Source organism: Salvelinus fontinalis, chromosome 9 (genome assembly GCF_029448725.1).
Source record: "Salvelinus fontinalis isolate EN_2023a chromosome 9, ASM2944872v1, whole genome shotgun sequence".
NCBI lineage: Eukaryota > Metazoa > Chordata > Actinopteri > Salmoniformes > Salmonidae > Salvelinus > Salvelinus fontinalis.
In genome coordinates this window covers 4,513,200-4,574,147 of record NC_074673.1, presented here as the reverse complement: position 1 = coordinate 4,574,147, position 60,948 = coordinate 4,513,200, and the positions used below count along the sequence as shown (strand labels likewise).

General features: G+C 41.1%; 4 protein-coding genes across 20 annotated transcripts; 2 read left to right on the top strand and 2 right to left on the bottom strand.

The window, feature by feature from the left end:
* Positions 1–2,668: 2,668 nt before the first annotated feature.
* On the bottom strand, positions 2,669–14,976 carry galk2 (galactokinase 2). Its single transcript, XM_055933134.1, has 10 exons — positions 14,668–14,976; positions 14,400–14,488; positions 14,097–14,220; positions 13,796–13,886; positions 12,737–12,883; positions 11,355–11,453; positions 9,752–9,904; positions 8,964–9,174; positions 3,936–4,143; positions 2,669–3,525 (listed from the first exon to the last, which is right to left on the bottom strand). Exons 1-10 carry the CDS (start codon positions 14,715–14,717, stop codon positions 3,318–3,320), a joined length of 1,380 nt encoding a protein of 459 aa, XP_055789109.1. The 5' UTR covers positions 14,718–14,976; the 3' UTR covers positions 2,669–3,317.
* An 86-nt stretch (positions 14,977–15,062) lies between these two features.
* On the top strand, positions 15,063–23,179 carry LOC129861928 (COP9 signalosome complex subunit 2-like). Of its 5 annotated transcripts, none has more exons than XM_055933131.1 (13): positions 15,063–15,221; positions 15,606–15,719; positions 16,025–16,102; positions 17,791–17,916; positions 18,606–18,695; positions 18,871–19,002; positions 19,734–19,908; positions 20,817–20,995; positions 21,346–21,398; positions 21,550–21,647; positions 22,027–22,109; positions 22,220–22,278; positions 22,365–23,179. In XM_055933131.1, the coding sequence occupies exons 1-13, from the start codon at positions 15,168–15,170 to the stop codon at positions 22,507–22,509; spliced, it is 1,386 nt and encodes a 461-aa protein (XP_055789106.1). In that variant the 5' UTR covers positions 15,063–15,167; the 3' UTR covers positions 22,510–23,179. The 5 variants fall into 5 exon arrangements, with proteins under 5 accessions (XP_055789106.1, XP_055789104.1, XP_055789105.1 ...); XM_055933129.1 differs by having other exon boundaries at positions 15,063–15,236; XM_055933130.1 differs by having other exon boundaries at positions 15,064–15,236; positions 18,871–18,990.
* Positions 23,180–24,608: 1,429 nt separating this feature from the next.
* LOC129861926 (uncharacterized) lies at positions 24,609–36,230 on the top strand. Of its 11 annotated transcripts, none has more exons than XM_055933124.1 (11): positions 24,609–24,945; positions 25,266–25,287; positions 25,696–26,348; positions 26,792–26,909; positions 27,189–27,257; positions 27,600–27,656; positions 29,528–29,629; positions 29,712–29,944; positions 30,464–30,636; positions 30,886–30,979; positions 31,332–36,230. In XM_055933124.1, exons 3-11 carry the CDS (start codon positions 25,701–25,703, stop codon positions 31,752–31,754), a joined length of 1,917 nt encoding a protein of 638 aa, XP_055789099.1. In that variant the 5' UTR covers positions 24,609–24,945; positions 25,266–25,287; positions 25,696–25,700; the 3' UTR covers positions 31,755–36,230. The 11 variants fall into 11 exon arrangements, with proteins under 11 accessions (XP_055789099.1, XP_055789101.1, XP_055789096.1 ...); XM_055933126.1 differs by having other exon boundaries at positions 25,266–25,331; positions 25,713–26,348; XM_055933121.1 differs by having other exon boundaries at positions 25,263–25,287.
* Positions 36,231–37,459: 1,229 nt separating this feature from the next.
* LOC129861923 (small VCP/p97-interacting protein-like) lies at positions 37,460–44,271 on the bottom strand. 3 transcript variants are annotated; one of them, XM_055933112.1, is made up of 4 exons: positions 43,588–44,264; positions 43,154–43,204; positions 39,650–39,831; positions 37,460–39,293 (listed from the first exon to the last, which is right to left on the bottom strand). In XM_055933112.1, exons 1-4 carry the CDS (start codon positions 43,648–43,650, stop codon positions 39,284–39,286), a joined length of 306 nt encoding a protein of 101 aa, XP_055789087.1. In that variant the 5' UTR covers positions 43,651–44,264; the 3' UTR covers positions 37,460–39,283. The 3 variants fall into 3 exon arrangements, with proteins under 3 accessions (XP_055789087.1, XP_055789089.1, XP_055789088.1); XM_055933114.1 differs by having other exon boundaries at positions 39,712–39,831; positions 43,588–44,261; XM_055933113.1 differs by lacking the exon at positions 37,460–39,293 and adding an exon at positions 41,760–41,824 and having other exon boundaries at positions 39,743–39,831; positions 43,588–44,271.
* Between the last annotated feature and the right edge of the window lie 16,677 nt (positions 44,272–60,948).

Genomic DNA, 60,948 nt, shown 5'->3' with positions numbered 1-60,948 from the left:
TGGAGCGGTACAGATATCAATTCTAAGGTCATTTTTTACTATTGAGCCGTCGTCGGCAGTGTTTACCGTGAATGCAGTCTCCGCTAACATTGCCTTTAAATTGAAATCCCACTGTAATGCTTAATTTCCGCGATACGGATTGAATAGAGCCCTAAGCATTTGGAGTTTTGATTTTTGGTGGCGATCTCATTTTCAATAAATGTAGGAGTAGATAGATTTTTTCGGCAGCCTGGGCTGGACAGGTATGAGTTTGGTATCATAGCCACCTGGAAACAGTGATATAATACAGGTCTGTACTTCAGGCTGCTTTAGGAAAACATTAAGCACAACTCTATCATTGTTAGAACACTGTGTTACAAATCATCTTTTGCCGATGACCATGTATATGCAAAATATGTTATTTAAAAAATATATATAATCTGGTTTTGCACATACAGTAAGTCATCGTGATAATTAAATTAAAATCAGATAGAAACTACCTCAACAAAGATGAGGTTTACAATGCTGACTGAAAGAATGTTCAGAATGTTCTTGAGGTTTAGAATGCTGACTGAAAGAATGTTCAGAATGTTCTTGAGGTTTAGAATGCTGACTGAAAGAATGTTCAGAATGTTCTTGAGGTTTAGAATGCTGACTGAAAGAATGTTCAGAATGTTCTTGAGGTTTAGAATGTTGGCTGAAAGAATGTTCAGAATGTTCTTGAGGTTTAGAATGCTGACTGAAAGAATGTTCAGAATGTTCTTGAGGTTTAGAATGCTGATTGAAAGAATGTTCAGAATGTTCTTGAGGTTTAGAATGTTGGCTGAAAGAATGTTCAGAATGTTCTTGAGGTTTAGAATGCTGACTGAAAGAATGTTCAGAATGTTCTTGAGGTTTAGAATGCTGATTGAAAGAATGTTCAGAATGTTCTTGAGGTTTAGAATGCTGACTGAAAGAATGTTCAGAATGTTCTTGAGGTTTAGAATGCTGATTGAAAGAATGTTCAGAATGTTCTTGAGGTTTAGAATGTTGGCTGAAAGAATGTTCAGAATGTTCTTGAGGTTTAGAATGTTGACTGAAAGAATGTTCAGAATGTTCTTGAGGTTTAGAATGCTGACTGAAAGAATGTTCAGAATGTTCTTGAGGTTTAGAATGCTGATTGAAAGAATGTTCAGAATGTTCTTGAGGTTTAGAATGTTGGCTGAAAGAATGTTCAGAATGTTCTTGAGGTTTAGAATGTTGACTGAAAGAATGTTCAGAATGTTCTTGAGGTTTAGAATGCTGACTGAAAGAATGTTCAGAATGTTCTTGAGGTTTAGAATGCTGATTGAAAGAATGTTCAGAATGTTCTTGAGGTTTAGAATGTTGGCTGAAAGAATGTTCAGAATGTTCTTGAGGTTTAGAATGCTGACTGAAAGAATGTTCAGAATGTTCTTGAGGTTTAGAATGCTGATTGAAAGAATGTTCAGAATGTTCTTGAGGTTTAGAATGCTGATTGAAAGAATGTTCAGAATGTTCTTGAGGTTTAGAATGTTGGCTGAAAGAATGTTCAGAATGTTCTTGAGGTTTAGAATGCTGACTGAAAGAATGTTCAGAATGCATGTTTTTACCTTTAATGGAGAGAACATAATTGTGCCTTTCACAGTTCCTTCTGTTAAGGAATAAAGCATTTATCACCCGTCTGAACATAGACATAACCGTTCAATATTCACAGGAGGTTGGTGACACCTTTATTGGGGAGGATGGGCTTGTGGTAATGGCTGGAGCGGAATAGGTGGAATGGTATCAAATACATCAAACACGTGGTTTCCATTCCATTTGCTCCGTTCTGGCCATTATTATGAGCCGTCTTCCCCTCAGCAGCCTCCACTGGTCAGGGTCTTTGTCTGTTCATATTGTTGGCTTTATCCTTCATTTAAAGGTGCAACCTGCAATAGTTACAGGCAGCTGTTCAATGGTCGTTGTATACCAATTGCTTTTTAAAGAATATCATGTTGATCTGATGGTCTGTTAGACCGTAAAGCTCCATCTATGAATTTAGGTGTGGTTTAATTTCTCTAGCCCCATCCCTCAGCTTTATGGGCAAAAACAGTGGTGGGGCTGCCGTTCGGCTGAAAAGTGAATCACAGATTGAGACTTTAAAGCGGTATGAAGAGAAAGCTTTCCTGTCAACTTCCTGTAATGAAGGGGAATCCATACTGTAGGGAAGCTCAATGCTAACACTCTGGCTGTCAGCATTCTACAGCCTAATTGCCCTATTGGGTCACACACACACTCTCTCTCTCTCTCTCTCTCTCATACATTGTCAACCTGTCAGACATAGATGTTTCCAGAATGAAAACATTATGTTGTTTCCATTAGGCTTATGCTTTGAATGCTGAAATTCAATACAATCATTTATCATTTACATTTGTTAACATAGATTTTTATTTTATTTTATTTTTTATTTTTTTTAAGCAAAGAATTCATTTAAATCTTGAATGTATTGGTGATGTATCGTTATATTTTACATTTGTTTCTACCGACAAAAACTGAAAAGCTGTCATTTTATTTGTTAACGTCCGCTTCTTGAACTTGGAAATAATGTTTTTCAACGACAGTGTGTTTTTTTTTTAATACAAATATACAGCTGTTCATATTGTGTTCCTTGTCTGTTTCTGTGGAGATAATGGAACAGACAGACACAATGTAAACAAAAGCCCTTTACTCCTTCAAAACATACAACACACACAAACACAGCAATGGAAGGAATGTAGTACTGCACTGTGTGGAAAATTATTGTACTATATATAGCACTGTCCCTTACTAACTGAAATCATTACACTCCCAGAATAAAGTCCCCTTTCTTGTAAAGAAGTTGATCTTGAATCATTAGTTTTAACACTAATTATAACTTCAGTTCTTAGTTATAAATGTCATAATTTTTGCCCCTATAAAATAGTGCAGGTCTTTTTGTGCTATCATGCCAACTTCTTGTCATGTTTGGCTTGAAAATTAAGCAATGAAGTTGGCAAGAGGACAAACAGATTTGGAATCAGACTATAGAAGGAGACAACAGATCTGGAACCAGGCTATAGAAGGACACAACAGATCTGAGATCGGGCTATAGAAGTAGACAACAGATCTGGGTCCAGGCTATAGAAGGAGACAACAGATCTGGGACCAGGCTTTGATTATCATTGCCCTTGAAATTCCAGAATCCTCAACTGTATAATTTTGGCATTAGAATTAGTCATAGAGTCATGCCTAAAATTATAGTATAAAAAAAAAATACTGAAAAGGTGAAACCAGACGGAAAACATTTCACCTCAAAATTGTAAAGAGAAGCAATTTTGATGTCACTCTTCAAGGAAGATGGCCGCCCCTCCACCAGGCTTGGTGACAAACAGACTGTGTTTCTCTAGCTCGGCTCTGCGTGGGTCTGACGTGTAGTACAACTCTCTGACGCTCTTTAGGAAAGACTCCACCTTGTCAGTGGGGACCATGGAGACAGCACAGCCTCCCCAGCCTGCTCCGGTCAGCCGGGATCCCACCGCACCAGACTGCCTGTAGCCAGAGGAAACGTAATAAACATGGAAATAACATGGGACAAAGCACGGTTATAGGAACCTAATCCTTAAATCACGATCTATCAATAGACAATACAATCAAGCAAGTAAACTTCATCAACAGTTGCACCATCCATTTGTCAAACACACTGCAAACAACTAGTTATAGAGTAGCCAGTGAAATCTAGCATTTTAATGGACAGGTTTGAAAATAGATTTTATCTCAAATGAGACTAATGTCTCACGGACAGTCTACGTAAACATAAAGGCTATCCCACCGAATGACGGCGAGATTTGATTTCTGGGTGAACGAGAGTACAGTGAGAATAACCTGTAAATTGAAGGGTTTTAAAACCCTTAATACAAAAATATATTTAACTTATAGAAATAGAGTCATTCTGGACTTACAGACATATCTCTACCAGCTGGTCCAGTTCTGGACAGCTGCACTCGTAGAGGTCTCTGCAGCTAGAATGACTCTGCTTCATCAGGTCTCCGAGACGCTGCACGCCGTTCGGGGCGGAGGGAGCCTCATCACACACGCTCTTGAACCGCAGTACACGTGCCGCCTCACCGTATACATGCCTGGCCCGCTGGTACAGCTTGAACTGGGTCACTGGGAGGAGAGGACAGGTATTGCAGGTTAAAACCTGTTATTTCCCTTTAAGATTTTTATTTTTATTTTAGACGGTATGGAAATTTATGGAGGAGACAGGTCTCAAGGAGGGGCAGCAGGAAAGGCAGATGTGGAGAATGAACCTTTTTGAAAATAACATATCCGAGCCTCCACACACAGTATGGTTTGTATCAAAATGGTGGAGGAGGACCTCCTCCCTGCTAGCCTACCAGTTATAATGTACTAGTTACACAGTAGTGATCTGCTAGCCTACCAGTTATAATGTACTAGTTATACAGTGATCTGCTAGCCTACCAGTTATAATGTACTAGTTATACAGTGATCTGCTAGCCTACCAGTTATAATGTACTAGTTATACAGTGATCTGCTAGCCTACCAGTTATAATGTACTAGTTATACAGTAGTGATCTGCTAGTCTACCAGTTATAATGTACTAGTTATACAGTGATCTGCTAGCCTACCAGTTATAATGTACTAGTTATACAGTAGTGATCTGCTAGTCTACCAGTTATAATGTACTAGTTATACAGTGATCTGCTAGTCTACCAGTTATAATGTACTAGTTATACAGTGATCTGCTAGTCTACCAGTTATAATGTACTAGTTATACAGTGATCTGCTAGTCTACCAGTTATAATGTACTAGTTATACAGTGATCTGCTAGTCTACCAGTTATAATGTACTAGTTACACAGTGGTGATCTGCTAGTCTACCAGTTATAATGTACTAGTTATACAGTGATCTGCTAGTCTACCAGTTATAATGTACTAGTTATACAGTGATCTGCTAGTCTACCAGTTATAATGTACTAGTTACACAGTGGTGATCTGCTAGTCTACCAGTTATAATGTACTAGTTATACAGTGATCTGCTAGTCTACCAGTTATAATGTACTAGTTATACAGTGATCTGCTAGTCTACCAGTTATAATGTACTAGTTATACAGTGATCTGCTAGCCTACCAGTTATAATGTACTAGTTATACAGTGGTGATCTGCTAGTCTACCAGTTATAATGTACTAGTTATACAGTGATCTGCTAGCCTACCAGTTATAATGTACTAGTTATACAGTGATCTGCTAGTCTACCAGTTATAATGTACTAGTTATACAGTGATCTGCTAGTCTACCAGTTATAATGTACTAGTTATACAGTGATCTGCTAGCCTACCAGTTATAATGTACTAGTTATACAGTAGTGATCTGCTAGTCTACCAGTTATAATGTACTAGTTATACAGTAGTGATCTGCTAGTCTACCAGTTATAATGTACTAGTTACACAGTTGTGATCAAGGGTTGGAACCGGTTCAAGGAAATGAACAGCAAGCCGCAACATAATGACATTTTTCAAGGAATGAAATGGAACAGGGAACGAAAGTGATCTATACTGTTCCGGAACAGAACTGTTATTTTAAATTAATGGGAACTGGTTAACCGGTTATTTTATGTTGCAGACATTTCCTTCCGGTCCCACAAAAAAACGCAACAAAGAGCCTTTGCAAAGCCCTCACTCTGTCACTCAGGAACTTATTCCAGTGTCTGCATGTCAGCTGAAAATCTTTACCTGTGTCTGTGCTTGTTTAGGCTACCTGCCCCTCCCCCCTCTGAAGAACTGGTTACTGTAGCCCCTCCCCACTCTGAATATAGGGAGAGAGACTTTTTATTTGTTAGAGAAGAATGGATTCAATTTGTCAATTGTAGTTAAGGAGACTATAGGCCTAGTTATCACATTCCACGTTGGATTTATTAACTACAAAAAGATAAGACGTGCTTTTAATTCTGCTGCCGCTCTGCACACACACAAGCTTCTTAGATAACTAGCTCAAAGGACATTCAAAGTTTATTCTTATTTTATTACCCCTTTTTTATCCCCAATTTCGTGGTATCCAATTGGTAGTTACAGTCTTGTCTCATCGCTGCAACTCCCGTAGAAGAGAGGGAGAGGCGAAGGTCAAGAGCAATGAGTCCTCCGAAACACAACCCAACCAAGCCGCACTGCTTCTTAACACAGCGCACATCCAACCCGGAAGCCAGCCGCACCAATCAAGTTCCTCCATAGGAGCCGCTCCTCTTAGGTATAATTCTGTGGATCTAATTCAGATAATGCATGTCGTAAAATGCCCAGCGCTTCAAGCCAAGCCTCCTCCTCCTCCTCCTCATCCCTCTCTCCCCACCCTCAAAATGTCAGTCTCAGCTCACTGGTCACCATAGCAACACCCACCCGTAGCACGCACTCCAGCAGTTATATTTCACTGGTCATCCCCAAAGCCAACACTTCCTTTGGCCGCCTTTCCTTCCAGTTCTCTGCTGCCAATGATTGGGAAGAATTTCAAAAATCACTGAAGCTGGAGTCTTATATCTCCCTCTCTAACTTTAAGCATCAGCTGTCAGAGCAGCTTACCGATCACTGTACCTGTACACAGCCCATCTGTAAATAGCCCACCCAACTACCTCATCCCCATATTATTACTTACCCTCTTGCACCCCAGTATTTCTACTTGCACATCATCATCATCTGCACATCTATGACTCCAGTGTTAATTCTACATTTTAATTATTTAGCCTCTAGGGCCTATTTATTGCCTTATATATTGCCAGCAACTAGCTTGTCGGCTCTGTCCGCACTGATTGGTGTAAACAACTAGCTTGTCGGCTCTGTCCGCACTGATTGGTGTAAACAACTAGCTTGTCGGCTCTGTCCGCACTGATTGGTGTAAACAACTAGCTTGTCGGCTCTGTCCGCACTGATTGGTGTAAACAACTAGCTTGTCGGCTCTGTCCGCACTGATTGGTGTAAACAACTAGCTTGTCGGCTCCGTCCGCACTGATTGGTGTAAACAACTAGCTTGTCGGCTCCGTCCGCACTGATTGGTGTAAACAACTAGCTTGTCGGCTCCGTCCGCAATGATTGGTCTAAACAACTAGCTTGTCGGCTCCGTCCGCAATGATTGGTCTAAACAACTAGCTTGTCGGCTCCGTCCGCACTGATTGGTCTAAACAACTAGCTTGTCGGCTCCGTCCGCACTGATTGGTCTAAACAACTAGCTTGTCGGCTCCGTCCGCACTGATTGGTCTAAACAACTAGCTTGTCGGCTCCGTCCGCACTGATTGGTGTAAATAACTAGCTTGTCGGCTCCGTCCGCACTGATTGGTCTAAACAACTAGCTTGTCGGCTCCGTCCGCACTGATTGGTCTAAACAACTAGCTTGTCGGCTCCGTCCGCACTGATTGGTCTAAACAACTAGCTTGTCGGCTCCGTCCGCACTGATTGGTCTAAACAACTAGCTTGTCGGCTCCGTCCGCACTGATTGGTGTAAACAACTAGCTTGTCGGCTCCGTTCGCACTGATTGGTGAAGTCATTTAATGAGCTAAATGTGTAAACAACTTTTGATTTCACAGGTTTTAAAAAAGGAACAGAAAGGAACGATATAAACCGGTACTTTATGGTTCAAACCGGTTCAGAACTTTATATTGTTGGTCAGAACAGTAGAACAGTAGAACAGTAGAGCTTCAATGCCATACAACTCTCCTTCCGTGGCCTCCAATTGCTCTTAAATACAAGTAAAACTAAATGCATGCTCTTCAACCGATCGCTGCCTGCACCTGCCCGCCTGTCCAGCATCACTACTCTGGACGGCTCTGACTTAGAATATGTGGACAACTACAAATACCTAGGTGTCTGGCTAGACTGTAAACTCTCCTTCCAGACTCACATCAAGCATCTCCAATCCAAAGTTAAATCTAGAATCGGCTTCCTATTCCGCAACAAAGCATCCTTCACTCATGCTGCCAAACATACCTTTGTAAAACTGACCATCCTACCAATCCTCGACTTTGGTGATGTCATTTACAAAATAGCCTCCAAAACCCTACTCAATAAATTGGATGCAGTCTATCACAGTGCCATCCGTTTTGTCACCAAAGCCCCATATACTACCCACCACTGCGACCTGTACGCTCTCGTTGGCTGGCCCTCGCTTCACACTCGTCGCCAAACCCACTGGCTCCAGGTCATCTACAAGACCCTGCTAGGTAAAGTCCCCCCTTATCTCAGCTCGCTGGTCACCATAGCAACGCCCACCCGTAGCACGCGCTCCAGCAGGTATATCTCTCTGGTCACCCCCAAAACCAATTCTTCCTTTGGCCGCCTCTCCTTCCAGTTCTCTGCTGCCAATGACTGGAACAAACTACAAAAATCTCTGAAACTGGAAACACTTATCTCCCTCACTAGCTTTAAGCACCAGCTGTCAGAGCAGCTCATAGATTACTGCACCTGTACATAGCCCATCTATAATTTAGCCCAAACAACTACCTCTTTACCTACTGTATTTATTTATTTTGCTCCTTTGCACCCCATTATTTCTATCTCTACTTTGCACCTTCTTCCACTGCAAACCAACCATTCCAGTGTTATTTTTTTTACTCGCTATATTGTATTTACTTCGCCACCATGGCCTTTTTATATTTTATTTATTTATTTATATATATATTTTGTTTGCCTTCACCTCCCTTATCTCACCTCACTTGCTCATATTGTATATAGACTTATTTTCACTGTATTATTGACTGTATGTTTGTTTTACTCCATGTGTAACTATGTGTTGTTGTATGTGTCGAACTGCTTTGCTTTATCTTGGCCAGGTCGCAATTGTAAATGAGAACGTGTTCTCAATTTGCCTACCCGGTTAAATAAAGGTGAAATAAATAAATAAAATAAAGAACGGAAACAAAACAAAATGGTGGTTCTGTTCAGAATGAAACGATTGTAAAATAACTGGTAGTAATACCAGTGTCTTACCGTGCTGTGTGTTGGGGCTAAGGAGGTCTGTACAGAGCTGTTCTGTGGTGATTCCCAGGGCCTTGCAGACCTCCTCTCTGCTGTAGGGCTCAGGGTGCAGCACCTCAGCCACCAGCCGCAGCATCTCCTCCAGAGAGGCCTCCAGCTCTGTCTGCACCTGGGACAGCTTCAGCAGCCGGCTCCACTCTAACCCCCGAGCCTTCGCCAACATCTGAGGAAGACCATAGAGTTATTTAAATCATACAGGAGACGGCTTCAGCAGGCGGCCTCACTCCAGGTCCCCTCGCTCTGGCCAGAATCTGAGTTGAGAACACAGTTCAATTCATTCTGGGGTGGCAGGTAGCCTAGTTGTTTACGCGTTGGGCCAGTAACCGAAAGACTGCTAGATCAAATCCACCGAGACTGACAAGGTAAAAATCTGCCGTTCTGCCCCTGAACAAGGCAGTTTAACCCACTGTTCCTAGGCCGTCATTGAAAATAAGAATTTGTTCTTAACTGACTTGCCTAGTTAAATAAAGGTTAAAAAAAATCATTAAAAAAAAACATTATCACAGTGTTTTGAGGTAAATGCACACTAAGTTTTATCACATCCCTTCTCATTTCAGCTGATTACAATTTGTTTTGATGTACTAGCAGGACAAAACCTTCGAGTGCTTGCTAAGTCATAACATGTGTTGAACGTTCTCTACCAGGCATCTCTAGTGGCATTTGTCATATTCTATTTATTTCTACGATGTCGACAACACCAATATCAATTGGGACCCGCTGTAATAATAATAATAATTAACCTTGGTGGCTATGCGACACTCGACCACCCGGATGTTGAAGTGAGACGTCGCAGCCTTGTTCATCTCAACGCAGCAGTTAGAGATGACGAACACTGCTCCTTCAGGGAGACGTACGTCAGACGCCCGCAGAGGGTGGAACTCAATCAGCTTGGCCTGGGACAACGACAAAGAGACAGATCGAGAACTAATAACAAGCACTAACAAACTAGAGAATATAGTAACTGTACAGAAGTTCATTAAACTGTTTAACTTATTAAAACACAGCAGCAGCACCTCACACTAATACACACCAATACACGCTAATAAACACCAATACACGCTAATAAACACCAATACACGCTAATAAACACCAATACACGCTAATAAACACCAATACACGCTAATAAACACCAATACACGCTAATAAACACCAATACACGCTAATAAACACCAATACACGCTAATAAACACCAATACACGCTAATAAACACCAATACGCGCTAATACACGCTAATAAACACTAATACACGCTAATACACGCTAATAAACACTAATACACGCTAATACACGCTAATAAACACCAATACACGCTAATAAACACCAATACACGCCAATAAACACCAATACACGCCAATAAACACCAATACACGCTAATAAACACCAATACACGCTAATAAACACCAATACACACTAATACACGCTAATAAACACCAATACACGCTAATAAACACCAATACACGCTAATAAACACCAATACACGCTAATAAACACCAATACACGCTAATAAACACCAATACACGCTAATACACACTAATACACGCTAATAAACACCAATACACGCTAATAAACACCAATACACACTAATACAAACTAATAAACACCAATAAACACTAATACACACTAATAAACACTAATAAACACTAATAAACACTAATACACACTAATAAACACCAATACACACTAATACACACTAATAAACACCAATACACACTAATACACACTAATACACGCTAATAAACACCAATAAACACTAATACACACTAATAAACACTAATACAAACTAATAAACACTAATAAACACCAATAAACACTAATAAACACTAATACACACTAATACACACTAATAAACACTAATACAAACTAATACACGCTAATAAACACCAATACACACTAATAAACACTAATACAAACTAATAAACACCAATACACGCTAATAAACACCAATACACGCTAATAAACACTAATACACGCTAATAAACACCAATACACGCTAATAAACACCAATACACACTAATAAACACTAATAAACACCAATACAAACTAATAACCACTAATAAACACCAATACACTAATAAACACCAATACACACTAATACACACTAACACACACTAATACACACTAATAAACACTAATAAACACTAATACACACAAATAAACACTCCCTGGTATACAGAATGTGTGTGTGTGTATACAGAATGTGTGTGTGTATGTATGTGTGTGTGTATGTGTATGTGTGTTTGATTACAGTTCCTTCCTCTGCCAGTGTGTGTGTGTGTGTGTGTGTGTGTGTGTGTGTGTGTGTGTGTGTGTGTGTGTGTATGTATGTGTGTGTATGTTTGCCTACAGTTCCTTCCTCTGCCAGGAATGAGATGGACTGGTCCATGCCCCCACCCTCAGTGCCAATGTAGCGCTCACACTTGGCTGAAATCTCCGCCAGCGCCACCTGGTGGACAGAAAAGGGAACAGTCTATGTCTACTGTTTAGCTTACCAGACTTTACAGCAATATTCATTAACACACTTCTGGCTCAGCAACATGGTGCATCAAAGTGTTGACAGAAATACAACTCCTAAAAATAATTGAAATACATTTGACATTGATCTTGTCTCAGCAATTCATGATCTGAATCTTGTCTCGGCAATTGTCTGGCTAGACTGCAAACTCTCCTTCCAGACTCATATCAAACATCTCCAATCCAAAATCAAATCTAGAGTCGGCTTTCTATTCCGCAACAAAGCCTCCTTCACTCACGCCGCCAAACTTACCCTAGTAAAACTGACTATCCTACCGATCCTCGACTTCGGCGATGTCATCTACAAAATAGCTTCCAATACTCTACTCAGCAAACTGGATGCAGTTTATCACAGTGCCATCCGTTTTGTTACTAAAGCACCTTATACGACCCACTACTGCGACCTGTATGCCCTAGTCGGCTGGCCCTCGCTACATGTTCGTCGTCAGACCCACTGGCTCCAGGTCATCTACAAGGCTATGCTAGGTAAAGTGCCGCCTTATCTCAGTTCACTGGTCACGATGGCTACACCCACCCGTAGCACGCGCTCCAGCAGGTGTATCTCACTGATCATCCCTAAAGCCAAAACCTCATTTGGACGCCTTTCCTTCCAGTTCTCTGCTGCCTGCGACTGGAACGAATTGCAAAAATCTCTGAAGTTGGAGACTTTTATCTCCCTCAACAACTTTAAAAATCTGCTATCCGAGCAGCTAACCGATCGCTGCAGCTGTACATAGTCCATCTGTAAACTACCCACCCAATTTACCTACCTCACCCCCATACTGCTTTTATTTATTTACTTTTCTGCTCTTTTGCACACCAGTATCTCTTCTTGCACATGACCATCTGATGATTTATCCCTCCAGTGTTAATCTGCTAAATTGTAATTATTCGATTTATTGCCTACCTCACGCCTTTTGCACACATTGTATATAGATTATCTTTTTTTTCTACCATGTTATTGACTTGTTTATTGTTTACTCCATGTGTAACTCTGTGTTGTTGTCTGTTCACACTGCTATGCTTTATCTTGGCCAGGTCGCAGTTGCAAATGAGAACTTGTTCTCAACTAGCCTACCTGGTTAAATAAAGGTGAAATAAAATAAAAATAAAATAAAAAATTCATGATCTGAATCTTGTCTGGGCATATAATATTTTAGAGTGTTGTTTTTAACAAGAGACATTCACTGAATACATGCCTCTGTACTGTACTACCTTGTTGAGGGACTTGTGGTTAACCTCCATAGTGAGGAGCGCAGCACAGCAGACCAGGGCACTGGAGCTGGACAGGCCTGAGCTAGCCGGGATGGTCCCGTCCACAACACACTTCATCCCAGACAGAGGAACCTTCCCTAGGTGCTCCTGGTGAGGACGATGATGATGATGACGATGATATAACACCATGTTGAACAATGTCTCATGTTTATGTTTGATATGGTTAATACTGTAGCAACATGATAGATAGAGATAGATGATAGATAGATAGATAGATAGATAGATAGATAGATAGATAGATAGATAGATAGATAGATAGATAGATAGATAGATAGGACAGACAAAGTTGATATGACGAAGATGAAGAAGAACAGTAGAATAGAACAACATGAAGAAGAACAGTAGAATAGAACAACAGGAAGAAGAAGAACAGCAGAATAGAACAACAGGAAGAAGAAGAACAGCAGAATAGAACAACATGAAGAAGAAGAACAGTAGAATAGAACAACAGGAAGAAGAACAGTAGAATAGAACAGTAGAATAGAACAACAGGAAGAAGAAGAACCGTAGAATAGAACAACAGGAAGAAGAACAACAGAATAGAACAACAGCAGAATAGAACAACAGGAAGAAGAACAGCAGAATAGAACAACAGGAAGAAGAACAGCAATGTAGAACAACAGGAAGAAGAACAACCGTAGAATAGAACAACAGGAAGAAGAACAACAGAATAGAACAGCAGAATAGAACAACAGGAAGAAGAACAGCAGAATAGAACAACAGGAAGAAGAACAGCAGAATAGAACAACAGGAAGAAGAAGAACAGCAGAATAGAACAGGAAGAAGAACAGTAGAATAGAACAACAGGAAGAAGAACAGCAGAATAGAACAACAGGAAGAAGAACAGCAGAATAGAACAACAGGAAGAAGAACAGCAGAAAAGAACAGTAGAATAGAACAACAGGAAGAAGAACAGCAGAATAGAACAACAGCAGAATAGAACAACAGGAAGGACATATACAGGATATTAAAGTAATTACCAGAGTCTACATGACTCACCTGAATCCCTTTCACCCCACAGAGAAAGTAATAGTACCACTGAGGATTGTCCTTGTCTATCTCAATATCTTCTGAAGAGACTGTGAAGTCCCTGTAAAAAAAAAAAACACACACCATTTTATGATTTTGAGAGAGCCGTCTCTAATGAAATAACATTTGATAGTTAATCCAATACAGTCGTCAATTCGTCTAGATGGGCAGCAAATCAAGACAGATTCTGGAAGATCCTTACATATGATGAGTATAGGTGAATTGCATGTGCATAAAAAGCTTGGTGTGGAGATTATTTGGCAGATCTTACTTGTATTTAGGTTCTGTGTTGGCCAGGTAGATTTTCTTGGAATCATTGACAGTGACAGCAGCCAGAATACTCTGCTCAATAGCCATTGGGAGCACAGCATAACCACAGTAGTCGATGTGTTCTCCTAACAGTAATGAATTAAGAAAGACAACGTTTGAGTTTACGGTTACGATTTAGAGCTAGTCCTTGTGAAGGATCACATTGATATATTTTTTTCCTGTACATCACTTGCCTTTATACGGTATTTATGGATTTCTGCGTTATAATAGCATAGCTATATAGATATGAAATGTGTTTACATACCTATTAGATTGACTCTTCCAGGAGCTTGAGCATAAAAAAGAGGAGCTTCTCCATACTTTTTCTCGAAGGCCTCTTTCAGATTTTGCAACCTAGGAATACAATACATCGGGGAAATTGCAAATGACTGCCCAATTCAAGGAGTGATTTGAGGAGTAAAAAAAACTGTCTTACTTTACTGTAGCCTACTATAAAATGTTTAATACATACATGGATAGTTTTAGCAACTGTAATTACCCGTACTATTTCGAAAATTATCAAAATAACCCACCTTTTATTTGCACTTATCAGAATCTTTGTCTTTGGCGGGTGTGCTGCCATTTTTTCAAACCAAATACCAGTTCTTACCGGTTGGTTTTAGACTATTGTTAAATCACCAAATCTAATTGCAACTAGATCTATCTGGAGTACTGTACTGAGGAAAAATATAGAAACACACCTAATACTATCAGCTGACTGTCACACGAGAGTCCCGGATATTATTGAAAAGCTGATCTACGACCAGCTCTTCCCACCAAAACCACTACCTCAAACGCTTTCTGTTAAACAAAGTAACTGTTTCTAGGCCAGCTGTAAACACATTCATTGTAACGAAACGTAACAATACGGAAGAGTAGGAAAGGGCCAGTTCAAAGGAATCACGATTCACTCTCATGTTCACGCTGCGCAGCAAGGCATTGATTGCGGATGACGTAGTAGCTAGTATCTTTGCTGCGACTGTCTGCTGCCACTAGCAAGGTTGCTATCGATCTAGCTAGCTTCGTAGTAAAGATGTCTGATATGGAAGATGACTTCATGTGCGATGACGAAGAGGATTATGATCTGGTAAACTCCTCAGAAGTAAATATATATGGATATTGTAGCTGATTACCATATACAACTTGTTTAGCTAGCTAGCTAATCAGCGTAAACATTCCATGTTGCACTCCACTTAGTAGCTAGCTAGCTAGCAGCTGAACTAGCTGTTGATGGTTCTCCCATCATTGACAGCTAACTGTTAGCTAGTTAGCCAGCTATGTCTCTAATGATTAGTTCAGTTACTATTGCAAGTTTCAACTAATTGTTGTTAAACCTTTTGCACCGTTAAATGATCCAGCTGCTCGCTTCACAAATCACCAAAACAACACATATCATGAGCTAGCTAGCTGAATATCAATAGGTTGGTGTTGATCTTGTAAACTGCAGTGATGATGAATTGTGTGATTTCAGGAATACTCAGAGGACAGCAACTCTGAGCCCAATGTTGATTTGGAGAATCAATACTACAATTCAAAGGCCCTAAAGGAGGATGACCCCAAAGCAGCTCTCAGCAGCTTCCAGAAGGTTAGTTATCACACACACACATACATCACCGCAGGCTGGTGAGGGGAGGACGGTTCATAATAATGGCAGGAATGGAGTAGTATCAAACCATGTATTTGTAATGATACCATTCTGTCCGTTACTAGGAGCCTGTCCTCTCCAATTAAGGTGCCAGCAGCCACCTGTGGCTATCCTTTGCTTCTACACCTGCATTGCTTGCTGTTTGGGGTTTCAGGCTGGGGGTTTCTGTACAGCACTTTGAGATATCAGCTGATGTAAGAAGGGATTTATATAAATACATTTGAAATGCTTCTTTCTTACACCAGGTCTTGGAGCTGGAGGGTGAGAAAGGAGAATGGGGTTTCAAAGCCTTGAAACAGATGATTAAGATAAACTTCAAACTGGTAAGCAGCAGACATGACAGTACGGTAAATATGCCGTAGCATATATATATATATATATATATATATATATATATACTGCTCAAAAAAATAAAGGGAACACTTAAACAACACAATGTAACTCCAAGTCAATCACACTTCTGTGAAATCAAACTGTCCACTTAGGAAGCAACACTGATTGACAATAAATTTCACATGCTGTTGTGCAAATGGAATAGACAAAAGTTGGAAATTATAGGCAATTTGCAAGACACCCCCCAAAACAGGAGTGATTCTGCAGGTGGTGACCACAGACCACTTCTCAGTTCCTATGCTTCCTGGCTGATGTTTTGGTCACTTTTGAATGCTGGCGGTGCTCTCACTCTAGTGGTAGCATGAGACGGAGTCTACAACCCACACAAGTGGCTCAGGTAGTGCAGTTCATCCAGGATGGCACATCAATGCGAACTGTGGCAAAAAGTTTTGCTGTGTCTGTCAGCGTAGTGTCCAGAGCATGCAGGCGCTACCAGGAGACAGGCCAGTACATCAGGAGACGTGGAGGAGGCCGTAGGAGGGCAACAACCCAGCAGCAGGACCGCTACCTCCGCCTTTGTGCAAGGAGGTGCACTGCCAGCGCCCTGCAAAATGACCGCCAGCAGGCCACAAATGTGCATGTGTCTGCTCAAACGGTCAGAAACAGACTCCATGAGGGTGGTATGCGAACCACAGCAAACCTGTGCTCTTCACAGATGAAAGCAGGTTCACACTGAGCACATGTGACAGACGTGACAGAGTCTGGAGACGCCGTGGAGAACGTTCTGCTGCCTGCAACATCCTCCAGCATGACCGGTTTGGCGATGGGTCAGTCATGGTGTGGGGTGGCATTTCTTTGTGGGGCCGCACAGCCCTCCATGTGCTCGCCAGAGGTAGCCTGACTGCCATTAGGTACCGAGATGAGATCCTCAGACCCCTTGTGAGACCATATGCTGACACATGCACATTTGTGGCCTGCTGGAGGTCATTTTGCAGGGCGCTGGCAGTGTACCTCCTTGCACAAAGTCGGAGGTATCGGTCCTGCTGCTGGGTTGTTGCCCTCCTACAGCCTCCTCCACGTCTCCTGATGTACTGGCCTGTCTCCTGGTAGCGCCTGCATGCTCTGGACACTACGCTGACAGACACAGCAAACCTTTTTGCCTCAGTTCGCATTGATGTGCCATGCTGGATGAACTGCACTACCTGAGCCACTTGTGTGGGTTGTAGACTCCGTCTCATGCTACCACTAGAGTGAGAGCACCGCCAGCATTCAAAAGTGACCAAAACATCAGCCAGGAAGCATAGGAACTGAGAAGTGGTCTGTGGTCACCACCTGCAGAATCACTCCTGTTTTGGGGGGTGTCTTGCAAATTGCCTATAATTTCCACCTTTTGTCTATTCCATTTGCACAACAGCATGTGAAATTTATTGTCAATCAGTGTTGCTTCCTAAGTGGACAGTTTGATTTCACAGAAGTGTGATTGACTTGGAGTTACATTGTGTTGTTTAAGTGTTCCCTTTATTTTTTTGAGCAGTGTATATATTCAATATTTAGAAAATATATTCTTTGTGCTAAATATTTGATCAAATTTGTTCATGTTTTGTAAAGAACTGCTACCATCCCGTACTGCCTAAATTAGCATTTGAATTACATTTTTTATTTTTTATTTTCCCTCCAGACAAATTTCCCTGAAATGATGAACAGGTACAAGCAGCTGTTGACATACATCCGGAGTGCAGTTACAAGAAACTATTCTGAAAAATCCATCAATTCCATCCTTGATTATATCTCAACGTCAAAGCAGGTAATGTTTGTGACATTTTAAGAACGAACAATGGTGCACAGAATCAAGCATAACTATGAGCTGTATTGAATTATGGAAAAGTGTCTCAACTCTTAGGGTTGGTTCTCAATAACCTGATTTAAAGCTAGTCCTGGACGTATATGCATGCAAAATTGATAATCCCCTGAATGTGGGGTTCCCGGTTGGCGCAGAGGTCTAAGGCACTGCAGTGTTAGCTGTACCACCAGAGAATCTGGGTTCGAGCCCAGGCTCTGTCGCAGCCGGCCGTGACCGGGAGGTCCATGGGGCGACGCACAATTGGCCCAGCGTCGTCCAGGTTAGGGAGGGTTAGGTGGGCAGGGATATCCTTGTCTCAACGCGCACTAGCGACTCCTGTGGCGGGCCTTGCACAGTGCACGCTGACCAGATCGCTAGGTGTATGGTGTTTCCTCCGACACATTGGTGCGGCTGGCTTCCGGGTTAAGTGGTCATTGTGTCAAGAAGCAGTGCGGCTTGGTTGGGTTGTGTTTCGGAGGACGCGCGGCTCTCGACCTTCGCCTCTCCCGAGTCCGTACGGGAGTTGCAACAATGAGACAAGACTGTAACTACTACCAATTGGATGACACGAAACTGGGGGAGAAAAAAAGAGAGAACCTCCTGAATGTGAACATTGTGCAGAGGGCCTTCTTGACTTCTTTCTTTATTTTCAGATGGACTTGCTGCAAGAGTTTTATGAAACAACGTTGGATGCATTAAAGGATGCCAAAAACGACAGGCTTTGGTTTAAAACCAACACTAAAGTATGCTTGATTTTAAAACTTTTCATATAATGTCATTGATTCCATCCACAATATCATAATTTTTTTAATGCAATCCAAAAAAACTTATGTGGCATATCATTTTTTATGGAGACACTGAGGTTGATACTTGTGTAATTTAGTTTCATTCCTCACTCCTCCTTGTCCTATGCTTTAGCTTGGGAAGTTGTACCTGGAGAGAGAAGAGTATGGTAAGCTTCAGAAGATCCTGAGGCAGCTGCACCAGTCCTGTCAGGTGAAGAAACACTCATCAATGCAATCAGAGGTTTTCACAGAGGTCTTTACAGAGGTTTTACCACCAAATCTAATTCAGCATTATAACATCATAATGAAAAACATTCTTGTGTGTTCTTAGTGACAATAGATCATTGGAATCATATTGTATGATTGTAGCCTGGTCTGAGATCTGTTTGGACAACTTCTATGGCTGTTGTCGTGACCACAGGAGGCAAGAGAACACAAACAGATCTGACGCTGGGCTAGTATGATTGTGGAATCATTGTGGAAATCTAGAATGCCCTGTTCGTCCTCAAGTGTCTGTGTGAAATTATCTCTCAAGTATTTGTCCCATGTTCTGTCTTGGTGTATAGACGGATGATTAGTATTTGTCCCATATTTTGTCTTGGTGTATAGACGGATGATTAGTATTTGTCCCATATTTTGTCTTGGTGTATAGATGGATGATGATTATTTGTCCCATATTTTGTCTTGGTGTATAGATGGATGATTAGTATTTGTCCCGTGTTCTGTCCTGGTGTATAGACGGATGATTAGTATTTGTCCCATATTTTGTCTTGGTGTATAGATGGATGATTAGTATTTGTCCCATATTTTGTCTTGGTGTATAGATGGATGATTAGTATTTGTCCCGTGTTCTGTCCTGGTGTATAGACGGATGATTAGTATTTGTCCCGTGTTCTGTCCTGGTGTATAGGCGGATGATTAGTATTTGTCCCGTGTTCTGTCCTGGTGTATAGACGGATGATTAGTATTTGTCCCGTGTTCTGTCTTGGTGTATAGACGGATGACGGTGAGGATGACCTGAAGAAAGGCACCCAGCTCTTGGAGATCTATGCTCTGGAGATCCAGATGTACACGGCCCAGAAGAACAACAAGAAGCTGAAGGCCCTTTATGAACAGTCTCTACACATCAAGTCTGCCATCCCTCACCCTCTCATCATGGGAGTCATCAGAGGTAGACACGTCTCTACCTTAACTATATAACCACATCTCTACACATCAAGTCTGCCATCCCTCACCCTCTCATCATGGGAGTCATCAGAGGTAGACACGTCTCTACCTTAACTATATAACCACATCTCTACACATCAAGTCTGCCATCCCTCACCCTCTCATCATGGGAGTCATCAGAGGTAGACACGTCTCTACCTTAACTATATAACCACATCTCTACACATCAAGTCTGCCATCCCTCACCCTCTCATCATGGGAGTCATCAGAGGTAGACACATCTCTACCGTAACTATATAACCACGTCTCTACCGTAACTATATAACCACGTCTCTACCGTAACTATATAACCACGTCTCTACCGTAACTATATAACCACGTCTCTACCGTAACTATATAACCACGTCTCTACCGTAACTATATAACCACGTCACTACCGTAACTATATAACCACGTCACTACCGTAACTATATAACCACGTCACTACCGTAACTATATAACCACGTCTCTACCGTAACTATATAACCACGTCTCTACCGTAACTATATAACCACGTCTCTACCTTAACTATATAACCACGTCTCTACCGTAACTATATAACCACGTCTCTACCGTAACTATATAACCACGTCTCTACCGTAACTATATAACCACGTCTCTACCGTAACTATATAACCACGTCTCTACCTACGCCTTAACTATTTAACCCAGACACATTCAAGGGCTCTTTCTCAGGAGTTTTCCCTTATTTTCTGGCATCCTCTCTCCTCTTTCTCAAATCGTATTGGAGAAAGAAGATCCAAGGTCTCTGCTCTGTGACCTCGTCCTCCAATGAATGTTAAGTAGGAGGCAAGTAGAGAGGATCCTTAGTCAGGACCATGTTGTCCGGTCTCTTGCTTTTTTTTTCTCCAGAGTGTGGAGGTAAAATGCATTTGAGAGAAGGGGAGTTTGAGAAGGCTCACACAGACTTCTTCGAGGCGTTTAAGAACTACGATGAATCAGGAAGTCCTCGACGGACCACCTGTCTGAAGTACCTGGTGTTGGCCAACATGCTGATGAAGTCTGGAATTAACCCTTTCGACTCACAGGAGGTATGAAACATCTCATTAGTGATAAGAGACGAATCTGTTAGGGATGGTTCCCCAGACTCCGATATCATTATTATTATTTATTTTTTAAACCAACTAGTCCTAGAATAACTTTTTCAATGAAGGTGGGAAAAATGGCTTTTATTGATTAATCTCTATAGTACAGACTTTTTAGAGTTTGCTTATGTAAAGAGGTCCTAAACGTATTGCATTAAGGAGCCTATCACAATATAATAACCTGCTCATAAAGTAAATGACTCCAGAAGGTTCCTATTTTAGTGATCATGGTGTATTGGTACAGTTTGCATGGCGTTGGGAGTATCTTTCCTCATGCTGACATTTGTTCCTCTTAGGCTAAACCCTATAAGAATGATCCAGACATTCTTGCCATGACTAACTTGGTCAGGTAAGACAGCACCTCATTCACTATTACAATCTAACTTTTCCTTTGGAAGTGTTTTTGCTTTGGCTGTTTGTCTACACATGGTCTGTTACACAAACGGTTTGATTATTGAATGCAAACTATTGTTAACCCCCCCCCCCTCCTCCTCCTCCAGTTCCTACCAGAACAATGACATCACAGAGTTTGAGAAGATCCTGAAAACCAATCACAGTAACATAATGGATGATCCGTTCATAAGGGAACATATAGAAGGTGTGATTTACACGTCACTTTCAGCTTGATGTATTTTCCCATTAATGTTACTTCATTAGTAACATTAACATGGTCCCGTGTGGCTCAGTTGGTAGAGCATGGCGCTTGCGACGCCAGGGTTGTGGGTTCAATTCCCACGGGGGACCAGGGTTCAATTCCCACGGGGGGACCAGGATGAATATGTATGAACTTTCCAAATTGTAAGTCGCTCTGGATAAGAGCGTCTGCTAAATGACTTAAATGTAAATGTAAATTAGTAAGTTAGTAAACGTGCTTTTAACAAGTTATAAATCAGTATACCTGAAGGCTGGTCAAAGTGTTACATGAACGTTCCGTCTATTTAATCATTGATTTTCTTGATTTTTTTTTTGTCTTTCAGAGTTATTACGAAATATAAGGACGCAAGTGCTTATCAAATTAATCAAGCCTTACACGAGAATACACATACCTTTTATGTCCAAGGTAAGATCTATCTCTAACATTTAATATTTTATTTTGAATTAAAAAAAATATATATTTTCTCGAATTTTTTAAGTTTATAAATAAACGTTGTTTTTTTTGGTCTCCTTCAGGAATTAAACATTGATGTCTGTGACGTGGAAAGCCTTCTAGTTCAATGCATTCTAGACGGGTAAATTGCATGTTGATAATTATAATAATTTTTATTTTTAATGAATTTACCATAATTGACCTTCTATTTCTTACGATACCTGTCAGCACGATCAACGGCCGTATCGACCAAGTCAACCAACTGTTGGAGCTGGATCACCAGAAGAGGAATGGCGCCCGATACATGGCTTTAGATAAATGGACGAATCAGCTGAATACTCTCAACCAGGCCATCGTCAGCAAACTGGCCTAATCAGTAGTGTAACTGAAAAAAGGTTACTAATTCGATGTTGCGGGCGGAGGGGGGGAGGGCGTATATCCACATGAGTAGTGAGTTAACCCAATTCACCTCATTTACAGTAGCAGTAAGCTTCCTTTTCAAGATGACCGTAATAGATTGATGATTTCCACAGCTTCCAATATCAATCTTACAGTCACTTCTAGTTATGTAACTGATTATTTAAAAAGGTAGAAGTCAGAGGTGCCAGTTACCCAGCTTGTGTTTCTTGGCCTAGGGCCACTTTACTGGTCACAGATTAATAGTCCTGGACTAAGAAGCATGTTCAATGAGAGCTACGCTTAATCGGTGTCCGGGAAACCGGTCCCTAGTGTCCCGAAACCAACAGAGAGAAGACTGTAAAATCCATTTCCTATAGTGAAGCATGTCCGTTCTACCACAGTATTGCCCCCTTCTAAGGAAATGTGAATACACAAATGTATTAATGATGGTGAGCAGTGAGAACGTTTCATGTCAAAATCAGCATGACTTTTTTTCTGCAAGATGTCCAGTGTTCGCTGTACAGTCTTTCATAAAATGGAGATCCAGATTTCATATGGTACATTGTTGTGACACTGTTAAAGACACATTTTAGCTTTTGTTTTGTTACTGAAATAAAAAAGGTAATTGTTGCTTCACTCTTTAACTTTTTATTGTTATTTTATTTTTTTTACAAATCATGTGGAGCCAGCCGGTGACTAATCTGTAAATATCACATAGCAACAACCAGGGGTGTAATGGTGAAGTGGGCATACCATAATTTTGCCAAAAATGTACCAAGCCTGTCTGCCCGGCAAAGGAAAAAAACTATTTGACAAGCAGTGACATACAGTGCGTTCGGAAAGTATTCAGACCCCTTGACTTTCTTCACATTTTGTTACGTTACAGCCTTATTCTAAAATTGATTAAATACTTTTTTTTACTCATCAATCTACACACAATACCCCATCATGACAGATTTGTATAATTCTTTTTATCATTTATTTTTTTTATAATTTATTAAAATTTTTAACTGCAATATAACATTTACATAAGTATTCAGACCCTTTACTCAGTACTTTGTTGAAGCACCTTTGTCAGCGAGTACAGCCTCGAGTATTCTTTGGTATGACGCTACAAGCTTGGCATACCTGTAGTCCAGGTGCGACAAAACTAAGGACCTGCCTTGTTGATAGTGTTGTTAAGAAGGCAGAGCAGCTCTTTATTATGGACAGACTTCTCCCCCATCTTAGCTACTGTTGTATCAACATGTTTTGATCATGACAGTTAACAATCCAGGGTTACTCCAAGCAGTTTAGTCCCCTCAACTTGCTAAATTTCCACATTATTCAATATGAGATTGAGTTGAGGTTTAAGGTTTAGTGAATGATTTGTCCAAAATACAATGCTTTTAATTTTGGAAATATTTAGGATTAACTTATTCCTTGCCACCCACTTTGAAAGTAACTGCAGCTCTTTGTTCAGCCCAGCCTCACATTCAATTCGCGCATATATGTACAAAATTTATTTCAGCAGATTTCGTGCGTTTTTGTGCATTTTTGGGGTGTTTTGTGGTGGTTCAATTCGTTTGAAAATACACGAATTTCTGTGCTACTTAATTCGTGCGAAAAGACACGAATTTAACCAGTAGGCGACACACAAGCCGTTGCAACAACCATAGACGCGATCGCCTGTATTTATTTATTTTACGTTATGAATATATAGATATTTTGTCTTTTTTTTAACCATATAACCATAAGAGGTTATATATATATTTTCTTTATTTAATCCCTATTAAAACATTGTGGTTTTATGCCTATATGTACTGTTTTCGATTTTTCTGAACAGACTTCAGTATAGAATGAATCATGCAATGCATGATGGCTAATGGTGTTTTATTCGGTTGTAGTTCCATGTATTTCTTAAAAAACAAACGTGTAAACCATTTTTATTGACCAGAATGTAACTGAAAATACAATGGCAGCCTTGCCATTGTCCATCAATAACAAAACATTTTTTTTTCGTAAAACATTTGGGGGAACGTATGCAGTCATTGTAGTCTTACATTTTGATTGGCCAACCAAAATTACCAAAACGTTAACCCGTAATAAGGCTAGGGTGGCTGAGTGTAAATACATGGCTCTGAGTGTAAGCACCTTTTCACTAGAAACGTTATTGTGTTCAAATTACCGTCAGTGCGAAATAGCTAGAAACCTTTCGTATTTCCACTTGGCTGCACCTACTGTTACGATAACGATAAATCAAGTGCAATACCTGCGTCGACCTGTGTCGAGCAGCAAAACACCGGAAAGCTTCTAGCCTACCGGAAAGTTACAAGAAGAACAAGAATAGTTACCTCATCCGGTCATGTCACACTTGTTGTTAATAGATTTTTCTCCCACACCAGATGTCTGGACCCTGGACAGATAACAGGTAGGTCGCCAGTTCGTCCCTTGTTGTCAGAAATACAGCATGCATACACATTTGTTTAGTGTTTGTTAAAGTGTTTGGTTTAAAAAACGTGTTAAACCAGTAAGGAAGGTTACGTAACTAAGGTGAATAAAGTTGCATACACAACATAGAACGTGTGGATATTTTTGGTGCATTAGTTGCGTATATTTGGATATCATTCTCACTTATTATTTTAGCCACCTATACATTAGGCTATATATTCCCCTTTTTCCTCTTTGCATCTTCAAAGAAATACACATTGCCACTTAATCTGTATTCATCTTGTGACTTTTCCTTAGAAGAAGGAGAGAGGGACCCTAGGAGGTACGTAAAGGAGTTGATGAAATCCTGTTAAGACAGACAATCAGGTGAGAGGTCCTAACTAGTCAATGATCTAAATTTATCAAAACTTGTAGACACTGTAGCCTTTAAGGACTGGAGTTGCACACATGCCATAGAACAACATGAACAAGGAAGTGACAGACTAATAGTGCATTGTTGGTAAATGGTGACGACTGACTGATCTGCAAGTAATAAATATGTATTTGTTATGCAAAGTGATTTGTAGATCAGTCAGTCTGTGTGGAGGAGGATGAAGACCTTTAGTGACGTGCAGGACATAGTAAAACACACACGCTAGCAATGACATGCAGCTTTTCTCATAGACGGGGGAGGTTACTATGTGAAGGAATGTGTTAGGATTGGAAGTTTTCTCTTTATGTTTCTTATGAGATGGTATGGGCTCTGAGGACCCCCAAGACCAACTGGATGAGGCTATTAAAATGGCAGAACGCCTTGCTGAGGAGCTCAACCGAGAGAAGGACCCACAAGCCCAACTGGACGAGGCCATTAATGAGGAAAAAAGACTGGCTGAGGAGCTCAACCCAGAGAAGGACCCACAAGCCCAACTGGAGGAGGCCATTAAAGAGGCAAAAAGACTGGCTGAGGAGCTCAACCCAGAGAAGGACCCACAAGCCCAACTGGACGAGGCCATTAAAGAGGCAAAAAGACTGACTGAGGAGCTCAACCGAGAGAAGGACCCACAAGCCCAACTGGACGAGGCCATTAATGAGGAAAAAAGACTGGCTGAGGAGCTCAACCCAGAGAAGGACCCACAAGCCCAACTGGAGGAGGCCATTAAAGAGGCAAAAAGACTGGCTGAGGAGCTCAACCCAGAGAAGGACCCACAAGCCCAACTGGACGAGGCCATTAAAGAGGCAAAAAGACTGACTGAGGAGCTCAACCGAGAGAAGGACCCACAAGCCCAACTGGACGAGGCCATTAAAGAGGCAAAAAGACTGGCTGAGAAGCTCAACCGAGAGAAGGACCCACAAGCCCAACTGGACGAGGCAAAAAGGCTGGCTGAGGAGCTCAACCCAGAACGGGTAATGTAACAAGTCGTACATTACCAGTAATGTAACCCCTACAGCTCCCATACGTGCATAAATATTCCCAACACAACCCCAGCACCACAGCGTTATGATTTATCATTGCTTTTTGTTTGTCAAAGTAGAACCCACATGGCACAAATGTGAATTTAAACGTAGACTCCGTGATATGATCTGAACACGGGCATCAATGATGTTGCCCATTGAGCATGAGGCACAAGGGTGCACTAATTAGCATCCTTGTGAACTTCTACACATGTTAGCAGTGTGAGTGAGCCAGAACATGGGTCTACTGCAGGTGCCTTTCCTCAGCTGACAAATCACTTCACCTTATGTGGAAATAAAATGATTGCTTGTGCTCCATATGTGCACAAGCGAGCCATGCTTGTGGGAGAATTTTATTAGTGGGCCATCCATGATAATTGAAATGCACTTTTTAGGAAAATAAGAAGAAAAAGACAAACAAGCCTCCAGGGATTAGGTTCAGATGGATACAAAGGGATGTGAGAGGACAGATTGTTCCTCAAACCAGGAAGGCAACTACATCCACTTCTTTTGGTAAGTTTCATCCCGTCTAGGTGTCTAATTTTATTGATCCCTGATCTGACTTTTTCCTTTCAAACATACTGTATCATAGTATATCAAACTTTTGTTGCTGTGCCATAGGCCGGTCTAGTACCATCTACCCACAGCACATAATATATTACATGCAGGTCTGATCCCACCTTTCCCTTTCCCTAACTGTTGTCTCTGATGAAAATACATATTTAACGAAAGGAGAGTCAGAATTCCAGCAAATCTTTAGAATTGAAACCTTTTTATTACCAAATATTTCAGCTCCAAGGGCAAGTACATCAAGAGCCAGACTAGTGCAACATTTAGGGCCAGTCACTGAGGAAGAATCAGGTATTATTGATGAGCGATTGAATATATTAATCTATACAATTCCTTGTTATTCAGTGGCCTTGTAATTCATTTATTGTATTTTTATTAAATCTGTAATTGGTAGTTGAAACAATAACAAAGCACACTCCCCATCCCCTGTTTTGGTTAAAAGCTGAGTGATGGGGTTGGCGAAATGTAACCACTTGAATTTATTGAGAGAGCTATTATTGCAATAACTTACCATCAATGTTATTAAAATAATAGTTTTAACCATATAGCATTAATATAAATCCAAAAATGGCTTTATCAACTTCTGAATGTTTTTAATTCTAACCCTTTCCTTTTTTGCATATCTTATTTTAGAGACGAGTACCAGTGGATTGGAATCCACTCCAGTTTTAAACATTGATGAAGAAATATGTATGTTTAAATTGTTTTACTTTCAAAATTGGGGTCATCTTGGTGTTACTGAATTATACTGCACTACATCTTTATTTTGACAGTGATGCAACATTTTTAAATGTCTCTCCAGAATTTCGGATTTGAGATCAAATGTTTGATATGAGGTTACAGTACAGAATGTCCCCTTTTATTTCAGGGTATTTTTAGACTTTTCTGATTTTCCGTATCGAAATGAAGGCACTTTATATGTCTAGTTGCAAGTTGTATTGGTCGTATGTACAGGATACTGATGGTAACACAATCCAACGAAATGCTTACTTGCAGGTAGCTTCTCGACAAAGCAAATTAAAATGCTGGAGTGTAGAGACAAATTCAACATTTTAGCATCACTGTCCAAATACTTCTGTAGGGGAGTGCAATAACAACATCCTGGCAGAGCTTTTTCCTCCACATTTCCTTTAATATGAAGCAATCTGCCATTCCACATTATGGAATTATTCTTAGTTGAATTCATTCAAATCCACTATTGGAATGTTTACACAGTCTCGTTCCTTTTGTAACCACTGTCTGTAATTGTGGAAGCTGGAATCATTTGCCTTTGAGGAGAGTTTACTCTGTAGTCAAAATACACTGAGTGTACAAAATATTCCTAATATTGAGTTGCACTCCCTTTTGCCCTCAGAACAGCCTCAATTCGTCAGGGCATGGACTCTACAAGGTGTCGAAAGCGTTCCACAGGGATGCTGGCCCATGTTGACTCAAATTTTTCCCACAGTTGTGTCAATTTGGCTGGATGTCCTTTGGGTGGTTTACCATTCTTTATACACACGGGTAAATGTGGATCGTGAAAAACCCAGCAGCGTTGCAGTTCTTGACACAAACCGTTTGACCTGGCACCTACTACCATACCCCTTTCAAAGGCACTTAAATATTTTGTCTTGCCCAGTCACCTTCTGAATGGCACACATACACAATCCATGTCTCAATTGTCTCAAGGCTTAAACATCCTCCTTTAATCTGTCTCCTCCCCTTTGTCTACACTGAAGTGGATTTAATAGGTGACATCAATAAGGGATCATAGCTTTGACCTGGTCAGTCTGTCAGGCAAAGAGAATGTTTTGTACTCAGTGTGTTGTTGCTGTTTTAAGAACATTCAGAATTTCTATTTGACGATGGGATCAAGTTCTATTGTTTGATATTCCAATTTAGACTTTACTCAACATTTTGGTCTGCCCTGTAATTGAATTTACTGTAGAATCAAAGCTGAGGTTTTTGGCTTGTCACACCATAGATTTTGCAGAGATATATTTGCTGTCACCCACTTACAGCCCTATGTTCATTTTAATATATAAATTATATCATATTCTTAATTGAATCATTTTCCCATTTTTGTGTTTTCAAAAAAGCAATACTTCATAGAGAAATTAACATCCTCCTAGCTGACTTAGAAGACCCTGAGTGTTCAAATCCTGCTGTGCCTGGTGCATCACACAGTTGGAGTGTGAGGAAGGAACTCTCACAGGATAGGTGGAGGGAGTCCAGGCCTGAGATTGTAGATTCTCTGCTGGCTGCAGAGCATGCTTCTCAGAAGATCTGTCAGTCATGCAATGTGAAAAGGGCTATTCTGCGATGTAGAGACTGTCTGCCGAAACAGCTTTACTGCGAAGACTGCGATGTCTCTACACATGCAAAGTTCCCCCTGCACAACAGAGAGTCCATGATCGAGGGGTTCTACACGCCCCTTCCTCCAACTACAGCCATATCCCTCCAGTGATGGGAAATATGCACTTCATGAACAGGGTGTGTTTAAAAAGAAATTGCGGCTGATTGTATTATATCAAAGTTCAAATGTATTGTTGTTTATTGTTGTATATAAATATTGTCCCTAGATTGTTTCTTACCATTGGATGTACCAGAGGTGATATGTGGTTGCCTGACAAGCACCATCCATGTTGGCCCTGGGAAACATATCATCCTCGTAGGAATAAATGGTATGTGCAATATCTACAAGAACCAAACAGTGATGTAGCAATGTAAAAAAACATTAATTCAGACTACATTTTTTCCCTCAAGGTTGCTACAATGTCACAGTGCCTGTGCTTACCTGCACAACTTGTCTTAGCACCTGGACAGCAAACTTGGCAGATCTGATAAAGAATGGGTACTGGCCTGCCACTGTCAACTGTGACACCATATACCAGGTAGATCTGTTCAGCTCTTTTGAGGAGCTGAAAGTGTCAGCCCCAGGAATGTCCCGTCTGGCGTTTATGCGGATTTTGGAGCAGCGAACTGACTACTTTGGCAGGGTAACAATCAATTATACTCAGCTTTACCAATGTATGACTTCAGGTTAACTATGTTACATTTTGTTACAACACTTTGTGTAACATAACTTTATTCCCAGTACTATAACTATGTTAAAACTTCAGGTCTCTTGCTACAGTATGTGTTAGCCTCCTGCACCACTGTCCTGCCATGCCCCTTATCTGTGCCACTCTTGCTACAGTATGTGTTAGCCTCCTGCACCACTGTCCTGCCATGCCCCTTATCTGTGCCACTCTTGCTACAGTATGTGTTAGCCTCCTGCACCACTGTCCTGCCATGCCCCTTATCTGTGCCCCTCTTGCATCCAATATTTCTGCTCTTTACAACATAAATACTCGTCTTACTTTTGCATTGACTTTCACCTGCTTTGCTGTCAACACTATGTACTGGCCCTACTATAACTCAAATCCAGTCAGCCATAGTGAATTATAGTATGTTTTGTTTATACTATTGTTGTAAGTTATTTAATATATTTTCTATATGTATTTTTCCCTTACCAGAACGGAATGATATGTGGGGACACTTTTCAAAAAAGCTTCTTTGAGTGGACGTACTGCCGCTCTGAAATTGATCAGGTCTGTGATATACAGTACTTTGACTGCCCAGCCTGTTCACCCAGCATGCTTGCAGTGTCAGTGGACGGGAACAAGAAGCTGTATCGATTCAAAAAAGGGTATGTAAAACTATTCTTAATTTATCAAATAACACCGTACTCTATATCATTTAAACAATCCAAACAAGGTTTGCCTTTTCTTTGTCCAGTGTGAATGTTTTCAAATGCAGTTGAGGTCATTCTTAGCTTAAATGTTTTGAGTTTGTAATGAAATGAATTATCAACATTGTCAAGTGTCCCACAATCAGTTACTGAGGTTGATTGCTATTTCATGTCACTTATTTAATGTTTTTCACTTATCCTTTCAAGGACTGATGACAAAGGATTCTTTGATGGCTTATTTATCTGCAAGGATGAGGATGTGTCTGACTTTGTCAACTATGTCCATACAAAGACTAAACATGTACGTTTCCTGTGTATCGTCTAATCTGTGAAATAGGACTGGCCTCGGGCCATCTGACTCAAAGGCAGACTCGTTATACACTATTCCAATAAAAACATATAATTTTGGAGAGATGGTAATCCTCTCTCTTCAAGTCCAGGGTCGTTACACCACTCCCTCTGTTCAGAAATGCAATACACTTTACAAGTGCCTCTTTTTGACAGTCAATTTCCAACTTCTGATCTCCATTGTAGGGAACACAGGGGGTAGCTCAGCGCCCTCAGCTAGATTTTAAAAACCTAACCACTGTCCCGTTAACACTTCCCCCCCCAAAACATTATTTCTACCTATACTCTTCTACTCCCTTGCCTAGGGTTATGGAAAAGGGGTATGTGGAGCATCCCAGTGGACAGCAGCTAAAGAGTCGTCAAGGAAAACAAACAACAAACTTGATGAAGAGGGACTGGAAGTTGCCGTCTGCCGCCACGGAATACTTCTAAGGAGCCTCAACATGATGCGTGGAGAGATATTTGCGTACCCACTGTTCTTGCAGAAGGAATTGTCTGGCAGCAGGAACATACAATTCATGTGTACGGATGTGATCTGCAAATTTTGGCCATACCTGACCAAAGTTGCCCTTCATTGTCCAGAACTCGCCACTCTTCTAGACATGAAGCCACATGGAGCAACCCTGGAGAAGACCCTGGAGAAGACCCTGTCACTGAAACTCTGGAGCTTGGACCTGGGGATGACAAGGTGGCCAACTGTGGTTGAGGGGAGAGAGCATGAGGGCTGATAGGAGAGAAGGTCAGAGAGGATGGGGGTAGCAAGGTGGGGGGAGATGTTTTTAGGTCAGGAGGATCTTGTAATTAATGCGGTGGGAGACAGGGAGCCAGCGGAGTTCACAGAGGATGCGGGTGATATGCTGCCAGGATGATTTAGTGGGTTAGAAGATGGGCTGCCAGGATGATTTAGTGGGTTAGAAGATGGGCTGCCAGGATGATTTAGTGGGTTAGAAAATGGGCTGCCAGGATGATTTAGTGGGTTAGAAGATGGGCTGCCAGGATGATTTAGTGGGTTAGAAGACGGGCTGCTGAGTTTTGAACCATTTGGAGCTTATGGAGGGAGTCTGTGTTCGTGCCGGGGAGTAGAGTTGCAATAGTCTATTCAGGACAAGAAGAAAGCATGGATGGGAGTTCCGGCCGGCAGGACAGGAGAGGGAGGGGCTGACTTTGGCGAATTCGCCTAAGTGGAATAATTAGTTTTTTACAGTCTGATGGATGTGGTGGTTGAGGGATAGGGTCTTAAAGTAGACAAACATACATATTTCTGTCCAAATACCTTTCACAATTGCCTCATACAACCGTTGGATTGATGCCATTGAGGTCTGGTTCATCATACCACTGTGAGGACACAGTGCAGTTGACGACAAAATGTTACCCTTCTTCCTCTTGCTGAGGAGTAGCAGGGGGTACACTCCTAACTTGTGGAACCTATGTACCTGGGATCATTGATGACAAAATAACTTCCAGAAACACAACAAATATCAGTCAAATAATGACATTTAGATTTACAGTCAAATGACAACAACAAATAAGTGCATAGGGCCTATCATTTCCCTAAGCAAGAAATGCATAAATATTTTTAGAGGAAAACATAATAAAGCTTACCAGCTTGTTTGCTGCATTAATCAAGGTTGCAAATCTTCCATATTTAATAGTCTTAGTTGCCCATTCATCAGTAGCCTTCATTTTCTGGGCCTCTAACTTCACCTTCAGCTGTATTAATGCACCACAGAACTTGCACTTCTTTGAGGCTACTCCTATTGGTGTTTTACAGCTAGGACACAGCTTACGGCTGGAGCCAGGAGCCATTCTGAATGAAAGGTGGATATGAAAGTGTCAGAAAGAATAGCCCTATACACATCACTTTGACTGATGGAATGCACCAGGGAGGTCCACTCTGGCAATGGGCTTGAATTGACAAGGATAACTACAGATTGTGAGAAAAAAACTATACTAACAATAGCAATTAATAAAGAGAGTTTGGCCAACTAAGGATCTGACGTTGAGTTCACATTAAACATCAAGCCCTGACCCTTCTCAAACCCACTAAAGAAGTGCTGTGTGTGTGTTTGAAGGTGACATGGGTTTCAATGACTCAATCATATGGGTCAGATCTGATAATGGACCACGCCTAGTAATAAAACTAAGCCTGAGGCTTTAACATGCCACACTGTAACGTAATGTGTCATACTAACTGTTGACTACTATTGTAACCTAGATGTAGGCTACCAGCCATAGCCTCAGGTGCACAGTGCAATGAGTGTCGTTAGTTGACAGATTAAACAATACTTGGGCCAGTGGGATTTGGTTGCTTATTTTAAGATACAATTTTTGAATAATCTCCTCCAGTTGGTTGGCATTTTAAAACTACAACCTGGTTTGTTTTTGAAAACACAAGAAATGGGAAGAAAGCTGAATTAAAAGAGAAAAAGTTTCCACTTACTTAAAATGCAGCCAGATGGATAGATCAAGAGATCTGTACAAAGAGGATGTATAGAAAGAAAGAGAGAGATAGAGAGACTAAAGGTGTCAGCCGTAGGTGTGAGTTGTCTGAATAGAAGGGTGGTAGGTGTGAAGGGTCTTTATTTGGAGCTGCAAAGTAAACAGAATAGAACAAGTTTAGAATTTTATTTCACAGCTGTATATGTAGGATACTTATTTTAATAAAAAAATGTAACTCAGCATTAAAATGTACTTAATTAGTAAGTGGATTATAGCACAAAAAATACAGGTGGTGTACAAAAATGTAAAGAATGTGAATGATGGATAACAAGATGACCATTCACTGTATATGGGAGCATTGCTGTCTGGTGGTCCCAATTCATCCATTGTTTGGAATTGTTTTCTCCACAAGATCTAAAACTGTCTAATTTAGAAAGACTTTGCATAGACAAGTTGAACTAGCTCTAATAGGCAGGGGTGTCAAACTCATTCCACAGAGGGCCAAGTGTCTGCTGGTTTTTGGTTTTTCATGTCAATGAACACCTGGACAACCTAACCAGGTGAGGGGAGTTCCTTAGTCATTTGTGACCTTCATTTATCAATCAAGGGTGGAGCAAAAACCTACCGACACTCAGACCTCCCATGGTAGGAGTTTGACACATGTGGATTAAAGTAATTAACCACTCAAACTAGTTTAATCAGGTGTGTAGATGTTGCCCAGAACAAAACCCTGCGCCCACCATTGAACTCCATAGACTGTAGCCTAGCTCGCTAGCTAGCTAAAGACAGCTAGCTGAACTGTTGAGTAGGCCTATAGCTAAGATTTTGATTGAAAACCTTGACAGATCAGTGAAAATGCATAGTGGTTTGAAAAATGTCGTTAAAATCAATCTCCATAACATTACATACTATCGATTACAACCACATGGTTTATTTGCATCCTTCACTTACCGGGAAAGAGAATGATCGCTTGGGAGGATCGGGTACGTTCCAAGTTGTCTTCTTTGTTGAAGTCATGGTGCGCATTTGTGTTGTAGGTCAAATTACACAGATTCTGCACAGAATAAGAATATACATTCAAACTGCCTGGAAAAGCGTTTCTAAGATTCATTTAATTTGATATTCTTATATAAACTGAACAACACAGAAAGTAACCTCCCCTGCAGCCGATTGTGTTGACGAGCTGGAACGCGCTCCGCATTACATGGGGTTGAAGTTGCATATGTACAGTACTGATCTTGGGTCAGTTTTCCGTTATTTTCTCGTACGACACGGGGAGAGAAACCCGCAAGGGTTTTGATCGGCCAACATGTTTTCCGACTGCAATGAGCGCAACACCAAAAAATATTAAGTGAAATCAAGCATAGAAAACAGTATTTGCCATTGATAATGTATTTCAATGTTCCCTGGCAAAGATCCCAAAGAGTGCCATTACTTTGAGTAATCTCTGAACGGTTTCAAAATGCCTACCTGTTGAATATCATCTTGTCTGCAGCAAATAAATGTATGGTTTAGTCTCCCACTCCACTCCATGAAGAGTGGAGTGGGAGACTAAATACATTTCTAAAATGTTATGAATAAAATCGTGTATGGTTGCCTACATGAAAAAAAGGCGTTCTGATTACAAGTGCACCAGTATCCAAAGTCTTACGCGAAATCAAGCACAGAAAACAGCATTGGCATTAATAAAACAATATTTCCCACGAATTAAGTCGCACGTAAATGTGCGTCTTTTCTCAAAAATTGTGTTCAGCAAGTCTAAAACAGTACATAGAGGCAGAAAAAAGACACATTTTAAAACATGGTTAAACAAAGACAAAATGTCTGTATATTCATGACGTTGAATTAGCCATTAAGAAGAACAAAAATGAAATATAAATTATCGCGTCTATATGGTTGTTGCAAAGGCTTGTGTCGCCTACTGGTTACATTCGTGTCTTTTCGCACGAATTAAGTAGCACAGAAATTCGTGTATTTTCAAACGAATTGAACCACCCCAAAACACCCCAAAAATGCACAAAAACGCACGAAATCTGCTGAAATAAATTTTGTACATATATGCGCGAATTGAATGTGAGACTGTGTTAGACCTACAGAGCTGTTGCAAAAAAGGAAATGGATTTTCAAAATGTAGTTGTCTTTTTAAAACATAAATACATTCATCAAAATAACACGACTGCTTGCAACAACAAAAAAGATTAACGCGACTATACTTGTCTCTTGTGTCCAAGCGGACAAAACAGGAAGTTAGTTTTGTATTTTAAAAATCCCAGTAGATCTATACATTTTCTTTGCAGTCACTAAAATCATGATGATCAAAATTGGAAGTGCAACTATCCAAAGGTACAGAATTATGGGAAATGACTCATTTTAAGCATATTTCACCAACCAATATTACAAATCAAATTTGATACCTGATTTCAAAACGATATTTCAAAAATAAGCAGATTGTGTGCCTGATTCATTCATCAGTACCATCCCAATCCAATTCCATGTATTCAATACATGGCTGGTTTGCTCTTTGTTTTGTCGACTTTCCATTGGCGTACAGAAACACAATCCACAACAGAGCTAAGGAAAGGTGGAGGAACACAAGTTCAAGTGCTTAATTTGAGCCGAATCCTGTCGGGACAAGATCCGGCACCTCTACGTTTTGGACTGTTTCGTTCCGGACCCTATTTGGCCGGATCTGGTACCTCTCGTGGCATGAAAAATAAGTGTCACTTTTTACAATGTAAAGTTCTAATAAACACGAACAAAGTTCATTTGAGTTGCCTCATCCTTAATCCCCCCCCCCCCCCCTGTATCTCTCACCAAACTAGAATGAGATTCCCTTTCTAAAATCTCTCTCTGCTCTGATAGACATGAGCCTGCAACTCTCATCTCTCCAGCGTCGCACTTCATCATTCCCCTTATAGAATCATACGAAGGGTTCTGGAGGAGCTGAAGCACGCATGAGAAATTGAAATAAATGTGCCAAAGTTATAGAGTTACTGCTGTCTGTTCAGAAATACATTTAATAATTCAGAATAGCCTACTACACCATGAGAACGCCTAAACGTTTGCCACAGAGGATAAATAGCCTATTGGAGTGTACAATACAAGGCATAGTCTACAGTCGGGGACGCGCGCATAGGCCATCACCAGTGAGTGAGCCGCACATCTTTGGGTGAATCAGTGAAACTGGAAAGCATTTTTAGGACTATAATTTCCTATAGTCTCCACACAACTAGGCGTTGGCTATTGATGGACTCAAGAAGAGGTGGTTTTCATTCATCTCAGTTTGTCAGTGTCAAAGTAGCCTGTCATTTCTGAGCTATTATGGTGCTTTCGAGATGAATCGGGAAGTCGGAGCTCTAGAAAGAGGCCAGTAGAAATAGTAAAAATAAAGAAAAATCATTGAATGAGTAGGTGTTCTAAAACTTTTGACAAGTAGTGTACACACACTGTATATTCCGGACTATGACATTGCTCGTTCTGATATTTCTTAATATCTTTCTATTACTTTTTGGTTTATATGTGTATTACTGCACTGTTGGAGCAAGATAAAAGCATCTTTTTTTATATATATATATCTGTGTACGTGACCAATTAACTCTGATTTGATTTGTGTGTCAATCATAAAGGGTGGCAGGTAGCCTAGTGGTTAGTGTTGGGCCAGTAACCGAAAGGTTGACGGTTTGAATACCCGAGCCGACAAGGTGAATAATCTGTTAATGTGCCCTTGCGCAAGGCACTTATAACCCTAATTTGCTCCAGGAGTGTTGTACTATGGCTGACCCTGTAAACTGCACCTTTCCAGTGTGTGACAAATTGTTTATTATTTTACATTATTTATAAACACATTGTTATGCTCAGCGGTCTAAGGCACTGCACCTCAGTGCTAGAGGCATCACTACAGACCCTGGTTCGATCCTGGGCTGTATCACAACCGGCCGTGATCGGGAGTCCCATAAGGCGGTGCACAATTGCCCCAGGTCAAAAGGTCATAAACAACAGTCATCTGACAACTTTATTTCAACAAAATGACATTGGCGTGACTTCATGCACCTCAAAGTGGCAAGAGCCTTTGAAGCACTAGGTGGGTATAGGAAGAAGAAACCTCAAGTATAAAAAGCAAGGCAGGTATAAATGCAATACTTCCAAGTGCACAATAACACCTGCTGGTTCAGGCTCTCTTCCCATTTCCTTCTGAGATCTGCAGAGCTATCATCGTGGACAGGTACGCCCCAGTGGATGACAGATCTGCAGAGTTATCATCGTGGACAGGTACGCCCCAGTGGATGACAGATCTGCAGAGTTATCATCGTGGACAGGTACGCCCCAGTGGATGACAGATCTGCAGAGTTATCATCGTGGACAGGTACGCCCCAGTGGATGACAGATCTGCAGAGTTATCATCGTGGACAGGTACGCCCCAGTGGGTGACAGATCTGCAGAGTTATCATCGTGGACAGGTACGCCCCAGTGGATGACAGATCTGCAGTTATCATCGTGGACAGGTACGCCCCAGTGGATGACAGGGTTGGGGTCAATTCTATTTCAATTCAGAAAGTAAATCCAAAAAAAATGTTCCTCATTGAAAAGCATTGCAGATAATTGTAATTTCAGTGTACTTCCTGAACTGAAATGGACTGAAACCTGGTGAATAACGGTAGTCCTATTACCATCCTGACAACAGACTGCATACCCAAGAAAGAACATTGTGACACCGGTGTATGTTTGGATAAAATAATTCCTGGAACATTGTCATGACAACAATATTACTGAACAGGTTGAAATGAGAGGAAAAAAAGAAGAAATATTCATGCATAAAAAAACACTTTCATCAGGCTTTCACGACTCAAACCTCTTACCTCATTTAAAATATAGCATTTTCTTCATACATTACAAACCAATACAACGTGTAGCAAATAACTTATATTGCACAGACATATGAAAATCAAACACTAAAGTGAAGTCAACTGAATAGTGCTGGTGCGGGAACTCTAAAACATTCATCAGTAGCTATGGGAAACGTAGTTCTTTTCACACTGATCTACAATAGAAAAGTCAACTGAATAGTTCTGGTGCGGGAACTCTAAAACGTTCACATGTGGTTCATCAGTAGCTATGGGAAACGTAGTTCTTTTCACACTGATCTACAATAGAAAATGACATTTGAATCATCTAGGCCTATTTTGAACAGTAAAAAGGACTTTGTTGCATAAAATAATTTTAGAAGGAAAATATACTATACAGTAAATAGATCACAAGAATATTCCTCAAAGTTCAAAATGTCTGAAACAATTGCAAAAGAAGTAAGCGCCATGGTGTTAAAGCTGGCAAAGTGGAAATGGCTGAGAGAAAGAAAGGCGAGAGGACAAAGAGAACACAAAGAGAGAGAGTTCACTGCAAGACGCCTGGTACAGTTTATCGATGTAGTGTGAGAGCATATTTCCTCTGAGTGTTTATATTCTATTCATAGCTACGCCACCCTGTCTGTTCCAAAGCTCCATTGGCTGGCTTGCATATTCTCTTGTATATCTTGGCATTAAGGGAGGCATGTCCTGTGATTCACACGGCCAACATTGGGCAGCAGAATCTTTTATTTATTTATTTTACCAGCGTCGAAGCCCGGCAAACTATCCTACGAAGTTGAGAGATGCAGACACACAATCGCCTCTAAAAAAAGCTTGCATTTAAAAATAAAAAATCTAGTATAAGGGCTGATATTCAAAAAAAAAAGCCTTTAAGTCAACTGGTACCATCTTCATGTTGTTAGCTGAACCTCAGTCTACATTGAGACTTCCAGGATCTCTCCATGTCTATCTTTAGCCTACCTGCCACTACAAAACAGAAGAAAACATGGTATTAAAGGATGGAATAGACACAGCTCACGCATCTCCTCAAAAAGGGGAAAAGCATCCTCGTAGACAAATAAATGACCTGTTGAGAGAAACAGGAAACATTCGAACAACAAGTGGGATGTGGCATAAATAAAGCAGATTCAGTCATTCATGTAGTCGGAGACATTAAAACGCCTTTATGTTTTGGGCTACATCCTTTAACTATTCTAGCTCAAAACAAATGACCTATATGATTCATTCATTATTTAAAAAGGAATATATATAAGCCAGCAAAGAATACAAGGTTAGGCCGTCTTGCCTTTCTCAAAGGTGTGCTGATTCGTTAAGAGACTTACCTCCTGAAGTTGCAGGCAGACTGTGACATGACATAATCTGTGTTGAAAATATGAGGACTAACCTTCATCCCTCCTCCTCCTTCTCCTCCAGGCGGAGACGGTCTCATCTCTTGTTTCTCCATCTCCTTATTCTTTTTATTTCTCTCAACTGCTTGGGGGTTTTTGACACCCCTGTAGGTTGTCTAAGAGGAGATGAGAGGTCAGAATGGCAGCTACAGACACATGGCTCTGTCCCCACTGGAACCCTATTCCCTATATAGTGCACTACTTTAGACCAGAGCCTTATAGAACCCTATTCCCTATATAGTGCACTACTTTAGACCAGAGCCCTATAGAACCCTATTCCATATATAGTGCACTACTTTAGACCAGGATCCTATAGAACCCTATTCCCTATATAGTGCACTACTTTAGACCAGGGCCCTATAGAACCCTATATATAGTGCACTACTTTATACCAGGGCCCTATAGAACCCTATTCCCTATATAGTGCACTACTTTAGACCAGGGCCCTATAGAACCCTATATATAGTGCACTACTTTAGACCAGGGCCCTATAGAACCCTATATATAGTGCACTACTTTATACCAGGGCCCTATAGAACCCTATTCCCTATATAGTGCACTACTTTAGACCAGGGCCCTATAGAACCCTATATATAGTGCACTACTTTAGACCAGGGCCCTATAGAACTCTATTCCCTATATAGTGCACTACTTTAGACAAGGGCCCATAGTGTTGACTACACTGTTACAAGTCTAACGTCTCTTATCATGTGTTCAGTTGAAACGAGTTAATTCATCGTCTTCAGTTCACTTCATCGATCTTTTCAGAAATGGGTCTCGCATAATTGAGAGAATTTACAGACAAGAGTTTTACTAGAATACAGGCCTACATGTGCATGTCATGATCTGACTAGAAATATTATGTTGAACGTAATTCTATTTGTACGGTTAAACGCTAGGTTGCAAATCAAACTGAGCTTACTGAAAGAGGATAGTGCTCGCCATTGGGCAGGGCAGCCAGTTGTCAGACTTCCTGAAAGAGGATAGTGCTCGCCATTGAGCAGGGCAGCCAGTTGTCAGGCTTCCTGAAAGAGGATAGTGCTCGCCATTGAGCAGGGCAGCCAGTTGTCAGGCTTCCTGAAAGAGGATAGTGCTCGCCATTGAGCAGGGCAGCCAGTTGTCAGGCTTCCTGAAAGAGGATAGTGCTCGCCATTGGGCAGGGCAGCCAGTTGTCAGGCTTCCTGAAAGAGGATAGTGCTCGCCATTGGGCAGGGCAGCCAGTTGTCAGACTTCCTGAAAGAGGATAGTGCTCGCCATTGAGCAGGGCAGCCAGTTGTCAGACTTCCTGAGAGACATTCAGTACAGTTCATGCAGACATAGCCATTGCCAGGTTGTTACTAGTTACCACAGCCACAAAGTCATAAACACCACGTATTTCTACAATTTATCTAAAAATATTATTTTAAACCTAACCATAACCACACTGCTAACCTTATGCCTTACCTTAAATTAAGACAACAAAAATTAGATTTTTTTTCTCCCTTCAATTAATTTTACAATTTAGCCCATTTTGACTTTGTGGCTGTGCTATCTAGTGGGAACCCAGTTGCCAGCTGTTTGACACATGCTGGATTATATGCCCTCCAATGTGGCAAGAGGCCTGGTCCCAGATCTGTTAGAGGCATTAAGTTCCAGTATATAGTGTTGTTGTGTCGGGGAAAAGCATATAGCCTGGTTCCAGATCTGTAAGAGGCATTAAGTTCCAGTATATAGTGTTGTTGTGTCGGGGAAAAGCATATAGCCTGGTTCCAGATCTGTTAGAGGCATTAAGTTCCAGTATATAGTGTTGTTGTGTCGGGGAAAGCATATAGCCTGGTTCCAGATCTGTTTGTGCCGTCTTGCCAACTCCTGTGGTCAACGGAGTGACAATAACCATTGGACAGCACAAACAGATCTGGAACCAGGGTAAGGAACGTTTAAAATAAAGTTAAGACAGAATGACAAAGTGTGCAGCACCAGAAGTGAGAGGTGGGTGGTGTGGGTGGTGGGAGGAAATACCAGCCGAGTCAAAACATGGAGCTAAGAACACGGTCTTCATACTCACCTCGATGCTTTAGTAGGACCACATGTTTTATGGGTTGGATACAATTGGCTTTGACTGAAGAATTTCTGTATAACAGTAAAAAATAAAAAATACCCACCAGTCTTATGAGGAGCTACTAAACATTATGATTGAAGAGACTTTAGTAGCCTTGCAACAAAGGGTACAAAACACCATAGATTGAATTTCTAGATTGGATTTCTTGGTTCAAGGCTCGTTATATTCGGCTAACCTTTTCACACTACAGAGCCGAAATCAAGCCGAGCTGCAGTGTGCTGACCTGGTTACACGGCACATCTACCGTACAGATGTAGGATCTAAATTTGAGCCAGTTTGCTACAGCCTGAACATTATCACGCAGCAACAGAAAAAGTGAATTATTATGTGTATTATAATTAAATTGATTTTTTTTTTTTGTAGGAGTTGATACATTTTTCGTAAGGGGAAAATCGAGTCTGAAATATCACAGTGGAAATTACAAACTTCAGAAGACTTTTTAAATCTCAAATATACAGCAAGTTCTGGGTGATCACATTAAGATCCTACATCTGTAGCTGCTGGAACCGTACTGGGAAGGGGTTGGAGCCAGCGCAGTAGGGGTTTTCGGTCAGTTAACACGATAGTGTAAAAAGGGAAAGGTAATGAGATGCCTTCTCTCTTCTCCCAGCAGACCCCACTCTGTCTCAGGAAGCTCTTCTATACGAATAACAAGACTGGGAGAGTGGCTGGCTGCTGAGATGAACTGGTAGAGTTGGGACAAATAAACCATACCGATCACTTATCACAGGCATTTTGGCAGATATCGTTCATTACGATAAGTAGCTCATAACTAGAGAAATGTGTTTTGAAATTAAATATGTTTTTTAATATGACTGATTGTTCATGGAACAATAGATGGCTACAACCATACAACTAGTAGTAGTAGTAGTTTAAAGGATTTTTTTTTTTTGTACAAATGGTGCACATTAAATGTTATCGCATAAATTCAGGCAATTTATCACAATATGGATTTCTGTCTGTATCGCCCAGCTCTACTGACTGTTCAGTGGTTGTCTACAGTACGCCACTTAGAAGACACTCATCCCAGCTAAATGACTCATGGTACAGTGGTGTACAGGATCCCTGTGGGAACTGACCCCACAACCTCACCACACCCTAATCCAACTGAGCCACACAGGACCACCATGTGTGGGCTATATAGGGCTGGTTTCCTGGACACATTAATCCTAGTCCTGGACTGAAAAAAAAAAATGAATAATTTAACAGTGAATCTCCATGGAAAATGCTTTTCGATCCTGGACTAGGCTTAATCTGTGTCCGGGAAACCAGCCCTTGGCTGTACCAGTGTAAGCCTACCGTATATGGTTGTCATAACAACTTGTCCAAAACAGTCATACCTCTTTCTGTCTCTTCTCAGCGGCCTCTGCCAGCTCAAGTCTCCTTGTCTCCTGGGAAGGAAACAGAACATGTTGAGTGGGAGGAAAATTTAAATAAAAAAAAGTATAATGTTAAATGAAATTAATGAGGAAAAAAATATTCAAGTAATGAGAAATTAAGAGCAGAGACCTGAATGGGAACGTATAATTCTTATTGTTTATTGGTTATGCTGTTTTATGTTACATTGTTTCATTTTGTAATACAAATATATGTACAATTTGTTTACGATGTTGACCTGAAACATAGACAATTGTGTGTGTGTGTGTGTGTGTGTGTGTGTGTGTGTGTGTGTGTGTATATATACACAGCTGGCAATATATATAAAGTGTAGCTCGCTAGTTACCGGCAGCAACCAAGCTAATAATGAACCTAGCTACTGTAACAAGTTACTTACTCGATCTGGTGTGGTGAACAAGTCGTTTCCAGGTCCACCAAGGCACGGTAAATACATCCCCATACTTGAGCAAGGAAATCAACTTTTTAGTTTCAGTGTTGAATGTTTGTTGGCTACTTGACTAGATTGAGCTAGTTAACGTCAGTTCGCTAAATCTAGAAGAACCCACCAGGCATGGTTAGCAAAAGTGCCTAGTTAGTTACTATTGTGCACGTCGACAAAGTGGCTACCCACTCTGCTTTTGCTAAATCTACGAGCTAACTAACTATAACCATGGAGGAACAGACCTTAATCACCACGGAAGGGCCAACCTCCAACCACTCATCAGCAAGTTTTTCCAACTGTCCAACCAAAACCACTGCCTTGTCTACTTGTATATTCCCAACATTCATCTAGAACAGTAGCAGTGGGATGCTCAATTTAACAGCCTTTCAGCCTAACCCAATAAAATAATGTTTTTTACGCCGTATATCCAAAGGCATCTCACCACTCGGACAGGCTGCACACAACACTGAGGTATACAGACCGGCTGCATAGTGTGTTCTGAATATATTTGTGAACCGCTTTGCGAGCTGAAACACAACCCTTTTGTAGTCGTCCATGTGCGCTCGAAGCTGCCGCCCTGTAACGAGGAGTCACCAGCTTGTCCTCAGCAACACAAAAAAATTAAAAGTACTTCCGTGTTGCGGAATTTAAGAAACTTTCAAAATAAAAGTCCCCCACGTAATATTATATAAAGTGAAAAACTTGTATTTATTCATGATATATGAACAACTATTGTCTAAACATTAACAATGATTCATATTTGTATATATTTAAGTTGCATTTGCATTACATTTGTAAAAATATATATATGTTCTAAGGTCAAATAAATGTTTCCAATGCAAATCAACGCAAATGGAATACCTATTTGCCTATAGAGCAACACATATTCTGGGTGCCACAATAAAAGTATTATAGGAAGGGCCTCCCGGGTGGCGCAGTGGTCTAGAGCACTGCATCGCAGTGCTATCTGCGCCACCAGAGTCTCTGGGTTCGCGCCCAGGCTCTGTCGCAGCCTGCCGCGACCGGGAGGTCCGTGGGGCGACGCTCAATTGGGCTACGACACGGCACGGGCGCGAACCAGGGACCTTCTGCACACATCAACAACGGTCGCCCACGAAGCATCGTTACCCATCGCTCCACAAAGGCCACGGCCCTTGCAGAGCAAGGGGAAACCCTACTTAAAGTCTCAGAGCAAGTGACGTAACTGATTGAAATGCTACCAGGCTCTGTCGCAGCCGGCCGCGCCCGGGAGGTCCGTGGGGCGACGCACAATTGGCCTAGCGTCGTCCGGGTTAGGGAGGGTTTGGCCGGTAGGGATATCCTTGTCTCATGTGGCGGGCCGGGCGCAGTGCGCGCCAACCAAGGGGGTCAGGTGCACGGTGTTTCCTCCGACACATTGGTGCGGCTGGCTTCCGGGTTGGAGGCGCGCTGTGTTAAAGAAGCAGTGCGGCTTGGTTGGGTTGTGCTTCGGAGGACGCATGGCTTTCGACCTTCGTCTCTCCCGAGCCCGTACGGGAGTTGTAGCGATGAGACAAGATGGTAATTACTAGCGATTGGATACCACGAAAATTGGGGAGAGAAGTGGATAAAAAAAAATAAAAAAAAAGTATTATAGGAAATACTCAGGGGTGTCTGTAGAATGTATATATGGAGTCATTCCATGGTGTTCTGAATAATACGGAGTGTTGCCAATATGTATTACATATACAGTGATTTGCATTGTGATCAATGGAATGGGTGGAGAAAGGCCAGCATCATTCTAGGTGTTATTCCGTATGAATCGTTTTTCCTGTAAAGTGCTATATTTGTACCGTATAGTTTACAGGCACCACATGTTAAGCTGTTTGACCACAGTAAAAGTCCAGCAACATTTCCTATGACCTAGCATTTTGTTTAAACCGATTTGTATTCTAGGGACTCTAGTGAGTAGACTGGACGAGGGACTCTAGTGAGTAGACTGGACGAGGGACTCTAGTGAGTAGACTGGACTAGGGACTCTAGTGAGTAGACTGGACTAGGGACTCTAGTGAGTAGACTGGACTAGGGACTCTAGTGAGTAGACTGGACTAGGGACTCTAGTGAGTAGGCTGGACTAGGGACTCTAGTGAGTAGGCTGGACTAGGGACTCTAGTGAGTAGACTGGACTAGGGACTCTAGTGAGTAGACTGGACTAGGGACTCTAGTGAGTAGACTGGACTAGGGACTCTAGTGAGTAGACTGGACTAGGGACTCTAGTGAGTAGACTGGACCCTGGTTTTATGGACACACAATCAATAATTTTTCCTGTACAGTGCAATTTGTTTGTGCAATAGAACAAAAATACAGTGACTTTTCTTAAACATTACATTTCAAAATTGCATCCCTTGAACAATAGCACCAGTAAATAAACCAGAATCTTACAATCAGAATAATATGTTTTGTTATTATTTAAATTTGTATGTATTTGTATATTTTGTTTTTTACCAGTAGGCTATTATTATGTTCTTGACAATAATTTACTTAAACTCCAACCTTTCCTCAATGTGCTAAACCTTATAATATTATCTATCTTATATAATGTAGTATTTGTCTTTCGTTTAGAATTTTAACACATGTAGTTATATTTTTTACATCATTTTAACATCATGCACCATTCAAAGCTGCAAAAAAAAATATTAGTTTACACATAGCATCATACCGCCGACTTTTATTTTGAAGGCAACATGCTGGGCGTCTATGCAGGTGTTGTGAGATCTGACAATCTGTGTCGAACTGCAAAAAGAAGACTTGGAACACCAGCGTTTTCGTGCAGTTGGGATGGTTGTCCAGTAAATGGAATATTATTGATTTCATTATCATAGCCCAAAAAAAACGATTCCACTGTCCGTTTTTTTTTTGTCATAGGAAATGTAATCAAATAATGTCTAGTTTCCATAGTTTCTCTCATGGAATGTCATTCCTTTGCTGCATGATTTGGGGTTTAAGAGAGCATAGGAGGGGAATGTGACGTGTTCCTTCAAAATCAATAAAAAGGACATGTATAAATGAAAAAAATACACTCTTCTCTACTACTGTCGCCTACATGTTATTTACAAAAGTATATCCTGGACAAGATCACTTCAGATGGATAGACTTCACAGCTATGCATCTTTATGTGTGTAATCCATTGACATGCAATCAAGAGATCTGCACAGACTTGTGTATGTAAATATTCCAGTATATTAGATTATTTGAAATCTAGCCTATGATCATCTCTTTGTCATCTTGGATTAGCCCTGTTCAGTTAAATAGGCGAGCATTTCTTTCCACAGATTTGATTTCACCACTCCACCAATCAATAATCAATAGGCGTTTTATTATGTCAGACTCATAACCAATCGAATTTCAAAACCCCACCCATGAATACCGTTAATGATGAACATGTCAAAGGACAGTGCGTCAGTGTCTATTGGAAGATCATGGTCCGACTCCGTTTCGGGGAACCATATTTAATTTAATGTGTATCAGTTAGCCTAATGACATAGTTTCTCCGAGGTTAGGCTACCGGAATCGCACCATGAATACTCAAATTCCGTTTCATTCAGTGGATCCCGGACTCGAACTCTCCTCAACGCAGACAGGTAGGGCTACCACCAACTTCACTTTTAAAGACTTTCTTTTTGGAATAATTATAAAGGGGTTATCTTCCGTTCATTGGCACGGGGATAGCCTTGTTTGTCTGACATACATTTTCCTAATAAAGCGAAGCGACTCTCGGTAGAGTCAACACGTTTCCATTTCTCGTGAATTAGATTTCAACCGCTATAATTTCTATGATCATAAATTATTCCGGAGGCACAATGGAGCGCCATGCTATGAATTTGACATTTTACGCACTAGCCTAATAATATACAGTACCAGTCAAAAGTTTGGACACACCTACTCATTCATGTGTTTCTCTTGTTTTCTACATTGTAGAATATTAGTGAAGACATCAACACTATGAAATCCCACAAATGGAATTATGTCGTAACCAAAAAAAGTGTTAAACACATCAAAATATATTTTACATTTGAGATTCTTCTAAATAGCCACCCTTTGCCTTGATGACAGCTTTGCACACTCAGCATTCTCTTAACCAACTTCATGAGGGAGTCACCTGGAATGCATTCCAATTAACAGGTGTGCCTTCTTAAAAGTTAATTTGTGGAATTTCTTTCCTTCTTAATGTGTTTGAGCCAATCAGTTGTGTTGTGACAAGGTAGGGGTGGTGTACAGAAGCTAGCCCTTTTTGGTAAGAGACCAAGTCCATATTATGTCAAGAAAAGTTCAAATAAGCAAAGAGAAACGACAGTCCATCATTACTTTAAGACATGAAGGTCAGTCAATCTGGAAAATTTGTACAGTCGCAAAAACCATCAAGTGCTATGATGAAACTGTCTCTCATGAGGACCGCCACAGGAAAGGAAGACCCAGAGATAACTCTGCTGCAGAGAATAATTTCATTAAAGTTAACAGCACCTCTGAAATTGCAGCCCAAATAAATGCCTCACAGAGTTCAAGAAACAGAAACATCTCAACATCAACTGTTCAGAGGAGACTGCTTGAATCAGGCATTCATGGTCAAATTGCTGCAAAGAAACCACTACTAAAGGACACCAATAAGAAGACTAGATTGAGCCAAGAAACACGAGTAATGGACATTAGAGCGGTGGACATCTGTCCTTTGGTCTGATAAATCCAAATGTGAGATTTTTGGTTCCAAACAACATGTCTTTGTGAGACGCATAGAAGGTGTACGGATGATCTCTGCACGTGTAGCGATACGCCATCCCATATGGTTTACGCTTAGTGGGACTATCATTTGTTTTTCAACAGGACAATGACCCAACACACCTCCAGACTGTGTAAGTGTAACAGTTCCGTAACTACAGACGCTGGGAGATGGGATGCAAGTACAAGGTGCTGATTTAATAAATAATAGACATGAAACAAAGCAAGAACAGCATCTGGACAAGAGAAACAAAAACAACATCAATGCAGACATGGGAATGAAACTGAGGAAGTGACGGATATTTGACCAAGAAGGAGGGTGATGGAGTGCTGCATCAGATGACCTGGCCTCCACAGTCACCCAACCTCAACCCAATTGGGATGAGTTGGACCGCAGTGTGAAGGAAAAGCAGCCAACAAGTGCTCAGCATATGTGGGAACTCCTTCAAGACTGTAGAAAAAGCATTACAGGTGAAGCTGGTTGAGAGAATGCCAAGAGTGCAAAATTGTCATCAAGGCAAAGAGTGGTTACTTTGATTTGTTTAACACTTTTCTGGTTACGACATGATTCCATATGTGTTATTTCATAGTTTTGATGTCTTCACTACTAACCTACAATGTAGAAATATAGTAAAAATAAAGAAAAACCCTGGAATGAGTAGGTGTGTCCAAATGTTTGACTGGTACTGTACATGCATGTCAATCTATTTCCAATAATAAAAATATATATAATTTGCCCCTTATTTGACCATGCAAACAGTAATTGGGAAATTGTGTAGACTACATATTTAACCTGTATTTCTCCCCTTAAATATATTCATATGCACTACATTACACTACACAAAATGCAGGGTTGTTTGGATGACTGGTGGTGGCAGGTATTGGGTCAGTCAGTTGGGTTGCTTTCTTCACAAAGAGCATGGTTGGGTTGTTAACGCTAGGTTATTGATGCTGCGTTAATTCTCCCGCCAAATCCAGAAGGTCAAAGTGATGAGGTAAGCTTGTCAATGAGGATTGTTGCAGCTGTTTAGCAAGTCTAGCGTACCGTGCAGCCAGCGCTGAATGGAATTACTTTTTGCTGGACAAATGGGAAAGGCGTTGTGGCTGACCAAAAACGGTGAGTAAAAAGCTAGCGAGCTAACATGACTAATGATCCATTCAGGTTAAATAGACCTAGCTATCATAATTACATATTTTCTCAGTCATTGAGTCATTAAAACTCGTTTTTCAACCACTCCACAAATTTCTTGTTAACAAACTATAGTTTTGGCAAGTCAGTTAGGACATCTACTTTGTGCATGACACAAGTCATTTTTCCAACAACTGTTTACAGACAGATTATTTCATTTATAATTCACTGTATCGCAATTCCAGTGGGTCAGAAGTTCACATACACTAAATTGACTGTGGTTTTTTTAACAGCTTGGAAAATTCCAGAAAATGATGTCATGGCTTTAGAAAAAAATTGTAGACCTCCACAAGTCTGGTTCATCCTTGGGATCAATTTCCAAACGCCCGAAGGTACCACGTTCATCTGTACAAACAATAGTACGCAAGTTTAAACACCATGGGACCACGCAGCCGTCATACCGCTCAGGAAGGAGACGCATTCTGTCTCCAAGAGAGGAACGTACTTTGGTGCGAAAAGTGCAAATCAATCCCAGAACAACAGTAAAGGACCTTGTGAAGATGCTGGAGGAAACGGGTACAAAAGTATCTATATCCACAGTAAAAACGAGTCCTATATCGACATAACCTGAAAGGCCGCTCAACAAGGAAGAAGCCATTGCTCCAAAACCGCCATAAAAAAGCCAGACTACCGCTTGCAACTGCACATGGGGACAAAGATCATACTTTTTGGAAAAATGTTCTCTGGTTTGATGATACAAAAATAGAACTGTTTTGCCATAATGACCATCATTATGTTTGGAGGAAGAAGGGGGAGGCTTGCAAGCCGAAGAACACCATCCCAACCGTGAAGCACGGGGGTGGCAGCATCATGTTGTGGGTGTGCTTTGCTGCAGGAGGGACTGGTGCACTTCTCAAAATAGATGGCATCATGAGGATGGAAATTTATGTCAATATATTGAAGCAACATCTCAAGACATCAGTCAGGAAGTTAAAGCTTGGTCACAAATTTTAGTTTTATTAATTTTTTTTTTTTCATTGATATCAGTGTTCCCATTCCTCTGTCAAAGATAGTCAACACATTTTTATTTTACCTTTATTTAACTACGCAAGTCAGTTAAGAACAAATTCTTATTTTAAATGACGGCCTAGGAACAGGGGCAGAATGACAGATTTTCACCTTGTCAGCTCAGGGATTTGATCTTTCAACCTTTTGGTTACTAGTCCAATACTCTAACCACTAGGCTACCTGCTGCAAATTGGTCTTCCAAATGGACAATGACCCCAAGCATACTTCCAAAGTTGTGGCAAAATGGCTTAAGGAAAACAAAGTCAAGGTATTGGAGTGGCCATCACAAAGCCCTGACCTCAATCCCATAGAAAATTTGTGGGCAGAACTGAAAAAGCGTGTGCGAGCAAGGAGGCCTACAAACCTGACTCAGTTACACCTGCTCTGAATGGGAATGGGCCAAAATTCACCCAACTTATTGTGGGAAGCTTGTGGAAGGCTACCCAAAACGTTTGACCCAAGTTAAACAATTTAAAGGCAATGCTACCAAATACTAATTGAGTGTATGTACATTTCTGACCCACTGGGAATGTGATGAAAGAAATTAAAGCTGAAATAAATCATTCTCTCTACTATTATTCTGACATTTCACATTCTAAAAATAAAGTGGTTATCCAACTGACCTAAAACAGGTAATTTTTACTAGGATTAAATGTCAGGAATTGTGAAAAACTGAGTATAAATGTATTTGGCTAAAGTGTATGTAAACTTCTGACTTCAACTGTACATATTGAACTGAAGGTAGTGTCTCAAATGACCCCTAAAACCTTGGTACGTCTTTGTCCCCCAGATACTAAAGACAACATTGTCCTGAGAGTTTCTCCCACCACCAGTAACGAGTTGGAAAGAAGACTGCCTTTACAAGCATTGATCAGGCCCAGGAGTCATATTGTAGCGTAAGTATACATGTTAAATTATTGTATACAATTTAATATGTAATACTTTTAACCAGAGGAATTAACTAATTACAAATACACTCGTTACTGTAATTGAGTAGCTTTTCCAAGTACTTGTACTTAAAAAAATAAATTAAAATACATTTTACCCCCCTTTCTCCCCAATTTCCGTGGTATCCAATCTCTAGTAATTACTATCTTGTCTCATCGCTACAACTCCCGTAGGGCTCGGGAGAGACGAAGGTCGAAAGCCATGTGTCCTCCGAAGCACAACCCAACCAAGCCGCACTGCTTCTTAACACAGCGCGCCTCCAACCCGGAAGAAATGCAAATTAATTACTTAAAAATCATACAATGTGATTTTCTGGATATTTGTTTTAGATTCTGTCTCTCACAGTTGAAGTGTACCTATGATACAAATTACAGACCTCTACATGCTTTGTAAGTAGGATAACCTGCAAAATCGTCAGTGTATCAAATACTTGTTCTCCCCACTGTATTTCCACCGGTCTAATGTTCATAGCTTGTGTTTCTTGGCCCAAGCAAGTCTCTTCTTATTGGTGTCCTTTAGCCGTGGTTTCTTTGCAACAATTCAACCATGAAGGCCTGATTCACACAGTCTCCTCTCAACAGTTGATGTTGAGATGTCTGTTACTTGAACTCTGAAGCATCTATTTGGGATATAATCTGAGGCTGGTAACTCTAATGAATTTATCCTCTGCAGCAGAGGTAACTCTGGGGTTCCATTCCTGTGACGGTCTTCATGAGAGCCAGTTTCATCATAGTGTTTTATGGTGTTTGCGACTTCACTTGAAGAAACTTTCAAAGTTCTTGAAATGTTTCATATTTACTGATCTTCATGTCTTAAAGTAATGATGGACTGTCATTTCTCTTTACTTATTTGAGCTGTTCTTGCCATAATATGGACTTGGTCGTGTACCAAATAGGTCTCTCTTTTATATACCACCCCTAGGTTGTCACAACACAACTGATTGGCTCAAATGCTTTAATTTGTGGACTTTCTTTCCTTAACTTTTAAGAAGGCACACCTGTTAATTGAAATGCATTCCAGGTGACTACCTCATGAAGCTGGTTGAGAGTGTGCAAAGAATGGCTACTTTGAAGAATCTCATATTTTTTTTCCTGTTTTAATTTTTTTTGTGTTATTAAAAGTAAAATAAAGAAACCCTTGAATGAGTAGGTGTGTCCATATCCTATATTAAGAAAGAGAAGCTTAGGCCTAACCCCAGAGAGCGATACTGTATGCCAATGGCATGCTACAACACAGAAATGCATTTCTTTATGTCAGATGGCGTCATTTATACATTTTCGATTCAAATGTTTTGTATAAAGATGAGCATTATACCGTTTTGATTTATAGGAGTAACTCTGGTCGACCTGAAACAGTCGTCCTCACCTGAATTTCAACTGTCGGAGTCCATTGGCGCGTCGGAGGCGCACTGCCTTCATATCGTAGGCCTGCAGTAGCTAAAGCTTTATAATAGCATCAAATGTTTCTCAACTTTATTAGGGTAATATCAAAAGTAAGTCAAGCCGTTGTTAATAGGGGAAATACGAGCAGAAGAGCGAAATGTAAACCAAGGAAAAAATGCACTACCCTCCCGTGTGCCTAATAAAAAAATAACATAAACACAACGTTCCCCAAAGCAAAAATATAAGTTTGACAACCCTCCCCTATTTTGGACCACCCCTCCCACCCAGTAAATGTAGGTACTTTGGGTGAGTTTCTCAAAAACGTAAAGATTAACTTTCAGCAATAATATCATCATGTTGATAGTTGTGGCCCGTTATTGAAAACCAGTGGAATGGTCAATCATCTGTTGGTAACCACAAAGGGACCCGTGTTACCCATCAGGTCTGTTACCCATCAGGTCTGTTACCCATCAGGTCTGTTACCCAACAGGTCTGTTACCCATCAGGTCTGTTACCCATCAGGTCTGTTACCCAACAGGTCTGTTACCCATCAGGTCTGTTACCCATCAGGTCTGTTTGCTGCAGTGCTGTGTTAATTGAGACTGGTCTTGAGAAAGGCCTCTGTTTAACATGGAGGTTTGAGCATAGTCTCAACTATATCCCCTGGTCTTGAGAAAGGTCTCTGTTTAACGGGGAGGTTTGAGCATAGTCTCAACTATATCCCCTGGTCTTGAGAAAGGCCTCTGTTTAACGTGGAGGTTTGAGCATAGTCTCAACTATATCCCCTGGTCTTGAGAAAGGCCTCTGTTTTAACGGGGAGGTTTGAGCATAGTCTCAACTATATCCACTGGTCTTGAGAAAGGCCTCTGTTTAACGTGGAGGTTTGAGCATAGTCTCAACTATATCCCCTGGTCTTGAGAAAGGCCTCTGTTTAACGTGGAGGTTTAAGCATAGTCTCAACTATATCCCCTGGTCTTGAGAAAGGCCTCTGTTTAACGGGGAGGTTTGAGCATAGTCTCAACTATATCCCCTGGTCTTGAGAAAGGCCTCTGTTTAACGGGGAGGTTTGAGCATAGTCTCAACTATATCCCCTGGTCTTGAGAAAGGCCTCTGTGCTCAAACATCCACGTTAAACAGTCTCAACTATATCCCCTTATCTTGGTTTGTAACGTAACAAACTGTGGAAAAGGGTCTGAATGTACTGTATAGTATGAAGCCCAATAGGGCTTATATAATGTATAATATATATATATATATATATATATATATATATATATATATATATATATATATATATATATATATATATATGTTTCACTATGTAGCACTGCTCTTTATTCTTTTAATTTGTTATTTTCTGTCATCAGTTGATTTATAGGAATAAACTGAACAAATACTTCTGATATTGAGTTTGATTTTGTGATTTCATTTTATTAGGCCTTAACATTTCCACACACACAAAGCTGGAAACTATTTTTAAGCTATGAAAGTTTTTACTCTGGTAAAAAAACACACATCATTATTCAATTAAATTTATAAACCTTATTTTTAAATCACCAAAATTCAAAAAAAGTCACACATACATCTTGTTGCAGGTTCATGGTCTCATTGAGAACTTGAAAGAAAAGCAAAAACCCGTACATTGCTCTTGCTAGTGTTACTGTTTTTTTATTAAAGATAATTAGCAGTTGTCACAAGGTGCTTTACAATAACCTGCTCTAGACTCCAAAGAGCTAAAGCATTCTTCTTCTTCATGTACATACTATTAGAGGCAGGAGCTAAGACATTATGGTCCCATTTTAAGTTATGTGGAAATGTGTCTCTTATTAAGAGGGTTTTGTTTGAATAACTTAATCAATATTCCAGGAAGTAAGTACCTGTACCGCTTTCCAATCAATCAGCTTATCGTACTGTCTACCAGCTCATCAATACATTCTCAACAGATTTCACAACATATTAAAGGAAGTACCGGTACTCGCTAAGCAAGCAACATGTCACCTTTTACACATCCGTTTAACCACCGGGCCCGTATTTTGGTCGTAGGATCTGGACTAATAGCCATGATGGGGTAGACGTTCCTTTTTACTTGAACACGTTAATAACAAGGCACATCAATTACCGAACTTCACTTCGACGGCTAAGTCTTGATATAATCTAACTCCTCTCAGGAGCTCGAAACACTTGAATGCGTCAGCATGTATGACTGATTAGTAGAGATGCACTGAGCCTACAGAAATACCCATTTTAATCACAGAAATACCCATTTTAATCACAGAAAGAACACTGATAGCCAGATGGAACACTGATAGCCAGACAGGCAAAACACTGACAGTCAGACTGTCTGTGCTCTTGAGTAAAATCACCCATTCTGTTTGCAACAAGGCCGTTACTGCAAGACAACATGGCTAACACATCAACTTTTTGGCCTAAATTTAAAAAACTACAGGTTTGGGTCCTATCCAATACAACAGTGTGAAACCCTCCTGTATTTTCAAGTACTGTGGTGGCAGCCATAGGCGGAAATCCCAGGGGGGACGGGGGGGGACACGACCCCCCCATCCTGGGGAAAATATGATTTGTCCCCCCCAATATATCACTGTAAACATAACTATGTAATTTCAATAATATTAATAATACGCAATGAAAGCACTTGTACTGATTATAGACACTTAATAGCGCGTTTTTAAATTTCACAAGATTGCGACCCCCCCGCCCTTTGCCTCACAATGGTTTGATCCACTGCCAGTTCTTTAGCTGGCAAGGTAATAGAGGGCTCGTATCTACTGTCCGAAAGGCACTCAATGTACGTAACTGACGTGAGGTAATCCAGTCAATCGCGCCTTAGCAATGTATATATTTTTTTCATGTTGCAGGGTTCACACACTAGCTGAATTTGCAGAGCTAGCGCGCAAACTAAAGCAAACATTAACTATCAAGCTAGCTAGTACCTATTCCATTTATGTGGCGTCGTCAAAGATGGAATATTTGCTATCGTCAGTTTATTCCAAGATTAGCATGCAGCTGTAGTGCTTCAAAGTCCCTGTGATAAGGTTAGCGATAAACTGAAGTCCAAACTGAACAAAACTACACTCTCTTATACCATTGTCTTAAATATATTTAATGGTCTCGTTGCGAAAGCTAAATTGTCGCTAGTGAATTTTTTATTTTTTTCACCTTTAACCAGGTAGCAAAGATTATAGCAAACACCACAGAAACGGAATTGGTGCTCGCTAGCTTTGCAAATTCAGCTATTGTTGGAAGCCTGCCAATATGAAACAAACTATGTTAAAATTTCAAAACGTTGCAGCATGTGTTGTGTAAATGTGTGTGTGCAGCTAGACCGGTCAGCCAGCCAGCCAGGTAGAAAAATGTCAGAAAAAAGTAAAAAGACGGACATCAGAGTATTTTTCAGTACACCAAAACGCAAAGTAAGAACTCTAGTAGCCTAATATCTCAAAGACCAGTTGATAAAATGTTCATAAGAAAGAAGTGAAATGCTAATGGAAATATTTCACAATGATGTCATTAGGCAGAGCAGGCAACAGATGGCACACAGACAGCAGAGCTGGGGACAGATATGCAGGGACAGACTGGCAGAGACAGGGAGTCTCAGGTAAGTTTGTTGAGTCTTTGTTTGGCAACATTATGAAAGGTTCTCAATTTTTTTGATTTGTAAAATAGGGACATAATTGGAAAATGCCATGAATACCCCCACTCTCAATTTAAACTGGTGACTGAACCAAGATTTGTTTAAGGCAATGGTATTGCTGTTGTGATTAATTGTGTAGTTTTGGGTACCGGTAGTTAGGAGTACAGCAAACACCTTATTTCTTTTCTAGGAGACAGACTGTGAGTCAGTGAGGGTGGTGAAAGGGAAAGAGCCAAGGAGAGAGACTTGAGGACAGTGTCACAGCCACGGCAGGACCGGGTGTCACCCTTGTTGCCAGCAGCACCAGTATAGGGGACAGTGGCACAGCATCGTCCAGTTACCTCAGTGATGACACAAAACCATATCAGCCACACCCACAATTTATAGAACCGCAAACTCTTGCAAACGTTTCAAGAGAGAGGAACACTGCACTGATAAGGAACATTGCTATAACTATTATTATTAGTAGTATTATAATGATTTAAACAAGTTTGGACAACCCTTCAGTTAACTACTGTACCTAACAATTATCCAGTAGTAGTGATTATGGTCCCTCAATATACATTTAACATATTACAACATAGTCTATGTGTTACAGCACTACTTTTGGTGTCCCCCTCAGGAATTGCTCCTGAGAAAATTTCATGTAATTGTCCCCTCCAAGGTTGATATCAGATTTTCGCCCCTGGTGGCAGCATCATGTTATGGGTATGCTTGTCACCGGCAGAGACTGGGGAGTTTGTCAAGATTTTAAATAAATACGAAAGGAGCAAAGTCAAGGTAAAAAGTTAAAGGAAAACCTGCCTCAAGTCTTCTGAAAACCTAACCTTGGGATACAGTTTATTTTTCAGAGAGATATTTACACATTTTTATGCCAAAGATACACCCGAATGACTTTCCAAGATGTGTTGAGTGATCCTGAATGGTCCAGTCTCCGTCCTGATTTTAAATCTGCTTTAAAAAAAAAAAATAAGACGATGTTTGAATATTGCTTTCCATCGGCGATTCCAAATGTACTGAGTTTGAGCAATTTTGACAAAAACAATGGATATATGTTGCCCTAAGAGTTTGGTAAAATCTTCATAAAAATGATTCACAGCTGTAACCAAGTATTCACTCAGGGGGGGGGGGGGGGTGGAGACTTATGGTTCTTCCACCAAGTATTCACTCAGGGGGGGTGGAGACTTATGGTTCTTCCACCAAGTATTCACTCAGGGGGGTGGAGACTTATGGTTCTTCCACCAAGTATTCACTCAGGGGGGGTGGAGACTTATGGTTCTTACACCAAGTATTCACTCAGGGGGGGGGGGGGGACTTATGGTTCTTCCACCAAGTATTCACTCAGGGGGGGGGGGTGGAGACTTATGGTGCTTCCACCAAGTATTCATTTAGGGGGGGTGGAGACTTATGGTTCTTCCACCAAGTATTCACTCAGGGGGGTGGAGATTTATGCTCCTAGATTAAATGGGTTAACACAGTACTCATGGGTTAACACAGTACTCATGGGTTAACACAGTACTCACGGGTTAACACAGTACTCACGGGTTAACACAGTACTCACGGGTTAACACAGTACTCACGGGCTAACTCATAGATTAACGCAGGACTCACAGGGTTAACGCAGGACTCACGGGGTTAACGCAGGACTCACGGGGTTAACTCTGATGACAGTGAGACTGTGTGTGTGTGTGTTTGCGCGTGCATAGAATCAACCCTATATAAACACAAGTCCCCTCAGCAGCTGTAGCCTCCTGTTTGGTCTAGCTGTCTAAAAGGGCATTTATTGCGAAATGATCTGTCATCCTGTTCCATGTTTTCTCTGAGCTGCCGGTAAAATAACCACATCAGCAAATTACTGCTGTGTCGGTAGCTGCTGCTGAGTGTATGAAGGAGGTAGGACGTCGACTGTAATGTACACTGCTCAAAAAAATAAAGGGAACACTAAAATAACACATCCTAGATCTGAATGAATGAAATATTCTTATTAAATACTTTTTTCTTTACATAGTTGAATGTGCTGACAACAAAATCCCACAAAAATTATAAATGGAAATCAAATTTATCAACCCATGGAGGTCTGGATTTGGAGTCACACTCAAAATTAAAGTGGAAAACCACACTACAGGCTGATCCAACTTTGATGTAATGTCCTTAAAACAAGTCAAAATGAGGCTCAGTAGTGTGTGTGGCCTCCATGTGCCTGTATGACCTCCCTACAACGCCTGGGCATGCTCCTGATGAGGTGGCGGATGGTCTCCTGAGGCATCTCCTCCCAGACCTGGACTAAAGCATCCGCCAACTCCTGGACAGTCTGTGGTGCAACGTGGCGTTGGTGGATGGAGCGAGACATGATGTCCCAGATGTGCTCAATTGGATTCAGGTCTGGGGAACGGGCGGGCCAGTCCATAGCATCAATGCCTTCCTCTTGCAGGAACTGCTGACACACTCCAGCCACATGAGGTCTAGCATTGTCTTGCATTAGGAGGAACCCAGGGCCAACCGCACCTGCATATGGTCTCACAAGGGGTCTGAGGATCTCATCTCGGTACCTAATGGCAGTCAGGCTACCTCTGGCGAGCACATGGAGGGCTGTGCGGCCCCCAAAGAAATGCCATCCCACACCATGACTGACCCACCGCCAAACCGGTCATGCTGGAGGATGTTGCAGGCAGCAGAACGTTCTCCACGGCGTCTCCAGACGCTGTCACGTCTGTCACATGTGCTCATGTGCTCAGTGTGAACCTGCTTTCATCTGTGAAGAGCATAGGGCGCCAGTGGCGAATTTGCCAATCTTGGTGTTCTCTGGCAAATGCCAAACGTTCTGCACGGTGTTGGGCTGTAAGCACAACCCCCACCTGTGGACGTCGGGCCCTCATATCACCCTCATGGAGTTTGTTTCTGACCGTTTGAGCAGACACATGCACATTTGTGGCCTGCTGGAGGTCATTTTGCAGGGCTCTGGCAGTGCTCCTCCTGCTCCTCCTTGCACAAAGGCGGAGGTAGCGGTCCTGCTGCTGGGTTGTTGCCCTCCTACGGCCTCCTCCACGTCTCCTGATGTACTGGCCTGTCTCCTGGTAGCGCCTCCATGCTCTGGACACTACGCTGACAGACACAGCAAACCTTCTTGCCACAGCTCACATTGATGTGCCATCCTGGATGAGCTGCACTACCAGAGCCACTTGTGTGGGTTGTAGACTCCGTCTGATGCTACCACTAGAGTGAAAGCACCGCCAGCATTCAAAAGTGACCAAAACATCAGCCAGGAAGCATAGGAACTGAGAAGTGGTCTGTGGTCACCACCTGCAGAACCACTCCTTTATTGGGGGTGTCTTGCTAATTGCCTATAATTTCCACCTTTTGTCTATTCCATTTGCACAACAGCATGTGAAATTTATTGTCAATCAGTGTTGCTTCCTAAGTGGACAGTTTGATTTCACAGAAGTGTGATTGACTTGGAGTTACATTGTGTTGTTTAAGTGTTCCCCTCACACTGACACTCCAACACACACACACACAAACACTCACTACATAATTTGATGACACACATATGCACATGAATTTATACTGACTACACAGACGCACACTCACAAGCTGCTGCTACTGTGTTTATGTTTGGGCTCCTGAGTGGCGCAGCGGTCTAAGGCACTGCATCTCAGTGCAAGAGGTGTCACTACAGTACTTGATTCAAATCCAGGCTGTATCACATCTGGCCATGATTGGGCGTTCCATAGTGGGGCGCACAATTGGCCCAGCGTCGTTTGGCCGGTGTAGGCCGTCATTGTAAATAAGAATTTATTCTTAACTGACTTGCCTAGTTGAATTAAATACAAATCATATATCCTGATGCCTAGTCACATTACCCCTGTACATACAGTGCATTCGGGATTATTACGTTACAGCCTTATTCTAAAATGGGAAAAATTAAATCCTCATCAATCTACACACAATACTCATAATGACAAAGTGAAAAACATTTTTTTTTTTGGTATATAAAAAAACATAAGTATTCAGACCCTTTGCTATAAGACTCGAAATTGAGCTCAAGTGCATCCTGTTTCCATTGATCATCCAGGTTGTAAGGCAACAGAATAGGAAAAACGCCAAGAGGGGTGAATACTTTTGCACGCCACTGTGTAGCTGCAAAGTGGTAATCCTCTGAGACAGTCTGCTACACCTGCAAAGTGGTACTCTCCCCTGAGACAGTCTGCTACACCTGCAAAGTGGTACTCTCCCCTGACACAGTCTGTGACACCTGCAAAGTGGTACTCTCCTCTGAGACAGTCTGCTACACCTGCAAAGTGGTACTCTCCCCTGAGACAGTCTGCTACACCTGCAAAGTGGTACTCTCCTCTGAGACAGTCTGCTACACCTGCAAAGTGGTACTCTCCTCTGACAGTCTGTTACACCTG

Bases quoted from the DNA above. Each gene is read 5' to 3' on its own strand.
- galk2 (XM_055933134.1), bottom strand. From the start codon at position 14,717: ATGGCAGCACACCCGCCAAAGACAAAGATTCTGATAAGTGCAAATAAA. The intron at 14,489-14,667 runs GTGGGTTATTTT...TTGTATTCCTAG, and splicing joins CTGATAAGTGCAAATAAAAG to GTTGCAAAATCTGAAAGAGG. The intron at 9,175-9,751 runs GTTAATTATTAT...GGTCTTCCTCAG, and splicing joins AGTGTCGCATAGCCACCAAG to ATGTTGGCGAAGGCTCGGGG.
- LOC129861928 (XM_055933129.1), top strand. From the start codon at position 15,168: ATGTCTGATATGGAAGATGACTTCATGTGCGATGACGAAGAGGATTAT. The intron at 15,237-15,605 runs GTAAATATATAT...GTGTGATTTCAG, and splicing joins ATCTGGTAAACTCCTCAGAA to GAATACTCAGAGGACAGCAA. The intron at 21,399-21,549 runs GTAAGACAGCAC...CTCCTCCTCCAG, and splicing joins GCCATGACTAACTTGGTCAG to TTCCTACCAGAACAATGACA.
- LOC129861926 (XM_055933123.1), top strand. From the start codon at position 25,701: ATGGGCTCTGAGGACCCCCAAGACCAACTGGATGAGGCTATTAAAATG. The intron at 26,910-27,188 runs GTAAGTTTCATC...CAAATATTTCAG, and splicing joins AACTACATCCACTTCTTTTG to CTCCAAGGGCAAGTACATCA. The intron at 27,657-29,527 runs GTATGTTTAAAT...TATTGTCCCTAG, and splicing joins AAACATTGATGAAGAAATAT to ATTGTTTCTTACCATTGGAT.
- LOC129861923 (XM_055933112.1), bottom strand. From the start codon at position 43,650: ATGGGGATGTATTTACCGTGCCTTGGTGGACCTGGAAACGACTTGTTC. The intron at 43,205-43,587 runs GTAAGTAACTTG...TTTCCTTCCCAG, and splicing joins TGTTCACCACACCAGATCGA to GAGACAAGGAGACTTGAGCT. The intron at 39,832-43,153 runs GTATGACTGTTT...ATCTCCTCTTAG, and splicing joins CTGAGAAGAGACAGAAAGAG to ACAACCTACAGGGGTGTCAA.